Source organism: Numenius arquata, chromosome 6, assembly GCF_964106895.1.
Source record: "Numenius arquata chromosome 6, bNumArq3.hap1.1, whole genome shotgun sequence".
Lineage (NCBI taxonomy): Eukaryota > Metazoa > Chordata > Aves > Charadriiformes > Scolopacidae > Numenius > Numenius arquata.
The window spans coordinates 56,680,587-56,745,042 of NC_133581.1; the positions used below are offsets into that span (position 1 = coordinate 56,680,587).

General features: G+C 45.1%; 2 protein-coding genes across 2 annotated transcripts in view; one reads left to right on the top strand and one right to left on the bottom strand.

Annotated features, from left to right (window-relative positions):
- The window catches only part of MIPOL1 (mirror-image polydactyly 1), a 180,838-nt gene extending 162,591 nt beyond the window's left edge, over positions 1-18,247 (top strand). The window contains exon 12 of the mRNA XM_074149368.1: positions 18,181-18,247. Coding sequence (XP_074005469.1) covers positions 18,181-18,247 — 67 coding nt within the window. The remainder of the gene's footprint in view (positions 1-18,180) is intronic.
- Positions 18,248-47,557: 29,310 nt separating this feature from the next.
- Positions 47,558-51,394, bottom strand: FOXA1 (forkhead box A1). The gene is made up of 2 exons (XM_074149367.1): positions 51,323-51,394; positions 47,558-48,820 (listed from the first exon to the last, which is right to left on the bottom strand). The coding sequence occupies exons 1-2, from the start codon at positions 51,392-51,394 to the stop codon at positions 47,558-47,560; spliced, it is 1,335 nt and encodes a 444-aa protein (XP_074005468.1).
- Positions 51,395-64,456: the final 13,062 nt, after the last annotated feature.

Sequence of the window (64,456 nt, forward strand, 5' to 3'; positions counted from 1 at the left end):
AATTACATCGTGTTAAAGAGAATAGTGGCTAACCCTTTCTGTACATTGCTTAAAGTTGTTATATTGTTTCATTTTATTAATAAGCATTTACTAACCATAGATATTTAAGTGAAGATTGTTTTTTGGGGTTGTTTTTTTTTTTTTTTTAGCAAAACGGTCTTGTTTAATCCCATGTAACCAGGGTGGCAAGAGTAGAAGTGCAGCCACAACCTGAATTAAAGTGGTGGTGATGTACTGCTATAGTGAAAAGAATTTACGCAATTTAACATGCTCAGCTACTTGGGAAAATTTTGGTCAGGTTAGTTTTCATTATGGCTAAGATCAGACCACTGAGCCTATAGCAAAATTAAACAATTGGGTGAAGTCTTTTGATGACAATAGCATGCCCTTTTTACCAAGAAACTGTGGAAATGCTCTGTGCGTCTTCCCAGCACCCGGAGTCATCCACCCCCATCTTATAATTCAACCTGCAAACAGATTAAGCAGCTGAGTTTGTGGAAAGTGTGTTTACTTTGAGCTAAGAACCCTTGTGTGACACTATAGAGATTCCTCTGACACCTCTGGGAGAGCTACACAGACAGTTCGTACTCATCAGCAGGGAAACCGGGCTGAGAATTCCCAATTTCTTTGTAACCTCAACCGCTTCATACAAATCAGTGTTTGGCAATTAGGCAGGAACTCATTTGTTAGCTCAGCTTTTTATTTCAGAGATGTAGAATATTCTACATTTCAAAAAGGAACTGACAATTTATAAACCCGTCAACAGAAAGGCTTCTTGGTGTTAATTACAGTAGTATTAATTATTAGCACTGTCTTATGAGGATGCTTATTGTAATTTAAAATGTGACGCTACAATTCATAGCCTAAATAGGGTTCCAAAACATCTGTTTTCTTAACTGCTTTTAAATGCTCAAGTAAAATTGAATTCTGACATATGAGGTAAGTATTTTTAGCAGTTATATAAAGTAGTTTCTCAGTTTTATTCAGTAAAATATCTTAATGTAGCCACAGTTAAAAATCAGAAGAGGAAAATAATTATAAGCTTCACTAAGAAAGGATATAATTAAAATAATTAAAATAATTTTGAAAAAGAGTGTACTTTGTATCTTCGTGCGACGTGATTTACTGTTGTTCACTATGCCTTTGCTAATCTGTTCTCTGATAACACTAAAGAATTTTTTAACATTCTTAAAAACTTCAGTGTTTGCATCCAGCATCATATACAGAGCTTGAAATAGAGATGTAATTTCTCCACGGCATTGCCATCATGTCAGCCATTTGTGTACCCACCTGCAATTGTTGCTTTCTAAATGTGAGATCCAAGTCAGAATAGTGGTCCTGCGTTTTCTGTCAGGACACAAAGCATCTAAAAAAATTCTGGATCCTATCCCACATGAAACAGCAGCTGTGAACCAGAAGGGGGATATATTGGAATCTGCTTATAGAGAACTTGGATATAGTAAAATTCTGTTCATACTGAAGTAGGGTGAAATCTCCCATGGGCTCACTGCAGTGTGACATATAAATTGAGACTGTGTGCTTTTGCCTGTGAAAATGATTCGCCACCCTAGCAGGGGTGGTGGTGTGAAACAGAAAACGTTGATGCTCAGAGAGTGAACATACAGATTTAGCGGCATTTGTTTGAATCTGTTTTGATTTTTGAAACATTAACAACATACACATTAGACTTTTAAGAGAGCACTATTCTAGTTTATAAAGCAAATACACATTTTAACGGTGTGGTGTATGTAAAAAAACCACATGTATCTGCACACATAATACAGTGCATATTTATTCAATAGGAAAGTATGATGACCTGCATGATACTTAATATTTTTAACCTATACTCTGTAGAATGGCTATGACCATAATTTTCTATATTTAATTAATGTTTCTATTTCATGGTTACAAACAAAGAATTAGGACAGCGGTGCAGAATTCACCAGGAGCATTGGCTCAGCGCCACAGACCCCCTGTAAGTTTGTCCTGCCGGAGAAGCCAGGAGCCAGCTGGTGCAGCCCCAGCAGGGAAATGGGGCTGACCTGGAGAAGGTGGCTGGAAAAGCCTGTGAATTAATTAATGCCTCTGCCAGCAGAGGAAGCAAGACATTTTAAAATTGTCCTTCCTGCTGGAACCTCTGAGATTGAGGAGTGGCTACTGATGTCAGTGGGATCAGAGGAGGTTATAATGTAATACCAAATCAATATTAGCCAATTATCAGTAAAGGTTGAGCCCACTTTTGATGTGTTTTTTGCCAGAAAAAGTTCTATTTTTCTGCAAGAGCTTTGCAGCTGGAGTGAATTTTAATGCAATTTGTCTATTGAGGGCTTCTATTTCTTCTCACAATTTAATGATTCCAGCTCGGTGAAGTGTAGCTCTCTGCGTGTGGGCACAGTCGCACTTGCACACTCACATAGTTCTGTAAGGTGGCAGCGGAGGGTGCACACATAGAATTTCTATGTAATCCTCTAAAAGTAAACACACATCCACAAAGTAATGGTGCAGTGCTAAACTATACAGGTATGAAAATAAGCATAAATGGTGAAAAATATTTCAGTGGATTGAACACAAAAGAAAACTAAGCATTCTTCTTAATAAACAGATAGATTTATCAAAGAAAATTACTCTCTCTCATAAAATAAATACTATCCTTAGTAACATTTGCTTTACATCTTAAGGTGTGATTTTTTGGCCACCTAACTTTCATTGTTACTGGAACACACCCTTTTTTTGAGTAATCCTGGATTTCCCTCCAGCATTTCTGAACACACCTTCTCTGCTTTCATAGTTGCTCACTTAGTTTTGTTCCTTAAACGATGCTGAGAAATTAGTTGATCGATGGATGACACGACAAAACCAAACTGTTCTTACCAGCATTCGACACGGTTGAAAAGAATATAAAATTGGAAAGAAACAAGGAGCAAGCATTTATTAAGTGTTTAGAGTCCCCTTCTTCTGCAAGTAAAACTAATCTTCCTTCCAAGTACAGGAGCTGTGTGCGCTTCACATCAGTGTCCAAGACGTTCTCCAGTGCTGGCTGGAGGGTCTAATCTTTCCCAGAATGATCTGAGCAGTGCAGTTCAAGAACAAGAATGAATATTTGAATAATCACACCACAATGTGAGGTGACCCTCCGACAGGGGACTGACCAGATACACATATGGATTTTGGGAAGACGCTCTGATGCTCTTTTTTAACACAGCTGTGAGAAGAATGTGGCTAAGACCCAGTAGTCTTTCTGGAGTATAGCTGGCAAAGGAAACCATGAGGAGAAGAGAATTTAACACATGGGTGTAAGGGAGTCCGCTTCATTGATGCGATCTGAGGGGAATGTCTAATGACTGGAAGAATCAAACTTGGCAATGAAAACACAAAGCTCTTTTCATCAATTCAAACGCAGACTCTAAAGCTGCAGATGGTTACCTCCAGCCTTGCCTATTCAGTGCGGGGTTGTATAAAATGGCACTTTGGTGAATACTAATAGATCAAAACAAAGATTTAATAATATAAAGATGTGGTGTTCATTTTTAAATAAGGATACAGGTCAGTGTCTCAGAAAAGAGTGAAATAAGTATCTTTATGTATGGGTCTAAAGTCTCTGGAGATTTTTAGCTGCAAACATGATATCTTTAGTGTGCAGATTGTGTTCAGTACAGCACAGCTATGCAGGGAACAGGCTAAAAGCAAGATTTCTGAATTATTATACTAATTGAGCCTCTTTGCAGCACGTAAATGTTGTTAATTAGTTATCTCCCTTTTAAAATCACACCTACATATATTTTGTAGCTTGTATGCTTTCAGTCACTCCTTGTAGATAAGGATGGAGCTGGTTAATTAGAAATTGCAGGCAGAAGCACTGCACAAAAGAAACAAGTTTTACTTTCACTGGGACTTAAAGCTATTTGTTTTGGAAGAACCACCAAATGTCAGATAATTCGACTGGCTTTATTTAAAATTTTAGAGATACACTTCTTCAATTTTCATATTTCAAAACCATAAATAGGATTTAATGCCTTACTTTATTAAGATGTTACATTTAGATGTTCAGTCTTCTCTATTAAAACTAGACTGCCTTTTTTTTTTTACTAACAAAACTGTATTCTGCTGAACGTCAGATCAACATGCTAACTACTGCAGGCTAAGAGTACAGCTTCCTAGATATTAATAGTTTCACTGATTTGTGTCAGTAAATAATTTAGCAGATGTCAAAAGTCATTTTGCTTTTAATGAAAACCACTGTGCTGCCTGCTGCTGCGAAGTTCTGCTGGGACTGAATAGTTGGTAATCTTTTAATATCATATGGGAAATAATTTAATTGGTGCTGGCATTTTGAAATGTGAAGTAAGTTCTGGTGACTTGTTGAAGAATGTAGGTGTAGGGTTAGTTTCTTAGTTACAGCAAATTGGCTTAGCTCTGTCGCACTGAGTTGCATTCGTTTGTCCCAGTTAAGGATATGACCTGTAGTTTACTGAGAAACAGATGCTGATGGGTACATTCAAAAGGCGAGCAAGGGAGGGCAAAGTGCTGAGAATCTCTTACTTGCTATAGCAAGCCACAGAAGTCAATAGTTATGCTAGTTTGGATGGAAAGAAATGGAGAGCCGAGGAAGACGACTCTTGTAGCAGTCTAAGATACTATTAGCAGTGGTTCTGGACTTTCAGAACTGGATCAAAAGTTATTAAAGGAGATTCAACATGGAAAAAACTGCTTGATGAGGACTGATGTGTTGGCTGCCTCGTGCAATGATTAAAAGCAGATTATAAGCTCCATGGGGCCCATAAGAGATACACAATCTCCACAGGCGGGGTTTTATGGTGTTTAGGAAACCCATACTAGCCAGATGGAAGATTCCCAGACACGCAAAACCACCACATACCCTGAAGAATTCTGCAGAGTGCAGCAGAGCTGATGCAAAGTTTCTTTGGCATGCAAAACATGAATAGGAACATGAGAAAGTCTAAAACACAAAATCCAGTAACAATCATGTCATATCATATATTAAAATATTACTCTTAACTAGGGTAGCAATAACAGGCAGCATGAATTTACTGGATTTAGGGGCAATAGGCTTGGAAGTAGCCTGCTCTAGGAATTTAGTGAGGAATTAAGACTAATTGAAATGTGTGAAGAAAGTCATCTGTGATCTAACTGAAAGCAGTACATAGTAGGGTCAGAATTTATTTAAATACTTGGAATTCTGTGCTAACGCCAGTGACTTCTCTCAGAAAAATTCCCCGTAGACTGCAATAATATGCATGGTGAAATGATGAATTAAAAAGTCTTGTAGAAATACCTGTTTGTTGTAATAAAAGAATTGAGTAAGCCAGTGAGGTTATGTGCAGCCTCAGACAAATTCAACATATAGAGTGAAATCAGTTTTCTGGGACTAGAGGAAATGAAATATTGAACTAGTATTCAAATCTAAGATGAGCTGAACAAATTCAGTCACTGGTGGCATATTCTCTGGACTGTTGTAGGTGCACCGTGTTTGTGTATCACTGGGCAGATCTTGTTTCCCTTGGTAAGGGTACCTTATTATGCATGCAAAGATGTAATTAAATGTATTTTCTGCATTAGATTGTGTTATCTTTATTGGATGACACTTCACTTGCCAGTTTTTTAACTGCGTACTCCATGTTATAGTCCAGGTAAAATTTGCAGGCTGTTGACGGAGGGAGTGCCTGATAACTTAGTACCACTAATACTGATAACTTCCCAGCCCAAAGAAGCAAGGATTTGGGATAGCATAAGCAGAAAATTTCTGACTGAAAAAATACAAAACAATACAAAACAGAAAATAATGGGGGCTTCTCAGATCAGAGAACAGTGAGTAGGCTGCTCACCTCTGAGGAGCGAGACTTGGTTCTGACACTTTGCCTTAGGGATTTTTCTCATTTTTATCCAATGCCTGTTAAACGTAAATGCAGAGCCAGTAACAGATCCTCCATCTCCTATTTTCCAGGTGAGCGCCCTTGATCACCACCCACAGAATCACACCTTCAGGTCTAATAACATTTCAGTTGTTTCTTCTCTAGAAATTCGTAGCTTCAGAAAGAGAAATAGAGAAGACTCTTCAGCCCTGGAGTGTACAGCTCTCCTGAGAAGATGATATGGCAGATGTGAGTTAAAACCAAGTTTTCCTTAGAGCTGGATGCTGTAGCTAGTAGTCAATATAATCTTTTATACTTGTTTTAAAAACGAGGAGTGTCTTTGTCACCTTAAAAGAAACAAGTGGCCTCTGGTTAGTTTTAAAGAAGGGCAGCTTGAGGACCTCTGGCTATTTGGCTAGCTTAGGAACACCTTTCACTTTAAACTTGTTGTTGCAAATCCCATCCCAAGGTGCTGCCATGCTCTCTGTGCAGTCTGGAGAAGGAATGCACCAGTGCAGAGTGCACACGGAGCTGCAGATCCCATTCTCAATACACGAGTCCTGAAAGACAGATTTGTTGATGTTCACAATTACTGCAGCTGACACCCTTTGTAGTATTGATGATTCATAATGTCTTTTGACATCTTGTTTTCATTTGAAGATGGCCCTTAATACAGCAGTTTGTGGTATCAGTACCCAAAGTCTCATACAGTTACAATGTGTGATATTGCCAGAGCAGATTATGGGATATCATTCTCATGGATATTTTGGGTGTCATAAATTATAGTGAGGCCTTTAGCATCTGACAGTTTATGCGTGATGCCAGGATTATGTTCAGTGGTGTACTTAACAGAATGAAGACAAAAATCCCAACCAAAGGGAATGACAGATAAGCCTTTCCTGCATTCCTTGCACACTCGAGATATCCACTGGCTGCAGGGAGTTTCACATGGATGAAGAATGCAAAACTGAGCATACAGTATTTATTTTCTTTGGGTAGCTATGGTTTATATTTACTTAACCTCTGCAAATTGTGGATTGCAGTGCAGATATTGTTTTCTTAAAGTATGGGTAGTTACAATATAAACACAAATATTTATCATCATTTGAATATTTATCATCTCAGCCTTTCACAAAAATATAAGCAGTGCTGAAACTTCATTCTCTCAAACACTGAAATGTATTCTATGAGAGTCAAATGTTTTCAGAGTCAACATAATCACAGCATCCCAGTTTTTGACCTGTGTGTTCATTTACAGTTTGCTTATAGCTGCTTCAGAGAGATGGAAGTTTGTAGATTACAACATGGTTTTATTGATTTATCAGTAGCAAAATACACTAAGTATACTCAGTAAACTGGATCGGCTAGCTCTTGGGCTTGTATTGTATAATATCAGCTTGTTGTGGAATACTTCAGAACATAATCAGAATGTTGGCATAGTTAACATCAATGGTGTAAAGCAGACTTGCAAAGACTAATATTTAGTAAGACCAATAACACAAACAAATTAGATTTTGAAGTTGTTTGCCCAATAGGAAGAAGCATGCTGACACAGTATTTGTAAGTTTATAGTTAACCATTCTATGACAAATTATTAAATAACTTTGAAAAGCAGATGGAGTGTTCCTTGAATAACAGCGAGAAAACTTTTTCTCAGACTTGCTTTTTTTTCCAAGATGATAAAATGAGTGTCACAGCAAATAATCATTTACTTTAATATTTTATATCCAAATAAAATAAGTCCATGGCATTTACATTGCCGTTACTAAATAGTATTTGGTTTGTTTGCAAGAGTCATTTATTTGTGGCTTGGCTGAAGGAATAAAAATAAATTTGCGGTTCTTTCTGTTAATACTCATACTGTTTCTTAACATATGCAAAAGATTGAATACTGTAAATGTATGTGCAGAAGCTCAACAAAAAAACCCAGACTTTCTGAAGCTTCTGAATTGCGTATCTTTCAGAGAATTGCTGGAACAGTTCTTTACAGCAACAAATAGAAATAACTGACTAGGCCAACAAGGTATTTAATTTTAAGCAAACTTGAAATAATTTAAATTTTTCCATTAAAATTAAAATTAAGTGTACCTTTATAGAAGCAGGGGCTAGTTCTCCAAGGAAGAAATTACAGTTCCTGTTTCTAATATAATACTGAGTCATTAATTGATAGCCAGATTTTTCTGTAAGGCTTTTAATCTTTTTTTTACATTATTTTGTAGAAAGGCAACATCAATTGTGCTTATATGTATGAGAGCTAACAGCTTTAACTCCATCATTGCCACTATTTTATTGGCAAGATGCTCAACTTTCCCATTCTACATTTCTGCGCTATGTGATGTGAGTGTAAGGATATAGATCTAAACACTGAGTTGTTGGAAGGCATAAATCTTTAGGACCAAATTTTATCACTTCAGCTTCACTTTTTGGAATTTTTGCCCATACTAAGTGTCAGAATTCAGCTTTTGAGTGGAAGATATTGCAAGTATTGGAAAGGTGTATAATAAAATTACTGTATTTAGCACTTTATTCTGTGCCTCATATCCATCCCTATCACCTCAATTTTTATTTGATAAGATAATCATATAAATTATTTGGTAGATGTAACAGATGAAAATCTACATCTGATAAAAGAGATTATCTAAGTGGTGAACTCAGCACAAAAGACATTTCACAGATGTCTGATTTTAAACACTGAGAAAATATTTTACTCTATGCTTTTGAAGAATTTTGTGAATCTTGATGTAAAGCCAAATTTTTATGCTTTCATCAGCAGACATTAAGAGGTTTTCCTCCCACAATAAGTCCCATTCATGTCACCACCAGGCAGAATTGCCACCAAGGCCTTAGTGTGCAGGCTCACTAGTTCAGAAGAATTAAACCTGTCCTCAGAATGAGCTGAAGGTCCACTGCTTCTCTCCTGTGTCAGCCTTGCTCAGGAGTTCACTCACCTCCCAGGAGCAGGAGAAGAAGCTCATTCCCAGTTGCATGGCAAGAACATGGAGCAAAACAGTCCCAGAAGGCCAGTAAAAAAAAATCTCATGTGAATTGTCATGCTAGAATGGTGCAGAAAACAGTCGGAGACAGTCGGTCTGCTGGCTACTGGAGAAAAGTTACTGAAGCTTAGAAGTGGGAAGGCTTGTTTTTACCTTAATGGCCTTAAATGGCTGATAACTTAGTAAAAAGCCTATGAAGTATTTTAAGGAACACTACACGTGTAGAAGACACTTTGGTCTGTGATGCTAAGTTTCAAATGGTATTTTTAAAGCCCATTTTTTTGTGTGTAAATGAGCAGTTAGGCATCTTTTCTGATTTTAACACTGCATAGGAGACCCCATCAAAACATCACCATAATAGACAAGCTTCGTGTTGATAACATTTGTCTATAATAGATTGTGAACATCAAAAACATTAAGAGGAAGAGAAGGTGTTTCACCCGTGGATTTTTTTGTTACTCCACTACTGAGGGAAAACTGCTCTTCTTTTTTCTAGAAATACTTTTCAGAAGTATGACTAAGTGTGAGTTGCCCTGAAACCGGGGTGGGCACCACTGGATCACACTGGGAGGGTGAGGAATTCACCTACCAGTCTGAGCACGTTACGAAGGACTTACCACAAGTGGGAACTTAATTAAATGCTTTCCTCTTACATCCAAAACCTTTTCCATTGTTACTTGATCTCTCAGTGATATAGAAGACATTCCAGTTTAGGCAATATCCCATCAGTTATTCCAGGAAGGCAAATCTATTGAAATATATCAATCCTATGATTGCTTTTAATGTAAAGTGGAGGGATTTGATGATAGTTTATAGGAAGGAATTTCTCTCCACAAGCTTCAGATTATTCTTAGTCACAAGGGTGAGAGCTGTCTAGAGCCAGCAAGTCTGCATCGGGTTTTGTAAAATATTTGTGGAATCAAGAAAAAAGCTCATGTTGTCTTTATTGTTTACGATATCAAGACAAGTCTGCCAAAGTTGTGCTTTGATGGGATGTACTTGGGAAACAGCCATAGTAGTACCTCAGTATTTGCAATTTTACAAACTCATTGTAAACAAGACTTGACCAGAACATGCCCAAAAGGGGTGGAACTGGCTTGGAATAGGCATCTGAGAAGTTCAGACCTGGTCTTACAAGGAAGGCTTCTTTGAAACATGCAGAAAGGTGCAATGTGATGCTTTCAGACTGATATTTTTAAAGTTTAGAGTCTCTTAGTTATCCCATTCTTTACAGATCCTTAAATGTGTATCAATCTATTGGTCCTGCATTTCATGAGGAATCCTGCCTGTTTGTTTTGGGCAGGTTTGAAATAATATTTGTTTAGATAATCAATGTTTTACATTGCTTTTAAATATTCTGAAGAGGAATTTAGAACAAAACAAAATCCACTAATAAGTAGGTCCTTTTTCCATCTCCTGAAATACATCTCAGCTGGATACAGAATAAGAGAACTGGCTAATTGTTACCAGTTGACATGGTCCAGAGCACAGATTGAGAAGCTGAGGGAGATAGGCTCTATATCCAACAATTTTAGGCTCTAATTCTGCAGATATTTGTGCCTATACTTTTTTTTGTGCACAAGGAATCCAGTTCAGCTCAAGACTACCTATACACAAAATTGAACAGGAAAAACGTTTGTGGATCTTTTCGGTTTTCTTGATTGGTTGAGCTTCAGCAAGTCATTTCACTTCTCTGCATGCTGTTTTGCCACATGTAAAATACACATAATGCAAAATAGACCTGATGTCCACCTTTTGAACACTTTCTATAAAAGTTCTGGCCATCCCTTCATGTTGTGAGCATTCAAAGCAAAGAATAATTGCTTTTCTGAGGTAGGAAAAAAATTCCTCTGCTCTCAAGAGGAAGGTGGGAAACAGTTCAGAGACAAAGTCATGGCACTCTAATGATACCCAACACCATTACCAACTGGCAGGACTCGTGTTCATCTGGAGTTGATAGGAAGCAATGTTTTTCCCTCTTCAAATGAATAAATACTGTGATGGAATACTTCCTATAGGGAAGTTATATTAACATAAGGTAAAACTGCTAGCCTTTCCTAGGCAGATGACAGAGACTTCCAGGAAGTATTTGACAAGAAAATCCAGGAGACTCTTGCCTATTCATATCACCACAAAGTTTCTGAAAACGCTGTCACTGTGAGGAGTAGGCTTTGATGTCAAGATTTCTCAAATGTGTGGAAACAGTAACTGTCAGTGCTGAAAGTAATTCAAGCTTATGGAAGGAGTATATGAAAGGTTTTTCTGGCACAAATGGAAGTAGTAAACCACATAAAATTTGCATATAAACTGTTGGACTTAAGCTGGAGTAACAAGGTGAAATTCTGTAATCTGATTAAGTAAACTGATCGGTATCATTTGGCCATCATATGCCAATATATCCTCTATTTCAATTATTGTTAAATTTTTAACTTTTTAATATCAGTCACGTGCTCAGATACGAATGGTCCATCCAATAGTAAGAGTCCTGCCTGGTCTAATTGATAAGCATGTTGTAGATCTCAATTTACTGAAATACAGATGAGGTTATAACATAGTGGTTTCAGGGTTTATTTTCCTTTCTCATGAGCTCATTTATTTTAGGCAATCAGTATATGCTGTCCTGAGAAAGCATTTGAAAGCAAAGGGGCAACACCTTTCACAAGGTGGCATTAAATCCAGCATAGATGAAAAGTCCTGATCCTGTATTATCCTGTACTGTGTAGCAATCTACATCAATGTAAAGTAGGGTGAAATGCTGTCAAAATAGACCAACTGTGTTTACCACTCACTCTTCCTGCTGTTACTGATGGCACAAGGTGAATAGTAATGGTGAGCTAGCTCATAATCTTCCAAACAGAAGGTAGAGAGCAAACAATTTGACAAGATTAGTTATTGTGGACCACAGATAAAGGCTTAATATTTTAGCCAAGGCCTGTGTAAGCCAGGTTTATTTTGAAATATGTCTGCTGTCAGGAGCCCAACTGGCTGTATTTACTTCTAAGTTTAATCATATACAGAATTACTCTTTTGGGTTGAGAAGACGCTGAAAGGGATTTAATAGGAATGCTTGTTTTGTGACAGTGCTTTTCAGAGGCAGAATGGTTTGCCCTGCCAAATTTAAGGCCTGTAGGTTTAATGGAACATACTTTTTGGAGTGACATTACAAACAGTGTTGGGCAGGCAGGAATTGGCGGTGGTGCCTGGAGTGATTAGATTCAACACTGTGGTCTACCACAGTTTAGAGCTTGCTGATGCTGCTAAATCAGTCTCTAAGACTTGTGTTTTAAGACCAGAAAGGACCATTAATACCGATCAGTCCAGCCACCTGTCTAACACAGGGCACTGAATTTTACTCAGTAATTCCTGCATCAGGTTCAAAACCACTGCTGAACTCCAGCATGTCATTTCAAAAGACGCCTGGTCTCCGCACCAAAAGGTGCAGAAGGAACTTTGTTAAGTAGAGAGAAGCAGCCTGGTGCATCTGAACCACATGTAGTCTTTGCCACTATGATGATTTATGAAGGAATTGCTACAGACTGGTGTATTACAGTTAAGTGGAATCAGCAATGTTTTTAGTGAGTCAATCAAAAATTATTATTGTTCAAACGGCAGGCTTTTGAGGTGGAAAAAGTAATACCTGAATTGAAGAAGAATAATAATTAAAGATTCACTGAACCACCCAGAGGTAAGAGTGTGATGCCTCTGTAACATGGTAGATAGGCCACTCACTGCAAGGTCATACCCTTACATTCCAGGCTTTGATCCAGTGAATATTTAAGCGTTTTATTCAATTGGATCAGCCTCAACATTTGAAACTGAGAACAAGCCACCCAAGCACCTGGTGTTAGAGCAGTGCTGTTCCCTTGAGAGGGAAGCAGCTGGAGTCCAGCTCCCCCATACAGATAATAGAAGCAAACCAGTTTCCTCCAGACTCTTGAGGAAATGATCCTATCCATGCGACTGGTTTCTCAGTGAGACTGGTATCGCAGCAGCCTCTCTCCTCTGTGTCGTTTGTTTCCTTGACTTTTACAGAAAGCACCTAAAAACGAGTACTCCATTAAGGATTCAATGAAATATATCCAAGAGAAAGAGTGAAGAAAAGGAGAGGAAAAGGAAAGGAAAGGAATTTTTTTATTCTGAGGTGAAGTTAAATGAATTTGTTTGTATGACCACTCACCTAAGAGTCAGATATTCACTGAGCTCTACTGCTAAGCTGCTTGTAATGCTTTTGTCCAATGCATTTTATTTACCTAATATATTTTCAAATGCTTGCTTTCTGAAAGGAATTAGTGTTAGCAAAACACATTCCACAAGAAGCCAGAAATCATGCAAGTAAGGCCATCTTCATAGCCTGAACCTAATCTTATCTACTGGAAAGATAACCAAGGGTTATAGTTTAGGTTTATAAGCCTTTATATAGCATTTCAAAATCCAGCAGGGTTTTGTTTTTATCACTTAACTCCTCCATCTGCAGGTAGATGCTATTGTTTTTGGCTAGTCAATATATAGCTTTGCAGATTAGGACATAGGCTACTTGAAGGATGCCCTTTTCTTTTAGTTGGGTATCCATTTTGGCTATTTCTGGGGCATGATGCCCTGGAATATCACTCTGTGACTGTATAACTGTCATATTCAGAACTTGTAGATAAAGGCCACTGCTGTCCTTTGGGGTGAGTTTCTTTGGCCAGAGATGGAGCAGTGTGGGAGGATGTACTGATCTTTATGGAGTTGCAGATTTTACGATCCCAAGCTACAGTTTAGAGCTAGACTTCTTCAGCAGAATATGTGAGAGGAGAGCAAGCCAAAAATGTGCATAAGAGTCATCACTAGAGACCAGTACGTAACATTTTTGCAACTATATGTCCAGCTTCTGGGGTCCTGGAACAAACTTCTGTCAGTAAGGATTTTAAGTCTGCTTTATGGAGACTGATTCTAAAACCTGACTCTAAAATTTATACTCAAGGGAGTAAAGCTGTGTAAGCCTTTGCTAAAAATCAAAGCAGAATGTCAAGCAGTTCAGGAACTACATAGGAACACTCCATATAACAGCATACACTCCATACAAGCATTTTGTCAGATGTATGCATAGGTGATAAAAGAACACAATTTGAAATAACTGGAAGAAGAGTTGGGAATGGTTGAGAATTTGTCTTGGGGAAGACACACCTAGCAATGCTCTTGTTTAGGTAGCATTCCTCTGAAGGTGAGGACCTTGTTAAGCTTAGCAACACTTTTTAAAAGTACGTATTTGAACTGGTAATATCATAGCAGCAAGCCCTTCAAGGAATTTTTTTTATTTATGTATTAAAACACAGACTGACCTGATTAATTCCAAACTTGTATTGAAGAAGAATTAAGCCACTGCAATTCAAGACTCTTCACAACGGTGCATCTTTTGCTAGCTTAAAAATAATGACGGACCAGATATCCCTTTCCTAATTTGTGGAGATTTTTTATTTTTCCATTTCATGGAAGCACTGAGATGAGCATTAAAGAAGTAGGTAGTGTGGATAAAGAATATTTCTAGTTCTCATCTTTGTGCTTTTCATGGATGCAAATTATATCTATCCTGAAAAACACAGGACTGACTTTGAGTATGTGCAAGTCAGCATAAATAAAACCAAAGTTGCACCTATCCATCTGAATACATAGTTTATTTCTGTATTTTATATTCCATTTTGTAGTTATTTTGCATGTACACATACAGTAATTGTGTAGAGAATGCTGAAGTGGCATTTGCTAACAGAATTTATTTGTTAAGGGGCATATTTTCTGGAATTGTTTAAGTACCAGAAAATAACGAAGGTCACCTACTGGCATTTTCCAAAATCTCTAAGCAAGAAATTGGAATCTGTGAGAATGAGGACTGAGACCTTAAGAGGCTTTGTTGAACATTCCTAAACTTGTCTGTCTGTCCTTGCACATTTGAACCTTCAGCTCTGCAACTGAGTTGCCCACCATATCATTCTTCTGTCTGACTTAAAACACCAGCTGAAATACTTTCTTCTTGAATGACTTGTTTGGTTGCTTCATGAAATGCAAATTCAGTGGCTGTCTTGCATCTCAGGAGAAGATAGTGTCATATTGCACATTTAATTTGTACTATGAGGACTGCTTCCTTCACAAGCAAAAAGACAAATGTCATTTGTTAAATCTGTGTCTCAGTATACAGTCAAACATAATCAGTATTGCTTTCAATTAAGTAAAGTATGGTGAGATTATAGTGGCAGACATATCATGATTGCACAAAGTAATAAAAGTTGCTTTCTTCAGGTCAGTGTCTTCCATATTTTGAATAAAACTGCAAACACTGAGACTTTTAGGGTAGTTCCCAACACCTCCCATTTATCTGTTTAGATATTTAAATTAACTTTGGTCTTGAAGTAGAAGACTATTCCTTCAGTTTACCACAGATTAAAATGCTCAACCTCCAAAAGCAGCCGCCTGCAGCATCCCACCAGGCTGGGTACAGAGCCTTATTGACAAGGGGCGATTCTGCCACCCTCACCCCTTGCAGGTAGTACCTCACTGACACAACCAGCCTTGTTAGCTGCCTTTTATTACTCACAAAGAAAAATGTTGCTTAGTGTGAGTCGGGATGGCAGAGTTGGGCTCTTGGTGAACAAAGAGTCCAGGATTATCGTTCCGAAAAGCCCCCTGAGGCCTGTATCAAGAGTTATTAACCACTGATTCAGCCCATAGCTTTATTTTGTAGGCTTAAGTGGGATTTCAGTGGTATATTGGGTCTTGTGTCTGTGTAGGGGTGAATTTTGCCCTCTGTTATTTTATCTTATAAATAGCGGTTACAGTTTCTCTTTTACATTATTGTTTAAATCTCTTTCAAAGGTATGGTTTCTTAATCCCCTGCTGCTTTTTTTTTTCTTTCTTCTAATAAAGAGTAAATAAATTTGCAAATCCACACATGACTGAAACAAAAGGCAAATAAGCCCTGCACGGTTTGTGTTTGGTGCAGGATACCTCATTTTGATGATTTCAGTCATCATTCATTTGAAAAGCAGAAGCTATGATTGTTAAGCCTCATTATTTTCAATGAAGCCTGACAGTTTCAAGGTTAAACAGAAGACAGCTACTTTCATCCCAGTGGTATTTCTCTTCAAACATGGGCAGCTCTTCGCTAACTTGTCTGCTCTGGTGTGCAGTGTCATTGCTTGGTCACAGAGTGGTGCACATCTAAGCCCAGTTGCAGGACGGTGTGTAAGCAGTGACCTCCAACCAACGTCTCCCCAGATGAAACCTCAGTTGTTGAAGTCATTTTTCCCCCACTTGCATGAGCCACTCAGTGTTTCTTTTTATCTGAACAGTGATTTACATAAGCAGTGATCTCAGATTTTACTATTTTTCTGCTGTCTCACAGAAAACAATTTGCAGCCCAAACCTTCTGTTTGTCCTGACAATTTGAAATGTTTGTCCTGTGCTTTATGCCTCTGAAGCACACTAGAGATGGTGCTAGTGTGAGAGAGAGAGAGACCTCCAGTGATAGTTAAAGGGGCTGAGAAAGCTGCAATGCTTCTGAGCATACGTGCTGTTAAAAGTGGGGACTGATCTGCCATTGCTTTCTGAAATTGCACTTGGACTAACAACTGATTTAACAGGGAAACTTCTCAGTAAGCGAGGCTGGGGAAGCAATGACCTATCAGTAACTGAGTTAAAACCTTTAGAACGCAGAAAGCATTGATTTATTCACTGTGAGAAAACTTTCACAAGCAAATAACTTGTGAAAGCCCTGACTTCATACTTGCATGCACTGACTGCACTGAGTTATGACTGTCTGGGTACTGCCTCCATAACGATGAAGTACAGTAGACGTATGTTACAAAACCAAAAAAAAAATGCACTAGTTGGTTAAAAAGGAAAAATGATACATGAAAACCTGAAGGAGGGGGGAGTAGCAATGCAGTAGTTTTTCACCTGTGCTTTCACTCCTTTAGAGTCCCTGTGAAACATCTAGAACCAGCTAACTTTCCACATACATTTCCTGGTGTCTGATAATTACATTAGGGTGGTGAATTCTTAATCTCGTTTCAGGAATTAAGTCACCTGGTGAGTACAATGAAAGGTGTAGCTTCGTGGTGCTTGGTGGTTCCTGGAAAACAAGAGTGTTTCAATACGTACCGTGTGCATTAGTCATGACTTGTGGCAATAAATCCAAGACGTGTTAACTAGTTTTCCTGCACTGAAGTTACTAATGCATCCATGAGATAAAATGAATTTTGAGTTTTGATAAAGCTGTGTTATTTTTATTTCCTGTCTGCATTCCTCATGCTGTATAATATATTAAAAAAAACCAACCCTTTTCAGATAAGAAAAAATGGTCAACTTTGCAACAGTGAATACAGCTATTTGAACCTGCAACTCTTTTTATCCATTATAGAAGCTGTGTGTATAATATGCTGAACATGGTTCTAAAAGTGTTCTACTAAGCACAGTGTCTGCTTTTATATAGTTAGCTTATTTGTGGGAGAGCTTTCATTGAAGGATTGCGTAAAATATAGATAAATTGAAGAAATAGCTTCAATTCATGATTACTGGAGTGCTGAAGATAAATCTGTGCAAATGGAAAACCCTGAACAAATTTAGCCCTTTGCATTTGTCTACTTTAACAGAAGGAAAGAACAAATTTAGCCAGTGAGATTCTGGGCATGCTTATAGCCTGTGCCATAAAACTAAGAGAGGATTAGGCAGCTCTCTGTCCTACTTGTTTAGACTGTTAATTTTTCTGTAGTTGTGTCGACACAATAATCATATGGGCCACCTTCAAGATATCATCGTCCACATCCTCAGAAACTTGTTTTGTTGAGTATTTTGAAAAAGTTTTTGACATAAAATACATGGTGATTTAGGCATAAATTTATAAACTGGTCAATAAAAGGGTGTTTTTAAGGGGAAACAACAGCTAAGTGTTACATTTAACAAGAGCCGTGGACCACTCATATTTTTAAAAGTACAAGGATTGAATGTGCTACTTACACTGAAGTGTGTATGTGCCACAGAATTGCTGCACAGGGTTTTGTGTTAATGCCTTATGGGGACCTCAGATACTACATATACTACAAAAGAAAAGTGCGTTGATATGTATCACTGGCTGCAAATGGATTCTGTTGTAGGTTAAAAAGTTTTCCGTAAGTTGTCTGCATTTTCCCTTAATGTCTGTCTTTTACAGTAGTGCTTTGTTTCTGAGCGTGACCACCACCAGGACAGCTTGGTTCAGTGCAAACACTGTCTCTTTCAGCCAGAACATTCCTAACGTTAGCTTCCTTTTTTTTTCTCTCCTCTCCCTCTTCCCTGCCCCCTCTCAGGTTGGAAAGGCTGGTGGACGTCCTGAGGAAGAAGGTTGGAGCAGGGACCATTAGGACCGTGATCTGATTGAAAGCTCTAGTCTAAGGAAGCATTCACATCTGGTGACCAGGCTGCTTCATTCAGCACTGTGTAAACACTAAAGCCTTAACTTAGCAAACAGTTGTTAGAAGTGGGACACTCCAGCGACATTCCAAGCTGAGATAAAATCAAATCATAAATGTTTAACTACTTTGCTGCTGAGTTCTGTGATTTGTTGAAATGTTTCACTGCAAACATATATTTGTTTTTAAGCAGATGCATTGTGGCACTGTGTACTGTGAAAAATGATGTAAATGCTTATTTTAACAGTCTGTCCTCTCCATGTTACTAGACTATAGTCTGCTGCAAGGCACAGCTTGATCATGTTTTCAAATACCGCAGGCTTCAGGTGCAAAATCCTGCAAAGCAGTTTCAAAATTTAAACCCCTTATGTTATTTGTGAGACTGCAAACAGTCCAGTATTTGTATGTTAAATATATTAATTGATAAAGTAGGTTCACAGTCAAGAAATATCTCTGGCTAGTATATTGAAGATTTTTTCCTCATTACTCATAGCCCATTGAATTGCAACTAGTGACTGTGGCTACATCTAAGGGAAGGGTATATGTATAGCTTTATACAATGGTTGAATAGCTACTGCTGGTACATGACATTTTCAGCTTAGCTTAAAAAGGAATGTACAGTTAGGTTTCACTGGAGGTACAGCTTCATAATTTGCAACATGAAAGCCTTGTGACATTGTACAGTATCTCAGACAGTGGGGAAGGTTTCCTGTATTGTTTATAGTCACTCCTCTCCCATTTCCAATGAGGAAAAATCACTCAAATATTCAGAAACCACCTTATAGATTCACCTTTTCAGTGTGGGTCCGCCAACCCTTTCTTACAAGACTTTTTGCCTGCTCCTTCTAGACCTCTGATTGCTCTGCAGTGCAGGAATACCATCCAGGTTGGGTTTGAGGCCAGACTGCCAACTCTCTGCTTTGTGTACTCCTGAAGTGCCCTGGGATTGAACTCAACGGCTGAAGGATAGACTCCTACAGGGAGGGGAGAAACTGAGTGCTGAGGAGGAAAATTTTGGGTACACAGATGTTATAGACCTTACAGACACAGGACAATCACACCTAGAGTTACATTTGTGACCCAAACATCTCCCTGTATTCTGTATGTCTTTGTCACATGACCAAAGGTGAGCAGAAAGGTCAGGTCTGTGTTCATATAAACCTGCTCAAAAAGGCAGCTGTAATCTCTAAGCAGCTCAAATTTGGTAACGAATCTCAGGAGCATGGTGGGCTTTAAGCTACTCCCAGGACCAGCTCAGACAGGGTGGATGTAGCTCCTAAGGTTTCCACTTAACCTGCTCTGCTCTGCATTTGATGTTGTTATGCTGTCTTCCCTCTTAATGTTTGCTTGTACAGATGTCATGATAGGGCAGTCTAGCTGAAGAAAATGAAATTTTAATTTTGGATAGGGGGAGACATTTCAATGCCATTTCAATCGTCATCATCTGCAGACCTAAGCTCCTCCTGATTTCAGTTGACCAAGCCTAACCCCTTGCAAGGAGGTGACTAGCATTCTTCCATGCCAAATTTACCTAAGTTACTTCTAGAAAATTCTGAAGTGCTCCTTTTTGACCTTTGGTCAATTCTGAGGTAGCCAGTGAGCCTGGAGTCTCTCCCCCACGCTTATTCAGTGGGAAGGAAGTTTAATTCTTCCAGAACAGAGGACTACCACCCCCCAGCTCCCAGCCCCTCCACCATCTCCCCCGTACTGATGTCCAGTGCTTGGGTGACTCATGGTTTAACCCCAGCCAGCAACTGAGCAGCACGCAGCCGCTCACCCACACCCCCTCAGTGGAATGGGGGAAAGAATTGGAAGAATAAAAGTGAGAAAACTCATGGGTTGAGATAAAGACAGTTTAATAGGTAGAGCAAAAGCTGCGTATACAAGCAGACAAAACCAAGAAGTTCATTCACTACTTCCCATCGGCCGGCAGGTGTTTGAAAGCAGGACTCCATCATGGGTTAAAAGTTACTAGGGAAGACAAATGCAATCACTCCCAACGTTCCCCCCCTCCTTTTTCTTCCCTAGCTTCATATGCTGAGCATGATGTCATATGGTATGGAATATCCCTTTGGTCAGTTGAGATCAGCTGTCCCAGCTATGTCCCCTCCCAGCTTCTTGTGCACCCCCAGCCTACTCACTGGTGGGGTGGTGTGAGGAGCAGAAAAGGCCTTGATGTTGCATAAGCACTGCTCAGCAATAACAAAAACATCCCTGTATTATCAACACTGTTTCCAGCACAAATCAAAAACATAGCCCCATACTAGCTACTATGAAGAAAATTAACTCTATCCCAGCCAAAACCAGCACAGCGACTCAACTGCTTTTTCCTACTGCCCTCATTGAGCTTTAGTGCACTAAGTGAAAGACAAGATCTCCTGAGCTGTCAGTGCTGTTGAACCATTTCTGCTCTAAGTAAGGTGTGAGGAAGGAATAAAGATAAGAAAGTAAGGACTACTGTATTGTGCCAGACCAGAGGTCCAACTAGCCCAAAGACTGCCTTTGGCAATAACAGGCAGAAGATGCCTAGGAAAGGGTATAAAGTCAGGCCAGCACTGGTGACCTTACTCCTGAATTGTCTCCCAGTAATTTGTTATTTAGGGGCTTTTTGAGCCAGAGGTGGTGTCTTTGCGTTTAGCAGCATTTTTTCATTACCTGTTTTTTAATCCATTTAAACTTTTAGTATCTACTTGTTCCTGTTATGAGGACTTATGCAGTTAATGATGCATTGAGTGAAGAAACATTTCCATCTCTTTGTTATGAACCAGATCTATTCAATTACTATCACCTATTTTTTGTATTGGAGAAACGGTGAACAGTTATTCCCTCTCTGTATTGTTTCCATGTCCCTTGTGATTTTACGTATTTGGCACCCTTCCCCCACCATCTCTTTTCCAGAGAGAACCCCTAGTCTCTTGTAAAGAAGCTGTCTTGTGTTTTTAATTGACCTTGTCATGCTAATCTATTTCTTTGCCAGCTCTGCAGTGTTTTTACTGAGATACAACCAGATTTGTGCCTTGTATTCAAGGTACAGACAAATTGTGACTTTAACAGTTGTCATAATGATGTTGTCTCTTATATTCTCGATGCTATTTGTAATCATGTTTAGCATTGGATTTGCTTTATGGCAGATGATTTCTTGGAATTAATATTTCTATAATAATACTAACAACTCTAGATCTCATTCCTCAGTTATAATATTCAGCTCAAAGGTCATTGTACAGTGTATGGAGACAGAACTCTTTTCTGAATGCGTAACTTTGCATTTATGGGTCATCTGCTGGTTTTGCATGCATTCCCTGGTGACCATGAGCTCCTATTCCATCTCTTCTCACAGCTCATCTTTACTACTCAGGGTAGCATAGTATCATTGGTATCTCCATGCTGAATGTGGTGATATGAAATAGCGTTATCTCCAAATTAACCCCCTTTTCAAGGTGATTTCTTAGTTAAATTGAACAACATGGGCTCTGGGGTAAAGACGCCTGCAGGACAATAAGGTAAATTTCCTTCACTGTGACAATGATACATTTATTCTTACCCATTATTTTAATCTAACTTTTAACTACTTATTTTTCCATGTAGAGATCTTCCCTCTTACTCCTTGGCAGCTTTGATGAGGAAGCTTCTTTGCTACTTTGAAAATGCAAGTTTACTAAATCAGGGCTTGTTTTCCATGCGTGAATGTGCTAAGTTCCTCTTTCCCCTAGGAGTATCAAAAAGTCCTCACCTTGCCCCAAATCTTTCTGCCTCTGAGCAAATAATCTTGTGAGTGCAGGTTTCATACAGCAAGACTGTTTGACCTCCCATCTTCTCGTGTCAGCTGGCTTTTTTTAGGAAAGTAGGATTGCTCAGGCAAAAGCAGTCTAGCAGGCTTAATGTCAGATACATCTGGTTGTGGGTAATACTCGATTCAGTAAAATTAGGTGATAATTTTGCTTCATAATTTTCCTTTTGACACATTGTACCTAAGTGAAAAAATATCTCCTGACTCTGTCTTATGTCTTGTACCAAACAGCCTGAAATTCAGCGAGCTTTTTAGTTAGGGACTTTTATCATCTTGTAGACAAAATGCTTTCAATCATAATTAAATTAGGTGTTGATTTTTAAAATTCAGCTAGAAATGTTTGTCTTCTTTGAGAAGTACCTTGGGAAATTTACTGTGCTGAGAGGTGAGGATTTGGAAACGGTTGGGTTCTCGCTCTTCCTTGCTAACAACCTGGTGTGTGGTCTTTGGCAAATCCCTTAGTGACAGTCATAAAAGGTATGCAGCCCCTGAAGAGGTGCCTAGGCTCCTCGGGGGAGTTTGCAAAAGCATCTGTGTGGCTAACGTCAAAACGCTGTCGCTTCTTCACCAGCTGAAGTCAACAGCAAAAGCCACATAGGTCCAGTAACGCGGGGCCAGCCTTTAGTGGCCCGTGGGTGAATTTCTAGCCCCATTGAACCCAGTCTGAGTTTTGCCTTTCAGTGTAACGAGGGCAGGAATTCTGGTCTGGCGTGTAGAAATGAGTGATAATGATAACAAGGGTTAAACGGCTTTTATCATGTAGTTTATTCATTGAGAACTGATTGATGTCCATGCAGAGCTCTGAAGGTGAAAAGAAGCCTGCCTCTATATAGCAGACAAATGCAATTGTCACTTCTGTCCTAATTTATGAGAGAAGGATGAGATTGCATCAGGTTATGTACAGAAGTAGCAATTCATTTGCCTCCCGATGGAACAGCAGTTCATGATGAAAGGTGGTTCACCACAGGCAACACTTCTGGTGACGGTTGTAATTACTGGTCAAATTAGTGTCCCTGCTGTCTTGAAGAGCACTGAGATACTCAGAAACGTCCTTCCCCTGTGAGATTCCGGGCTTTTCTCTTGATGATCCTGCAGCATGTTATGCGCTGGGAGCCATTTCTGGTGTATGCCAGGGTAAAATATGTAAATAGCATCATGTTGGCTCGGGATAAGAGCGTTATTAATGCTTTTCAGCACTGTAATTATATTCATAGTAAGCCTTCCCTAAGCCCTCACTAATTAACAATATTGTGACAAATCAACTTTAACAGAAAAGAACTGTGGACCTTTAGTCATTTAGTACTGTTTTTCATTCAGCCCACAGCCCAAAATTGGTAGCACAGTTTTCTGTACTAGTGCTGGAAAAACTGCTGATATTTGAAAAGTTCAGAGCCAGCTCAGTCTTGTTAGTGGAATCCTGTAGATGAAGTCAGTTTGATTCCTCTTTAAATATATACACAGAAAGTAAGATTCATTAGTTAATCATTATTGTAGGGGAATATTAAAACTGCTTTTATAAATAAGCCATCATATTGAAATAGTTTAGTAATGTCAATATGTTGTCACAGGCACATTTCTTTCTTTATTTATTCCAAATCACAGGACATTTTACAAGATAGATACCTTAATTTTCAAATTAAATGGCTTTATAAATATTCTTGTCAGGTGATCAAGATTTGTAACATCTTTAATCCACATACACAAATGAACTTGCTATCTAAATGTCGGGAATTCTCTGTGCCTTTATTTTCTTCATTTAGAATAATTCCAGATGAAGGCTGTTAGGTTTGTTGGGTTTTTTTCTTTTTAATTGGTACCCCAGAAGATTTTCCTCCTGTGCAAGAATAAGCTGTGAGGCAAATGAAATCACTGACCAGCAGTTTCTCTGCTACTGCGCTTGCTATGATCGCAGCATTACACATACTGACTCTTATCGTTGTACCGTTTCACATCAGCTCTGCAGAACTGGACTTTCTCTGTTTGTTCTTCTCATGCATTGGTAAATAAAATCTATTCACAAGTCCAAAAAACCAAAGTGGTGTTCTCATATTAGGTTGATTATAAGTCAGCTGTTGAGCTTCAGTGGTCTAAACATTTCATTCTTCAGTTTTGTTGGGAGCACACGTGTTCTAGGAGGCTTTTAAACAAATACTTGAAATGGTTGAAAGATTTACATTGCCAGTGCCTGGCTAAATATGTAGTCTTTAGAAAAGACATGGTTTATTTTGGCACCATTTGAAAAACTCAAATATTTTAAACATTTGTTAAGTTCGAGCTTGCACATTTGAACTAAAAGTTTGCATTCCAAAATTGCATCTCCGGTTACCTGTCTCTCTCTCTTTTGTATTTTATAATCCCTTTATTAAAATAGCCTTTGCAAAAGGAGTTGGGTTTGGGGGTTGTGTGGTTTGGGGTTTTGTTGGTTGTTTTTTTTAATTGTAAAATATTGTCATTAACTTAATCAATTTTAAGGTAACATTTACCTGGTAGGTCTCTTCAGCTAAACAACAGAAATGCATCTCCAGAAGTTTTTTCAGAATTCAGGGCTTCATGTTGGTAGCCAAGACTTGGTTGTAAAATTAATCAAATACAGGAATAGAGGCCAGATCCTGCAGTGCTTTATTCTTAGTCATACTATGTACTGTGATGAGTAAGTACTAACCCCGATGGTGAGTGCAGGGCCAGGCAATAAAGAAAACAGGTTGAAAAGGTGTACTGAGCTGATAAACTAGAATAGCCCAAGGAAAAGGAAAAGCTATCTTTCACCTGTGAAAGGAGTTGGTCTTCTTTTCCCTCCCGTGGCAGAATGGGGGGATGCAGGGGCAATGTTTCATCTAATTTTTTACTAAAAAAAAAAAAAATAAAATCACCTTTTATTTTCTCATAAGTTTTCACCTGAAACTTGTAGTGAAACTTAAAAAATTGAGAATGTATAAATTGAAACCACCATATTTTTTTTAAAGCCTACAAGAACACCCGTTCAACAAGTCCTGGAGCACACCGTTACAACCGTGCACGTGCTTTGGTGTGTTGCCCAGCCAGCCACCAGCTGCAAAGGGTCACACTCCTTTCTGAGAAACCGTCATCAGGAGGAGTTTGGCATGTTTCCTCCATGGTTACCTTGGGCCAAAGGTCCAAACAGTGTCACATTCACAGAAGTTCATCATTATTTGAATGGCTTCTGAACACGACAGAAAAAGATCCATTGTCATATGATAAAACAGTGATTCACAACGGCTTCCCAGTGGTCGTGCTAAAGCAAGATTATGACAAAACTTGTAGAATAGAACCATTACGTGAATTTACGATGACTAATACTCACACATTAATGTGCACACTGTATTTCATATAAAATTGAAACATGTAATGGTTTCCCAAAGAATTCAAAGGATGGAAATGATAGTATATTTATTCATGAGCCAAACTTATAAAAGCAAAAAAAGAAAATGAAAATATTAAGATGCAAAAATTACTCTAATTCATTGTCTGAAGCCTCAGGACTTTGTTCATTAGTACTTGACTTCCACTGATGTTTTGCCACTATTTCACAAGTTTTGTGATCAAAGAGGTAAACTGTTTTCAAAAATCCATCTATGAGAAATAAGGTTACTGATGTTTAAGTTGATATACATACCAACTTGTAGATATCAGCTTAGAAGTTGAAATTTTGCTTGGAAGCAAGATTTCAAATATCTGTAAGTAAGAATCAGCTTTTCAAAAAATTAATTGTTTTCTTCACTTGGATATTTAGCTTATTCAGAGAACATACTCAACTCAGATGCAGCCTCTGTGAAAGCATACTAAACTAGAAATAGAATAACAAACAGTAGGAAGTCTCCATCAACACATGCTCATAGCGCTAATATAATCCCATTTGGTGTTTTAACATGCTATATAAAATTATCATCTTTGTTTCTTCCACTTTATATAGGGAAAATTTTCTCTCTCATCCCTAACATTCTACCAATGCATGGAGAACATCAATATTACAGATGATGGTTACTAAACATTACCAATAAAGTTAAGCAAGAGAGGGAGACGCACAAATAAATAGAGATTAGGTATGTGATCAGCTATGGCATTTGTTGTATCAGTTGTTTTAAAATGGCAGTGGCAGAAAATTAAATGCTTCAAGCTATGGCTGCAGTATGGCAAACCCGTTCTGCTGCTCAACAATATTTTCACTGGTGGCGATGCTACCCTCATCCACAGTCCATTTCTAATTAACATTTACCTATTTTGGTCACTGTATAATCAATATGAAAATCAGCAGTGTCCCCTCTACTTTTCATAGGTTGAGCAATAGAAATGGCAGTTGTCCTATCACTAAGACTTTTTCGGTATAAATATGACACAAAAAGTTGTGATATCAAAATAGTAAATACTGAATTATATTTTATAGGATCTGATGCCTTTTACAATTTTCATCAATAAATTTCAGCACACATTTAAAAGGAAAATCAATAACAATAGTACTTTATCCCCAAACTGGTAAAAGAGTTGCCTAATGGAGCATCTGACTCTATGTTGTCTCTGGAGCTGGTTACATCTTCCCAGGAGAATCAACAAAACTGAAGTTTACTGTTCTAACATATTTTATTTTTACATCTTGCCAATAGCAGCAATGTTCAGCTTTGCAGAAGGGAGAGGGTATCCCTCTGAGACAAAGGAGAACCTGTGGAGTTTCAGGGCATCCAAGGATATAGGGGTGATACTGTGAAAGTGAGTTGATTTCTAGGGGATCTGTCATAGGGAATGGGGCTCAGAAAGGTTTAGTGTGGTCTTGGAGACCGACTGTTCCCCCAGGGGATATTATCCTGGGGGGCAGCTGCATTATGTGCAGTAACTGAGGTTCAGCAGCAGCACGATGTAGGCAGTCATGCCTTCTGCTGATTCGATGACCCATGTTCCCCTTTCTTCTCCCTCCCTCCCTAGGGGTACAGGATTCCTCACCTGGTGTACACAGGTGCACTGCCAAGGTAGAGGTACTCGCTTGGACCTTCAGACCATATAATCACTTAGGCACAGACATCTGCTGTGCTGAGATAAGTTCTTCCTTAATTCAACAGGTTCCCATAAAAGCCTGTCCAATAAATATTGATCAAGCCAGCTGTGGCCAAGATGGGTGGTACTGCATTTGCTGGTGAGCCAAGTAGGGAAGGAGAGACCAAGACAGAAAGGGAGAAAGGAACAGTAGAGGGTGACCATGCTTTGCAGATCCTTGTAGGTTCTTGATATATCATCTGTCTATGGGGTCCCAGCAGACAGGGAACCACTGGCCTCTGTGTCCACGGAGGATTGCAAGCAAGTTTTTAGTACCATTCCCACCCTGGAAAACAACTAACACCTATCCATGCCTAAAGTCACCTCTGCTTTATTTGGGCAATCAAATCTAAGCCTAAGCCATTTACAAAATCCGGTTGTTCGAGTACATTCAGTGTTTCTGCCCATCCTTGCTAGAGTAACACGTCACAGGGACATGAACCAGAGCTGTGCCCAAATGATGGCTGCACCTCTGCACATCTAGATTACCAGGTCAGGCAGTGTCAGGAGAAGCAGATCCCTGGAGCAAAAAGATGGCGTGAAGCACCCCACGGCCAAATTCTGTGCATTTGGGGCTAGCTCCATGCTGGCCCTTGGGTTGCGCTACCTGGTAGCGGGCAATGGAAGCACATCTCAGTATCATTTCTGTGGTATCCTGAGTGCACTGGGACTGCTTGGGGATGAGAACCAAACCACAGAAAGTGGAGCCAGCAGAGAGAGTGGTTTTTAAAGTGCACCCTCAGCACAAACCAAAACACAACTGTAGATGCATCCTGGGTGAAATCTGCCTCAGGAATTTGCTCTTTGGAGACGACTGTTTTGCACAGGGCAGGGCTCACTCTGCTGGACTGTGATTCCCCGCTCTGACCCAAAGGCGTTGAACATGGGACTAACTGCAGCCATTTACAGTACTCTTGCACTAGAGTTTGCTCTCCTCCTGAGACCCTGAAGTGAAGAAACAAGGACAAAGATGTGCAAACTCACCCTGTGCTCTGTGTTAAGCAAAGGTTTGACTAAGGGTTTTGCTGCCAGTGTGCAGGGATATCTGTGGAGAGTGAGAAGGATTGCTCTTAACTGCACAACTACAGCATCAAACATCTGAATACAGCAACAACTGCCAAGGCATGTGCTGGAGTGAAGGCCAGAAGGCTTCACAGTTTTGCTCTTCTTTGATCGCATAATGGAGAAACTCAGCTCAATTGCTTTTCAAGCAGTTAAATGCCCTGCTTCCTCCACATTTTGCTTGTCTGCTCATGATAACTTTATTTCCCCAGAGCTCTAACAGTCACTAGAGAGAGACTCTTATAAATCTGAACTGCCTGTGCCTAAAGAAAATACACTTTCATCGGTGTGTGTTTTTGTGAAATCCCACAGGACTGTTCTCAACAGTCCTATATAACAAATCCACAACTGCCCCTTGCTGCTATCCATCCTGAATTTCAGTAATGGTGTTATCCTTGTAATTTTCCAGTCACTGAAATCTGGTCTGCAAATGACTAATGTTACACGTTTTGAGGTGTTTCATCCAGAACTTCACCCTCGCACAGCTTCATTTCCGGTAGAGCCGACCCTTTGTTATCGGGTGACCTGCTACCTACTATCTCATTAAAAGTCATATTATTTTTTTTTTCAGTGCTATTGACATTTTATCTTCTTCGGGCTCTTCTAAAACCACCTGCTGCAGGTGTCTAACTATGTGCTGTGACTACAACTTTCTACTAGTAGTAAAGCTAACCGAGGTCTGGCAGGCTGAACCACATATTACCCTCTTGACCCAGGATGTGTAGGAGATATACCACCACCTGCCATAGGCATGTCCTGTTCCCTCCTTCCACCCCACCCCCCTCTTGCAAAACCTGTAAATTATGTCTTTAGTTCCTATTCAGTTACTCTTTTACTTAAGCGATTCATATACAATACATGTATCTAGCTAGATACCACATCGATTTATGGCGATTAGAATATGTGCATATAATATAGTTCAACCCAAAGCAAAATATTTCCTTGACTTGAAAAGCTATTGTGCTTTATAAAGGTGAGAAACCCTATAGAACGGTTCAATATATAAAACCAACATGGCAGGCTCCTCCTTCTTGATTTATTGTTGCTTTTCTGGTACACTCACCCTACGAAAGCTGGATGCCAACCAGAACTGCATTAATTCCAGCACCCCTTGGTCTGTTGGCCTCCCCTAAAGCAGGTCCCAGGCCTTCAGGTGGAACTACAGATGTGTGGGGAATTACAGATCCCTGACTAAGGGCTCCACAGAGAAGTTACTACTGTTATTGAACTTGTTTTCTAGTCCTTGTATTCTTTGTATTCTTTCAACTTCAAACCAGGAGGTCTTATTAAACTGCTTTTTCCTGAGAACTTAAAGAGCAATTTACTATCCCAATTCTTCCCTATTTTGATAATCGGGGACGGTGAATAGATTACCATTACAATCTTCTCTTGGATAAAGTGAACAGGGTGAGTTTCTGATATCACTTATCAGGTATTGCTCAGAGAGTAAGGCATTTCTAATTCTTGGGCATGCAGATGCTTGAATTGGCCACAACACTCCTTTCCTGCTCTAAGATATGGTCTATATGGAGCTGATCTCTCCCTGTCCTTGCTGTGTACTTTCCTGATTCCAAGGACTGTGCTCATTCTCTAAGGCACAGCATCACCCCCAAACCTCATGCTTAGTGTCAGTCCTAGAGTCAGAGTAGGTGTATTTGTGATCCATTCCTCCCTAAAATTTTCTGGATGTGGAAGAGACCAGACAGAATCTAACTTGAGGCAGAAAACAATGATGAAAGAGTAAGCTGAAAGAAAGATGGTAAAATAGAGTTAGGAAGCTCATTTCAGTGAACCCTGCTTCATTAATACTGATGCCTGTGTCCTGTATTTTTCTTGCTGGACCATGAATCTTCACCAGTATGGAAAGATATAGATCCCTGACATAACCATCTGAAAGTCAAAAGAGCTGAAGCCAGGTAAATGTCTAGTAAGACTGCTACAGGAAAAAAAAAAAAAAAAAAAAAAAAACAGGCAAAGTGATTGTGTAGTTAATCTTGTTGGCTTTGTTGTGTTCCATGGTGATTTTAATTACACTGTAATTTGAGCTAAGTTAAAGGATGGTAAGAATAGTGGCTGGGTAGAGGTTAGTGGAATGTGAATGGAAAGAAGTGATTTTGGGGGCAGATCTGATGGGCAGGAATATTGCTCCATTCCCGGGGAGGGGGTGAGGCTGTTCTTGGCATGAGCATGACAGGGAGCAGTGCCAAGAGGCGGGCAGGGCCGGCGGCGAGGGATGACAGCCACTGAGTAGGAAGAGTGATACTGCACTGACCATGAAAAGGGGGTGAGAAACACTGCACTGATGTTGGTTAAGAGGGAGGAGTTCAAAAGCAGGACTCAAAGATGCAAGGAAGGTTATCACAAGAACAGAACTGCAGAGCTGAATGCCAGCACTGAGCATCTGGCCTCCTGGGAGGACACTTCACAAAATCTCTGAGGCTGTACTTTGAATTCACTTGAGTTTTGCCCCACCTGACACCAGTGTCTGCCTCTCACAGCTAGAGGTAACCAGCTGGTAGCAGCTTTCAGGCCCATCAGTAATGGCTACATTCAATTATCAGCTATGGCAGTGATGGACCCTAATTTACTACTCTTTGATTAAGCAATGATGTCAAAGCTGTGTGCTCTGCAGCACTTGAAAGAAATGTTATTTAGGTGGACTGATGCAGAGTGTCAGTAGTTTCTGAGCAAAGTATTTCCAGGAATGTTAACACTTACATCAAAATACACTTATCACGGCTACCTTGGACTGTAAAGCCATGTAAGATGCATGAAGCGATCACTTCTCGAGTCCATGCTGCAGCCTTCTTATGGTAATGAGGAGCTACTGAGAGTCAATATTAAGAACATTCATTTTACTAATTGGGCAAAATATTTTGTTTTGGTGGGGAAAAAGAGGCACAGCTCAGAAAAGATAGGCTGGTTTTTGTGTTTCTGTAGTATGTACCATGTATATGACATATAAGTCTTATTAACGAGGGGAGAAATGGTAGTTTGTGCTGGTGTGTAACATATTTCGATGTCTCATTTCTTAAAAGACAAAAACAGTCACAGGGATGACAACTGGCCCTGAGTATGGAGAAGCTGGCTGCACCCCTCTCGTTAGACAGCAGTATGTGAGCAGAGGTCCTATAGACTCCTTTGAAAGCCAAAAACTCCCCTATAGCACACTCGTACTATCTCATGGGATCAAGACCACAGATTTCCCCTTTGATTTTCAAGAGCTCTTGTCATACCAAAGAAAAGCCAGCATTAAATGTGTGCCACCTTTGCCCTGCACTTCGAGGAGCTCTTATCACAGGAGAGACCGCATTTCTGCTTTCAGATTTTGGAAGGACACCGAACCCGTTGCACTTTTTTACAGTGCCCTGGAACATTGGCTCTAAAGCAGAACACTAATGATGGACAGGTTGCAAAACAAATTCTATGAAGTTTGCTTTGTGAAGAAGTTGATCCAACTTTTTTTTTCTTTTTTTTTTCCCCAGCAAAAACAGGTCTCAGTGTAGCTAGCTGGAAGTCTTGTTGCTTTTTTCAGATACGGCACCTAATTTTGTAGCTTTAGTAGCAAAATTCATATTCTATTTCTTTCTGTTCTACACTTGCACAGATGAGATTTTAATTTACTTTTTTTCCGAGGGTAAAGGTATGGGTTTCCAAGTCATACAAAGTAAGAACTGTGCCATTTTAGTAAAAATTACTTGAACTCTATGTATTATTTTCATAATCCCATCTTCCACTCCTGTATATCAGCATTTTTTCTGCATAGATTCTGTGGCTTGAATGCGGTCTTACTCTTGCTGTAGCCTTTTCTTGACAGCAGGATCAATCCTGCTCCTGCCAGGTGCTGAAACTGCTCGACTTGCTTTGGCTGAATAGAAGCTGTGGGTGCGACACCAGCAGCTCTTAGCTCCCCTCTGTGGAATGCTACATTTGTATTAACATGTATCTCTCTTTGTGATTTTTTTTTTTTTTTTTTTTTTTTGAAACTGAAAATGATGCCCTTTAAAATCTCTTCCTGGAGAGAGAGAGAAAAAGGTTGAGAGAGAGAGAAGAAAAAAAAAAAATGCACTCCCCTTGGAATTTAACCTTAATTTGAACCAAGATCAGTGAAAGAAAAGCACTTTCGTGCATTGTTCGCCAGCTCCACCCAGCCAGCCCCTTATCTAACCTGAGTCTCTATTGCCTATAGCTTTGTAACTTTTGCAGTAGTACACTCCACATGCTCTTACATGCTTTAAAACCAACCTGTGTCAGAGACACTGTGACATTATAATACCAAGAAACACCTAATGATCCTATCTTGCAAGTCCTTAGCCTGCGCAGTGCAGCAGCAGGGACTGTCCTTCCGTGAGTTTATAAAGGGCCTGGAGCGTACTGCAAATAAACAGCCGTGGTTATTCCTGACCACTGGCAAAGGTGACAGCAGCTTCTGAAACCCTGAGTCAGCCTCTCCCAACACCCCAAACCAGGAGATATTTAAACATTAGTAACTCTTTGTTTTAACCTGGTTTCTTGGATTTCTTTCGCCTTTAGAGGGAAGCAGCCAACCCTTGATTTGCATGACGTCAGCTCGGGGTCAAAATTCAACCTTAAACACACACATAAAAAAGCAAGCTTCCTTGTTTGCTGTTCAGAGGCGGACTTCCACTGTATGTCTCCTATCATCTGCATGAGGGGGAACAGCCAGTAGATTGCTTTCCTATTACTTTTCACTTCCTAGAAAAGGCAGACAGCTGCTCCAGGTGTGGTCCACCTTCATGCTGTCCCCTATCCCCTATCAGCCAGCTGCTCCCTGCAGTCATCTGCCTTTCCCAGCAGCCCTCAGTTTCTCCTGACTTGTGAGTGCTTGGTCCGCCTTCCCTCGCTTACTGTCTGCTTTATATCCCTTCCTTCCACGTCCTCAATCTTTCCTCCAAGCCCTCATTGCTCATTATTCCCATCCCTGCTTCCCTCATGTTCCACAGTCACAGGCCCTCTCCCTGGTTCTCTGGGGTCTTGTGTGAGCCTGGCTTTCCCAAGTTCATGGTGGCGTCACCCCTGCCAGCGAAAAGTTGTCCATCATCTGGGGAGCAAATTTCTTAAAACTGAGGGTAGGAATCAGGCATTCACGATGACTGCTCAAAATAAAGACCAAATATCGTGCAGCTCAGAAGGAAAAAGAGGATACTATTAAATGCACCAGTGACTTGCCATGTATCCTCCCCTTTTTTAACAACCGCCGGCTGCTTTTCTTTTAAAGAGGTGTTTTGCGAAATGCCGTTTGTTTTCATTCTAGATAGCCTAGTAATAAAACCCGTCAAGGAAATACTGCATATAGCATTGTTCTTACACTCCTCAAGTGTTTGAAGGACCCCTTGGAATGAGTGTGCACCAGGAGACGAGAGGGAGGAAGCAGGAAAAATCAAAATAAGAAATATCAAGGAGACACAGTCAAGCATGAATCATTTCAGTCTTTCAGTTGAACCCAAAGCAAGATCAGATTTCACATTCACCCTCGATGAGGCTGGCACTTTCACACACACACTGCAAATTCGTTGGCATGGAGGTGGCTTGATTTCATGGTCATACCAGGGACCATTGGCATATATTTAAGCCCAATTTAGATGAGGGGGTTTGAGGATTTTTTCCTATTTTTTTTTTTTTTTAAGAAAACCGCTGATCAGAAGAACAGTTAGTCGTGCTTAAAAAAAAAGTAAATAACCTTACAGGCAGGTAGGCAGATTTTAGGAGGTGCCCACCCGCTGGGGAGCTGCAGCCCAGGCGCCTGAGCCGTGGCTCGAAGCGCAAGTGACCCCGCGGGGGGAGCGAAGGCGGCTGCAGCCCCGCGGAGACAGCGCGGGCGCGGAACTCCGCGCCCGAAGAGCCGCCGCCGGCTGCCTCTGCCCCAGGTCGCTCCGGGGCGAAGAAGGAAGAGGAGGAGGATGGAGGAGGAAATTCCCCCGGCGCGCGGGATTCCTGCGGCCGCTGGAGCCCATGCCCGCAGCGATGGGCCGGGGCCGGCCGAGCAGCCGGGGCTGGCGGGGCGGGGGGCACTAAACCCTTGCCTTAAGGACCGGGGCGGGGGGGGGGGTGTGGGGGTGGGTTTCAACACAGTCACAGGCTGACAACGGTGCCAGCTCCTCCGCTCGCTCCCCAGTGCGTTGCAGCGGGCGGGTGGAAGCGGGGAGGCACCACCGGCCCCCCTCTTCCTCTGCTCGATCGCCCACCCCCCCCCAGCAGCAGCCTCCCCGCCCCCAGCGCTCCGGGACCGATAATCCCTCTGCCGCCGGTGGCAGCCCACACACCCGGGGCTGGTGCGTGCCTGAGGGACGGGGGAAGGATGGGGAACTGGGGAAATCCCCGCTCCTCGCTGAGGGCGTGGGCTGCCTTTCAGGTTCCCCCCCCACCCCCCCGGGGCGTCCCAGTCCCCCCCCCGGCGCTCCGCAGCCGCCTTAGTGACCGCCCGGGGCGCCGGAGCCGGCGATAACGTCGACAGCAGCCGGACGGGGAGCCCCCTCCCCGCCCCCGCCAAAAGGAGGCGAAGCCCCAGTAACGGCTCTGAAACCGGCGAGAGGAGGAGGACGCCGGGCAAACCGGCCGGTCACCCGCCGTCAGGGCAATCGCCTTTAGGCGGCCCGAGCTCTAATTCCTCCTGTGATCGTTTTGAGAAGCCCTCGTGTTTAGTAAGCCGAGCAATATTTTTGTAATGAAACCGGTGTTATTTTGGAAAAACTCTATTTTTTTTTCTTTATTTTTTTTCTTTTTTCACGTAGATCTTTAATTTTCGGAGTACCCTGCTCCGCTCCTGCTGGCTCAGGCGTGTTGCCCGTGCCAAACCGCAAAGCCTATAGAGCACAGGTCCTTGCAGATGAGGAGAGCTCCAGCATGGGCCTTCGGTAGATTAAAGAGCTCTGTGTCTTCGTGTGTCTGTATATTGACTATTTTCATAGGGGTTTAGCTGTGGTTTGCAGCTCAATATTGAAAGGTGTTATTGATACTTCCATGGAAAAATTGAGAAAAAGATTTTTTAAATTTTTTTTTTTAGTATAATGACAGATGTTTTCTCTGTGGTTTTCCCTCTTCTATTTTTTTCCTTAGTAAGGTTACTGGCATGGGAACAGGACTGTCGTATTTCACGACCTCATTGACACATGCTGCGTATTTGCTGCAGTCCGGAGGATCTGACTGTTAAGAAGTTCCTGTTTGTTCAATCCAAAAATATATATATTGATTGTTCGTTCTTAGATTGCCCTGTCACAAACAATCCACCTGGTTAAGTACAGTGACCTTCCTTCTTCTGAAATTACAAATCTGAAAAGGAATGACCCTTTTCCATGAATGTATTTTCTGATTAATATATACAGTAACTTTTATTCTATTCCAGCATTTCTAGAATGGAGACAATATGTATATAAATATACAAAAATACAAATATGTGGGAACACATTTATGCCCTAGAAAACATACTAATTCATATCAAAGTCTTGCACATTACCCAAGATTTAAACGTACTGTCAAATCTGCTGGAACAGTAGACCAAAATGTTCTGGTTTCTCACATGAATATATATTTGCCAAAAAGTTCAGAACTACTGTGTGAAGAATCCCTGTTATGAGACAATATGTGAAAAATGCTGTATCCCTTCTTTATTTATAGTGAAAGAAACATATTTTCATAGTATCAAGATGGAAACGCATACATTTTTTCCAAGCTTTAAAAATCCAAACTACTGTTAAAAAATATTGAGTGGCTTTTGCAGTTCCACCCTGCAAAGTGCTATGCATCTTTTAGAGACACTTAGAATTGCTATTATTTAATTAGGTCTTATTTACTTATTACATTCCAGAAACACATGGATTGTGACATACTCTGTAACAGAGTGAAGCAATGGTCCCTGTTTTAAAGACCTGATAACCAACAGTTGGAAGTACCTCCAAAGGTCCCCTGCTTCTGCCACTATGGTATTTCCAGCCTTCCAGTTCGACTCGAGTGCGGCAGAGGCCCATGCGGTTGTCTCCCAGTGGACCTGTATTCAGCAGCTGACCTCTCAGTGCAGCTCTCACTCTGCGTTGCTTTGAGTCCAGTTGTGTGTGTGTTTGTTTGCGAGTGCAAGAGTGAGTCTCAATGAGGAAGAAACTCACCAGTAGATCAGTCTCCAGGTTCCTAGAAGCGGCAGAAGGAAACCTGCCAGCTAACCTACACCACTGGTAATGGAAGGCGGCCCAGAGCCCTCCCAGACATCTTTCAGCATCCTTAAGCACCTCTCTGCCTTGCTTAGTGGTGTTAGGAGGGTGATCTCAGCTGGCTTCATTCTTAAAGTAGGACTCAAGAAAAGATGGTGTTGAGAAAAGAGAAAGCATTCAGATACCTTTCATTCAGCAGGGCATTGCTGTGTGTCTCTTGGCTGTCTCTCCTGTCCACCTCAGTTCTGGTGGCTTGCACTCATACAGGCATGCAAAAGTTTTTCACTGCATCAACTTGTACGTCCCTCATTTGTATTTCATTTTTTAGGAGATCGTGGTCTGGGCAAGCCATTCCCACCTTCACTAATGTCAAAAAGCATCAATAGCCAAGAAAGGTGAGGGGGAAAGCCAGGGCATGTGAGGGTGAAGGAGCTGGGCTGAAGCTGCCCACAACTCCACCCATGGCACGACACCCCAGCTGAGGGTGGCAGTGGAAGCCCATGGGTCCCCTGCCTTAAACCCCCCAGCTTGTGACTGCCTGTCACAGACGATGACGAGGCTGGTTTTGGGATAGGCTGAAGCCAGTGGGTCGGAGCTCAGGTCCAGTTATCGCTGGGTTTGTTTCCAAAGGTGGGAATGTTCCAAGTGGCTTCAGCCACCATGTGTACCCAGGTTGTCCCCTCCACTGAAACACCCACAGAAATTCAGAAACAAGGGGTGCCCCTCCCCTCCTCACGGAGGTGGCAGGCAAGAGTCAGGCCACCGGGATGCTCTGCCAGCGCCCAGCCGCTGGCAGGGAAAGGGGATTTCCATCCTCAGCCTGGTTGGTTTTTACAGTTTCTATCTGAATTTGGAATATGCCAGTGATTACAGAAAAAAAAAAAAAATAGCCATCAGTCCAAGTGAAAGTGATACTTTTAAATCCAATCGCCTTTGTAGTGGTTTCACTGGAAATATGGAACGCTAAAAATTAAATCTACAGAGCTGCTTTCGATGACTGCCTGTTAAATCGTGATTTTCTTTTTTTAAAGGAATTCTGTTTAATTTAGCAAATCTCTGTTTATCTTTACTTAGCACTGCATAACATTACATGCAACTTTTGGCCCTGGAAGGGATGAAGGGTAGGAAACCCTGGACAGATTTAAATCAGAAGGAAATGCAGGCTAACTAATGTCTGACTGGTCCAGCAAGCTGGAGATGGTGCCATGTCCTGCTTTTTACTAGAAAGAAATCTGGCATGAAAGCATGATCTTTGTTGCCTAGGAATTAAGTTGTTGCTGCTGCTTATTCCTTACCTGAACTCCTAATCCTCTGTTTGTACCATGGCACAAAACAAATTATTTCTCATAGACTAAAGGGCTCCCTTGTAACAATTATAGTCTATTGTGTAAAAGTATAAATGACACATTGCTCGCTAAAGTAAGCTGACCAGTAAAAAGTAATTCTTGGACATGAAGTATGTGGTCGTTTAATGTATACTTTGGAGAAGTCATTATGCACGGGGAGGTAAACTGAAAAGAGTGAAATGCTTAGTTAGCCAGTTAACATGTATGCTTGGTCTAAACAGATCTCAGCAGAAACAGCGTGAGGTTTGCTCCTACTTCTGCAGAAGACACGAGTATTTAGCTACTGCTTTCCCTGGGAACAACCACTTTATTCTAGTTCTTTTAAATTTCTTAAACAAATAAGCAGCCCCCTCCCCTCAAATAAAAATAAACCCCTAAGGCACTTTACAAAGTGGGAAATATCCTGAAATCCTTGAACCTCGGACTCTGCTGAGGTCAGTGCAATCTCGGTCCACTCATTTGGCATAGAAAAAAAGAAAAAAGAAAAAAAAAAACTACCCCCTGCCCAGGGAGTGTTTAAAAGGAGGAGTGTGGTTCCACAGAAACCAGTCCTGTCAAGGTCAGCTTTGTCTTGTGAGAGGAAAGGCGACAGGGTCAGCATTATTGCACATGAGGAGAAACCCCCACGGGGGCTGGAAGAGGTCGCCTCTTTCTCCTCCTGTCTGCCCCTTTGGCCAGTGGGTCCCTTGTTGGGGCAAATCTGCCACCGAAGGCGATGGGATTTCTTATTCCCAAAGTGAATTCCTCAACTGGTCAGTTTAGGGTTCCCGGCTCCCAGTTTAGGGTGAGGTGGGAGAACTCTGGCTCCCGGGAGCGCAGTTTGACTCTTAGGAAGCAAGGTGTCCCCTTACCCCCCCTCCTCCCGGAGCAGCCGGGAGGTCCCTGGGTGACCAATACGCTTTGCTGGGCCCCTTCCCTGTAACTGCCACCGCCTACAGGGCATTACCTCGGAAAAGCAGTTTTGAAGACATCGTTTGAAAGGTGTGGCAAACACTCAGGGTGTGAGACTGGGGCTCCGCGCCTTTTCTTGCCGCTCTGGCCAGGACCTGGCGACTCCCCCTTGGTCTTCCGCGCCGGCGTAAACTCCTTCGGGCCCCTGCAGTGGGCGCTGAGAAGTTTGGAAAGGCAAGCGGGCTCTGCGGTGGGATGGATGCGTGTGCACCGGTGTGCAGAGACACGGCGGTTTGCATCTTTAGCCCATCTCCCGCCGCTCCGTGTGCCTGCGGACACGCGTGTAACACGCACCCGCACACCACCCGCACAGGGCCCGTAACCGCCCGTCATACGTGCAATGCCTTTAACCGCTCGTCGCTGTATTTTGCTTGGCTTTGAAAATTAGCCTGTTTGGATAACACCCGATAGAAAACATTTACGCTGGAAGCCAAACAGGCAAATATTTTAATCTCTCATATTAACACAGCGGTTTTCCAATCGGTTGATTTTTGTGCTCGATTATTTATTTATTTATGTGTGTGTTATTCATTCATTCGCCCCGTTCATTCATTCATTCATTCGCTCCGTCCTTCATTCATTCCTCCACCCCTTGCCCTCCACCCAGGAGACCGAAGGAGCGGTACCGCGGGCTGTGCCTGCTGCCACTGCTAACCCTTGGTGGGGCTTTACTGCACGCCCCTTGCCCTGGACGGGGGTCGGGGTGTGATACTGCTGAGAGACCCCATCCCGATGCCTGCTCGGACAGGCTTCTGGGTGTCCCTGCGGTCCCTGGAGGTGACGGAGAGGGGGAAGAAGAGGGAAGGGGCTGTTTGGCTGCTCTCTGCTTGCGGCCGTTCCCCACCGCTGCTAAGTCTCCGCGAAGTCAGAGTGAGCAGGCGGGGACATCAGGTGTCGCGGTTGCACCCGAATAAGGGCCGGTGTCCCAAGGCAGGGAAGTCCCCCCCCAGCTTGCAGCCCGGTTGGCACGGGGACGGGAGCCGGGGTGCGCCGGGGCAGGTAGCGGAGCGGCGGGGCCCGCCGGCCCCGGGGCCATCCCGGAGAGGGAAACGTCAAGAGCCCCCAACCCAGGCGGTGCCGGCTCGGCCGGCGGAGGAAGGAATGCGCAGTCAGACCACCAACGCGCCTTGAGCCCTACAATGCGCCACTTAATACACTTCTGTAATTTAAACTGCTGGGGACCCCCTCCTTCCAAGCCGATTTTCGATATAGGTGTTTTCTCATTCCTCCCCCCCACACATACTTTTCCTTTGAAATGCCCCCACCCCCCTCACCCTCCCGCTCCCTTTCTTCTGAGCCCCGCTCTCTAATTCTAGATGAGTATTACTTTGCTCTTTTCGTTGGCCAAGCACAATTGTGTTATTGGAGATAATGAATTCAATCCCCATCAAAGAGTATTAGGAGCGCCTTGGCCCTGTAGTGCCTTTTTTCAAACCGGGAATGAAAGGCAGAGAGAAAATTCTCTGGGTAGCCTCCGCGATGGCAGCTTTTGAAGTGAAGGGAGGCGGGCATTGTTGTTCACATTTTTGTCCATACGGCTGAAGAAAGACCGGCGGCTTTTGATGAGAAGATGAGAACCGCCTCGTAAGTTGAGCAACAAGTTAGATGGCGAAGTCTTACCGCTGCCTACTGCCTGTGGATAACATATGTCCCGCATTAATAGGGGCTCAAGGGAACAATTGCTCGGGGAGGGGGGTGGGGGAGAGCTCTGCTCCGGACCGGCCAGCGGCTCTTTTTTCCCCTTCCTCTGGACACCGATGCCCCGATGGGGGTGTTTTTAAGGGAGACCCGAGGAGATGCGCCGTGGCTCTTGGGTCGCTTGGGTGTCGGAGGGGCCCAAGGGGCGGGAAGACACCGGCCCCGGGCACCCGGGAGGGGGAACAGGGGGACCCCGGTGGGGATGTGTGGGCTCCCCTCAGCTCACAATTTCTGATGGTTCTGCCAGGGCTCCTGGTGGGCAGGGCATGTTAGGTCTGCTGGCGTATATTTGGAGGCGAGGGCATCCCCCCTTCTAAGAGGAGGGTTTTTCTATTATTGGGGCTTTTTCCCACTAGATGTAGGGTCGGGGCTTGGTTTTGTTGCCTTTCTCCCTCCCCGCCTTTCCTTTTCTTATAATGTACTGACATACCTGAAGTTTGTAAAGTACTTCCTTAGATAAAGCAACCAGGCAAGGGAAAAGGGAAGAGGGAAAACGTCTTTTGGTCACATCAGATAACCTTAGAACTAGAAAACTTGTTGCATACATTTGAATAAGTTCAGACATGCTCTTATTCCAATCTCCTGCTCCGCAGTTCAAAGATTCCCCGCCCCCGGGGCTTTATTATGTTAAAGAGGTCATTACTGAGAGTCACTATGGAGAGATCCCGGTTTGCAGAATGAGGCCCACCTCCTAGTTACCAACATGTTTACATTTGCCGCCGGTCATAACCGGAGGAAATGTGTGTTAGCAACCCGCCGGGCAGGCTCGGAGAAAAGAAGGAATAAAGGGGAAAATATATTTCAGCTGCTGCGCAGTAGGTTGCAGATGTAGATGATTCATTAGGGAGCACTTAGAGGTATCGGGCACAAAGGCGGTGTTTGCCGTAGAAGTGGTTGCTGCGAGAGGGTCGGATCCTGCTCCCGGGGCCGGCGGCTCTGCGCCCTGGTGCCCGGGATGGCTGGGAGCGAGGGGGGGCGCCGGGAGCGCGGCTGCACCCCCGAGACCCGCTGGCGCGGCGCGGGGTGGAATCACGCGCCTCCCACTCTCAGCGGCGTGGGGCGGCTCCTGGAGCCCTCCCGAAGCGAGTGCCAGCCCTGGGGGGCACAGGGTACCTCCGTCTGACCGCTCATGGCCAAGGGGCGCCCCGTCGGTGAAGGGGATGTCCCAGCTGATGGGGGTGGTTTTTCCCCCGGACGGCGGCAGACAGAGCCCTTTCACTGCCAAGAGGTGCGTGAACGGGCCCGGTTTCTGAAGCAGAAATGTGGTCACCCGAAACATGTCCACACGGGGACCCCCGCCCCCCCGCTGTTCGCCCCGGGGGGCGGTGAAGGAGAAGAACGGGGGTCGCAAACCCAAAGCTGGGCTGGACCACAGGTGGGCAACGCCGCCCGCTGGGGTCGGCTCGGGCCACCGGGGCCAGGCAGGAGACCGGGGCGGGCGGGGGCCCCCCGGGATGCGGTCTCGCCCGCTCTCGTGTCGCCTCTGCGCCGCTTCAGAGCTTCCCCCGCCGCGGGGGGACCCCCGAGGCGCGGCCGGGGCAGCGGGGGCGCGGCAATGCTCAGGTTGAAGCGCCTGTTCTGCCTGCTGGCTGGAATAATTAATAATAATAATAATAATTCCCATTCTGCCGATGGCTCCCCCTTGGAAAAACGAGCAGGTGTATGAACACTTCCTGAGGAAAATTAGATCGCCAAGAGTAAAACAGTAGTTGCAAAATAACGACAAGCTTCCCCCAAAATAACCCTCCTGGGCAAAACCCATTCGGGCAATGCTCCCGCAGCAGAGGCGCCATTCCGGGAAATGACCATTTCAATGAATTCAACTAAATGTGGGAGTTTTGGGGTGGGGGGAAGAGAGGATATTGCAATTTTTTCCCCTCGTAGAGACAAATGGATTCTGCCATGAGGCTGCGTATGTTTTCAGTCCTAACGACTGGAGACAGAGGTGAGCGCTGGCAGTTTGATCTGTCCAAAGTTCAAAGATCTGAAATCTCAACGAGTTTCTGTTTGAGGTGAAGGGGAGAAACACAAACACCATGGCACGGCTTGGGCCAGAAAGTTGCACGGTTTGGGAGTGAAATGAGGGGTTATTTACACTAATCTATCCTTAACTGCTACTTTGTCACAATGGGCAGAATAATTAGTAGAAAATAACCAGAGAGAACAAAGGCAGGTTTTCTTCTTATCGCCTCCCGTTTTCCACTCTTCTCTTCCCTCAATTATTTTCTCCCGCTGAAAAAGACCTTTCGACACTGCAAATCGCATAAAATGTACAATCTGTTTTTTCAGTTATTACTCTGCCTTTGCTAGTAGCTGAGAAGCCTGGGTTTGCATTAAGAGGAAAAAATGACCCGTTTTGCAGCACCGCCCGTGACATTTAAATAATCAAACTAATTGCATTTTTATTTTAGCTATTAACCATTCTCCTATATTTCCTAACACAGTATTGCAGCGTGGGAGTTTCGCGAGGACTTACGTGTACATTCCATACCCCGGTCACTCTCTGTGCACTATTGTGGTGTGATTTTCGCCTGGTCATTGTGTGTTGTGTATATTTCCACTTGTCTCCCCTGGAAACAAATACTTATTAATTATGTATATGTTAATATATACAATATACGCATCTATATGCCTCCCAAGAGAACTTTCTATCCCATGTTTATATGAGGATAATTTGTTTCTTCACGAATTAAAATTGTCCAGAAAATGCGCACGAAAAGTATATATATATTGAGTCTCTTTTTTAAAAATATTTTTTCAGAGAGATTAATCGCATATATTCACACTTATATGCCTAGATCCCGTTTTATCATAACAGAAAAGAAATAATACAAGGTGCATTGTTATCGCATCAAGCGTTTTATCTACAATATCGCTGTAAAATTAAAACCAAGTCAATTGCTCTTTTAAAGGCTAGTTGGCGTTACAGCAGGGGAATTCATTTATTTCGGGTTTATGTTGACGGATAAGTAACCATTCAAGTATTCAATATCTACTCAAGATTTCAATACAATTTTTGAAGCTATGCCAGCGGCTGAAGTGTTTTCTCGCGCCGTTGTTTTACGATTTACTTATATTTTATTGACATGACTAAGTTTCAGAGGGAAAAACTGACCGGGAAATATTTTTTCTCATCTTTCAGTCCCGAACATTTCAAATTAATTCCTTCCAATAAATATACACCCTCCGATTGTTTGCCGATGTAGATGTCCGTGTTGCCCATTCGTACTCAGAAAACAACCCAGGAGGTACTTGTGATTTTATTTCTCCCCCCTGATTTTGGCGGCTGAAGTTGTTTTTATTCCATCGACTCTTCCCTTCTCCGGAGGGAAAGTGCTGTTCGCAGGTGCTCCCAGGAGGTGCCACGGACGAGGGCCCCATCCTGCCCCCCTTGCCGAGGGACACAGAGCCGCCGGACCCCGCGGCAGAGGAGGGGCCCGGCCGTGCCAGGGCAAGATCCGCGGCGGCTCCTCGCCCCCGGCTGCGGGGTCTGCCCCTGCCCATCCCCGCGGGGTCGCGGCCGGCCCCGCCGCGCCGCCTCGACGGCCCCTGCCCCGCCGACGCGCCCCGCAAACGCGTCCGACACCCCCCCCCCGCATACCCCCGCCCCAGGCGGGGGGCCTCCTCACCGCCCAAACTCCGCGTAAATCTTTACAGAGATCCCCCGCCGCCCTGAATTACTCCCCGCTTGTATTTAATGACGTTAAATGAGCCGTTTTCGCTCTCTCGCACGTGGCCGGTCGGAGATAATTGCAGTGTAGGAAAAGGCGATGTTCCCCTATAAATTGCGGTGGCGGCCGGAGCCCGCAGGCTGGCGGGGTCCCCGCTTTGCCTGTGTCCCGTACGCGGGGCTGAGACACCACCTCCGACAGGGGCAAAACCCCCGCACCCTCCAGCTCCTTCCCTCCTGGCACCGAGCGAGCTGTCCGGCTGGAAGGAGATGCTCGTAAGCTCCCCTCTGCATATTGGGGGGCGGGGGGTGGTGGGGGTGGGGGTGCACCCTCTTTCCTATGGAGCCTACTTTTAGTTTATTTTTGCACTGTGGCCGTGGGCTTCTTGAGCAGAGGATTAAAGCAGCAGCAGGGCAGCTAGGAGCTGGACGGAAAACGGGGGACTCTTCTCCCCTCTGTTGAATTCCAAGTCCTAAACCGAGCACAGAAAGCTGCTCTCGCCGCGGCAGGGACCCGCATTTTTGACATGAGCCGCATCCCTGTTATGTCAGTGGATCATTGCCCACCGCAGCCACCATTTGCCTACGGGAAGAAAGGGAAGGAATATAATCTTGATGACGAGTGGCGAAGGGGCACACGCTGTATCCGTGACAGGCTCCGCTCCTTATCTATGAGAGGTTTGGAGCCGCGTCGGTCCGCTTAAACCCTTTTATTACCCACGCCTCGAATATTTCCATTACACACGGTCTGTGCTCCTCAGCTGATATGTGAAACCTGCTGCCTTATCGCTGCCGGTCGATTGATATTTTCTGTGTACAAGCCCAAGGCATTAAATCAATGTCTCCACTCTGCAGTGGCATATTCTCTGTAGACTAGTCTGCGGGAGACAAGTGAAGTCCTGCTGAAAACGGGCTTCATCCTGTCTCGATTCGCACGAAGCTCCTTTTGGCAGATGAAGAGGGACTTTAAATAGGATCCACCTGCCCAGACTTGGTGCCGAGCAACCCCGAGGTGCCCCTGGCCGCAGGGCATCTGTCGGTCTTTGCCAGTTAAGAAAATACAGAGGGCGAAGGGACCGCACAGCCAGGTCATGGAGTACCCGGCCAAATCCGGCGTCCCGAGCACAACCCCCCGCTCCCTCCCGCTGCAGCACCTGCAGCCCGGCTGGGACCCACGGGAAATCTCCGCCCGACCGAGCGCACCGAGCAGCCCAGCGCCGGCACCGGCTCCGTCTCGCCGGGAGCGCCGTGCTCTCACCTCGGCCCCCCGCCGCCGGGCTGCCAGCGGCCGGTGCGGCCGCACCTGCAAAGCCCACGGCAGAAGGGCTCTCCAGTATGCTTTTTCTCCCGTTTTTCGCTGGGTAGTAGTGCTGGAGGAATTTGGTGAGATTTCTGGGACGCTGGCTTGTCTTGTCTTTTCTAAATCGACCCTTAAATTTAGTTTGTCGCCGCTGTCCCTAGCCCGTCAGGGGGGCAATTATGCGGTAATTATGAGAATTACACAGTTCTTTTATCTGGCGGTCGTACACGGAGGGGTCTGAGCGCAGCGAAATCTGTTCACGTTTAAACCTCCCCCTCCCCCCCCGCGCCCCGACGATGCCGCTTGCTGGCGACCAGGGCGGCTGCTGTTATCGCCGGGATCGATCCGAGCCAGAGCTCCACAGAGGTAGCTGGGCTGGGAGCTCGGCCCGGCCTTTCCAGCGACTCGGGGTGAAGCGGAGCAGCGACAGAGATGCTCCCTTCGGGCCTCGCCCCTCCGGCGGGGAAACGCCGGGTCGGGCTGCAAAACACGCAGGAGGTTACACGGCTTTTTTCCCTCCCTCTCTCAACCTGCCCCGGTACCGCGGGGTAATTAAAAAAAAAAAAAAAAAAAAAAGGACACCGCCACATACAGACCCGCACACGCCGGTGGCACCGCGGCGCCCCGCAAACGCAGCCTGCGGGCGCGTTTCCTTCCTTCCTTCCTTCCTTCCTTCCTTCCTTCCTTCCTTCCTTCCTTCCTTCCTTCCTTCCTTCCTTCCTTCCTTCCTTCCTTCCTTCCTTCCTTCCCTCCGCACAAGCCTGGCCGTACAAATCGTTCCTTTTCACATCCACGCTTTAGCGCTACGTTTGTTTTTCTGGCACATGGCTCCGTCCTCCGTAACCCGTCCCAGAAATTTTGAAAGAAAATAGCAGAAGTCTTTCATTGTTAACATTTGATTTATTTAAAGTCCTTAACTGCAAATGATCAAAAACATACTTCACGCATTAAATTCTCAGTTATCGTTTTAAATCAAAATATTTTTTCAATTACAATCACACTTATAAAATTAACAAAATTTCTTAAATTCACGTGTAATTCTTTTTTTTTTAACTGTCATTTAAAGCAATTTCCGGCTGTAAAGAAAGAAAAAAATATAAACCATGCAATAAATTAAGAACATTGAGACAGCGAACAGGAATAATAATAAAACCCGTCTGGCTATGCTAACACCGTGTAAAACTGTGGAAAGTGCATTAACACTGGATGAAACAAGCTAACGATGGCGATAATTAAACGGCCACAAAAAAAAAAAAAAATGGATGAGGAATTTATTAAACAAGTTGAAAAAGGGGAGAGTGACAGAGCTCTCCTCTTTTCCTTGCGTCGTTACACCGACTATTACACTAGTCAACGTTTCCTGGGGGGAGGGGGAAAATAACCTTGTTATAGATACACAGTTCTAGCTGGTACACAATGAAGACACTTAAATTAAATAAGCATGTCATCCACATGTTGATGAGAGTTCCTGATGAACGAGAATCTTCAGTAACAGATGGGAAGGAAAAAAAATTATCCAACTGGCTGTGACCTCTTGTAACTTTATATTACATCCCAAGACAGGTAACACTTGGAAAAAAATAAGGGTCGCATCCTGCACTCCAAAGCTCCAGTTGGTCCCCTCGGGAGTGCAGGATCCGGCCCGCAGCATCTGGGTGTATGCGGGTTGTACTAGCCGAAGGTTTATTTTGCAAGTATCAAAAGGATGATCCGAGAAAGTAAATAGTCCTCTTGTTGCTTAGAGATTCTCTTAGTGTTTTGCTACTTCACAGCAGTATTGTCCTTCAAAGCCTTTTTAATTAAAAAAAAAAAGTCTTAAATGTCTACTCGCTTCTTCATCTCCGTATTGTTAAAGTATTGCCACATACCTGTAAACTTACATGAGATTATAGAGCACAGAAGGAGGGGAGACGAGGGGGCGGAAAGCACAAACAAGTAGTTTACAAGCTCAACATTTTTTTTTCTTCTTTTTTAATAACACCCTGCAAAGGCTAGGGGGGATCTCCGGGGAGCGCGGCGGGGGCGGGAGGGGTATGTACAAGCGGGACGCGGCCGGCTTTGCAGGAGGTCGTGGTGGAATCATAACAAGACACAACGCGTTGCGAGACAATTAAAAAGTAACAGTCCTTTGCACGCAGCGTGCGGAGACACCTCGGTTTGTCACAGGGAGGGGGGAAGGGGGGAGAGAAGCCAGGAAAGGGGAGCGGGCGGCGGTGGGGGGAGAGGGGCTCGCCCCCGGCGGCGGGGGGTGTAGAGCTAGGAGGTGTTTAGCACGGGTCTGGAATACACACCTTGGTAGTAGGAGGGCTCTAGGGCCGAGGGCTCGATGCTGCTCCGGCCCGCCATGGAGGCGCTGCCCAGGGGCAGCCCGCCGGGGATGCTGGCACCGTAGGAGGAATATTGCAGCGCCTGCTCGTAGGCTTTGAAGTCCAGCTTGTGCTGCTGCTCCGAGGAGGACATGAGGTTGTTGATGGAAAAGGGGTGGTTGAAGGAGTAGTGGGGATCGCCCTTGAGGTGGAGCTGGGGTTCGTGGGCTAAGGAGTGAGGGGGGTGCGGGACGGAGGCCAAGGTGGGGACGGAGCTGATGGTGGAGGAGGCGGCCGAGGCCGAGGTCTTTAGCTCCGCGCTCGATCCGCTGTGGTCCATAGACTGGGGGCTGGTGGACGGGTTGGAGCTGGAGAGGGAGTTGGCGGTGTCCAGCTGCGTGGGTTTATTGTGGCCTCTGTGCAGGGGGGAGTTGGAGCTGGAACTGGAGGCCCCGGCCTGATCTTTCCTGCCCTCCTGAGGGGCTTTGCTGTTCGCCGGCTTCTCGCACTTGAAGCGCTTTTGCCGGCGGAGGTAGCAGCCGTTTTCAAACATGTTGCCGGAGTCGGGGTGCAGGGTCCAGTAGGAGCCCTTGCCGGGCTTGTCGGGGGAGCGGGCCACCTTGACGAAGCAGTCGTTGAAGGAGAGCGAGTGGCGGATGCTGTTCTGCCAGCGCTGCTGGTTCTGCCGGTAGTAGGGGAAAAGGTCCATGATCCACTGGTAGATCTCGCTCAGCGTCAGCATCTTGCTGGGCGCCTGCTGGATGGCCATGGTGATGAGGGAGATGTAGGAGTAGGGCGGCTTGGCGTGGGGGTAACTCCGCTTGAAAGTCTTGGCGTCCCGCGTCCTGCCGAGGTTGGACTGGGTGTAGGCCATGGGGCTCATGCAGGGGTTCATGCCGCCGTAGGGGCTCAGCCCGTTCATGGGGGCCGGCTGGGCAGACATGGCGTTGATGCCGCCGGGGCTCAGCGCCGTGCCCATGGCGGCCACGCCGGCCGGCATGCCGTTCACCGGCCCCGCCGAGCCCGCCGGCATGCCGGCCACGGCACCGGGACTCAGCCCGGCCCCCAGCCCCGTGTTGGCGTAGGACATGTTGAAGGAGCCGGAGGTCATATTGCCGCTCGTCGTCATGGTGTTCATGGTCATGTAGGTGTTCATGGTGTTCATGGAGCCCAGCCCCGAGTTCATGTTGCTCACGGGCACCGAGGAATAGGCCTAGGGCAGCGAGAGGGAGAGAGGAGGTTAGGGGGGAGAGAGAGGCGGGCGGGACCCCGGCGGGGCCGGATCCGCCCGTCCAGCCCAGCGAGCCGCGCAAACCTCCCGCCGCGGGACGCCGTCCGCTTCCCCGACACCCGGGAAAGCTCTTCCCAAAAGCCGCGCGGAAAGGCCGCTGGCGCGATGAAAAGGTCTAATTCATATTTATACGTGCTTATAAATAGACACGGAGGGGGGGAGGTTCGCAGTCCCGACGAGCTCCGGTTTTACCGGCGTGCCGAGGCTTGCGCCGGGATCGCTGGGGCGCACGGACCGACGGCCTTCCCGCAGCAGCTCCGCACCCCCGCAGAGCCGGGCTGCGGGCTTTATCTGCCCCGGGAGGAGGTTTCCTCCTGGAATATTCCCGCGGGTTTGCTGATCTCGTGTCCCGTCTCGCTAGCTAAATGTTTAAACTCATCAGAGTATTGAAATTTCCGGGCGTACACTGCTTGCGCCAAGGAGAAATTCAACTACCTGCGCTTAAGAGAGATTATTCTAAGAAGAATAATCTCACTCATCTCTCCCACCCTGCACTGATTTAAATTTCTGTTCCTACAAAAAAATGCGATAATGTCTTGGTCTAAAAAAACCAAAGAATTAAAAAAAAAATCAAAGCAAACATCACACTCCGCGCATTTTATCTGTGAAAAGCTTCCCCCTTGTCTTCATTCTCTATCAAGTCAGTGTTTAAATTAAAGTTAAAAAACAAAACAAAACAAACAACCCAAACCAAAAACAAAACCCAACTTTCCCGAAGTACGAAAAGCCTGAACTTTCCCTGACTGAGATTTTCTACAATTGCCCAACGTGCAAAAATTGTAGCACCCTACCACATAACACAACTCTTAAAAAAGGCAGAATCGGAGAGTCTGAAAATTGTGCCTTCCAGTACGGCATCTGATTTCACAGGAGGGAGAATGATGTTCCCAGTTTACCTCGAACAAAGGCAATACGGCTAAGGAAAGGAGTTTTAGGCGATGGTTAAATATATAAAATTCATTACTGTTCACTACAAATTCCACGAGCTTATAAACAAGCGTTTAATTTAGAGGATCACATTAATTACTTGATATGGTAGAACGCAGATGGGTTTCCCACCTTGCATCCATGCAGGGATTCAAATTAAATAGCAGGGGAGGAGGAAAGATTGAGGCTAAAAAAATAGGAAAAGCGAAGGTCGCTTAACTTTATGTTTGTGGATAATGAGCACGGCCAGGATAAACGAGTCTGGAAACGGCACATAATTAGGATGACCCTTATTTGCCCTTAGCCGACTTTCCTTTATTAAAAAAGATGCCAGTAGGGTGACACGTATCTGCCTGTGCCCGCGTGGCCCTATGGGGGCTGTGTGCCAGCTCCGGGGTGCAGGGACGAGGCGTGGGGACTCGCGGAGCCGTGTGTCCGGGTGTGCTGATGCAACGCCCGGGTGCGCACACCTAGGTGCCTGCTTCGCCACCACACTTCCTTAAAACGGCTTCTTCCCGGGCGGCAACCCGAGGGGCTGCTGGCGGTGCCGCTAGGCGCTGCCTTCCCCCGGGGACCCCCACCGGAGAGCCGCAAGCGGCACAGTGCGAGCCCCGGGCCCCCCGCAGGGCCGAGGCGCGCCGCGGGGAAGACTCCGGGCGCTTCCGTGGCCCTCTCCTCTGCCGGAGTTGTTGGCGTTCGGGCCGGTTGTTCCCCTTCTTTGGCACCGTGTTGCCAAACAGGCGCGGGGAGGGCGGAATCGCCTCCCGGAGTGTCGCGGGCCGGGCCGGGCCGAGCCGGGTCCCGGGCGGCGGGTCCTGGCGTGTGGGCCCCCTTCCCGCTCCGGCTCCCGGGGCCGGTCCCGGCAGCGCCGCCAGCCGGCCCGCGGCAGCAGCGCACGCCGCAGCCAGCCCGTCTCGCAAAATAGGAACAAACGGCTATTTTATCCAATCCCCCCTCCTTTCTTTTCGCCCGGCTTTAACAGGTAAGGCCCCCGGCGACGGCTAGCAGAGAGGCCGGCGGCCCCGCCGAGCAGCCCGGGGAAGGCGCTGCCCGCGCCCCGGGACGCGCTGGCCACCGGCTCCCTCGCCCCCTGCCATCTGCCGGGAAGGAGCCGGGGGCCGGCAGCGCGGCGAGTCCTTTGCCCCGAGCCAAGAGTTTACGGGGCGCTTTTGTGCGCGCCGCAAGCGAAGATTAAGCCTTTTAGATGAGATCAAGGGCTGCCCCGGCCCCCCGGCCCTCCCGGCGGGCCCGGAGCCGCCCCGGGTCTCCCTTAAACGCCACCCGGGGCTCTCGGGAAGCCGTGTTTTCCTCGGGGAAGCCTGGCCAGCTTCAGCGCCGGAGGGAGGGGGGAGGCACGTTAGCGTGCCTCTGGCAAGATCTGGAGTGGAAACCGATTCCTCCGATTACTGCCCCTCTTCAGACCTCCAGCCCTCCCCCTGCCCCCCCCTCCCCCTTGCAGAGGGGCAGCAGCGGAGCCAGACCCTGGGATTTACTCACCTCCTGAGTGTCGGCGTAGTAGCTGTTCCAGTCGCTGGTTTCATGCCCTTCCATTTTCACAGTCCCTAACATTATGGAGCCAACCTGCCCGGTGTAACCATCCAGCCCTCTTGCAAGCGAGCGACGGGCAGCAGGAAAAGAGCCCGAAAGCCTGACCTAGCAGGAAGCCAGCTCTCAGGAGGGGCGGGGGGTGCTGAATTCTCCTCTATAACCAGCCAAAAAGGAGGCAGGGAGCGGTGTGGGGCGAGACAGTTGAGAAAGTGAGGAAGTGCCGGCTGGGATGTGAGTGGAGTTGAGCTGATGTGGATCTTACGTCGCAGAAGTACCCACCTCCTCCTCCTCCTCTCCCCATTTGTCCGCCGCACAAAGGCGTTCGCACCTACAAAGCCGGAGATGCACCTGCAAACAAGGCAGTTCCCCTCGCCTGCAACTCCCCCCGGGGCGGCACTTTATTTGCAAAGCGGCGTAATTGGTTTAAGCTTGTGGGGAAAGAAGGAGAGACAGAGGTGGGCAAAGGGGGGAGAGTAGAAAAAGAGAGGGGGGGGGACGGAGGGGACGGACCCCCCCCTTACAGATGGACAGGACAAATGCTAGGAGGGATCGGTGGAAATTAAATGAGGTAGACAAGGGAAGGGCAGCCCCCTCTGTTTGAAGAGAATGCAAAAGGCCATCCAACCTTAAACCGTTGAGATTAGGGGTAATATTTACTGAAGTCCAGTAGATGCTCCTTTAACTTGATGGCCGGGACGTGCTCTAAAGTCCCGAGTCCTGCAGTCCACAGGCTCTCCCCCACTCCCGCCCCTCACTTCAAAGCCGGTTACCGCGCAGGTACCTCGGCGGCGCCCCCCGCCCCTGCCCGGCGCCCCCAGCTCCCAGCGCCCTCGGGGCGGGGGACTGCGCTCGGCGCTCCCGACTGCGAGCAGGAGGGCTCGGCTCCGCACTCCCCATAGCCCTCCGACCCCCTTCCTCTCCCTCCTCCATGGGCCCTTCAAACGGGGCTGCCGTCCTATGTAGATGGTGATGGTGATATTTCTTCTCCGGTGCCTTACGTTTAGAAACCATGTGAGTCACCGCGCTGAGACATAACACTACGGGCACCCAATAAATGCGGACAGAGGCTTGAATGCGGATCCACCGATATTAACCTCCACTTGGCAAACATCAGGTGAGTCACTGAAACCATTTTATATCTTTACTGTGGAAAGCCTCCAGCCCAGAAGGCTCCTTTGGAAGCCTTCTCTGGTGCCAAGGCACCCAGGAGCAGCAATAACTAGCGGGTATCTCATTACCAACTTCTTGCTTATTAACCTGATTTCTCGCAAATAACAGGAGAAGAAGAATCTACACAGGCTGGTAAAAGGTGAAAAGAGGCAACACCGATAAAACAAATTGATATTGGACAACATTAATTATTATTATGGAGAGAATATCTCAGGCTTTGCGGACGGATCGAAAATTTTCTGTTTCTGCTCCTGCCCTGTCTGGCTTTTGGAGCTTAGGTCAAGACCACAGACTTTTCTTGGGTTTCTCTGCTATGTCCTTTATGAATTTGTTTCTACCCAGCTACTAGAACTTTTATCACCAGATAGTAAAAAAAAAAAGACAAAAGCAAAAAACCACCACCCACCAACCAACCAACCAAAAACCCCGAAACCCAAATAACTTTCTGGGCAATGGGAACTTGAAGGGGAAATAAAGTTTCTTGGGATTTTGAAAAAGGCTTGCGTATCATGCCACACAAACTACAGTACACATCTGGGTCTGAATCTTTGTTTGGCACGTTTAACATTCAGCAGGATAACAGTTGCTTCCACAGTGATTTGTCCTCGAGTGAGCTGTGAAAACGTCACCCTCACCAACACGATTTTAAAGTTTCTTATACGGAGACTCAGCATTGAAATGATGAGGTATAGCATATCTCTACCTCGACAAATATGTTTTAACTTGTCCTCTAAATGCATTTTTTGTTATCCCTTTCTTTGTTCTTTCCCTCCTCGTCCTTCTTTCTTTAAATCTGGCAACAGAATTAAGTCAAATCCTCGAAACAAACAAAACTCTGGAATCAGCAGACGAGAACAAGGGATGAAAATGTGTCTTGAAGGAAATAAAATAGATAAAAGCACTGGATTTAAACCTGCTTTCTCAAATGGTCCAACTACACCCATGGAAATTGGAACAAAACCCAGTGGAAATTCTCGGAGATATTAAAATTGCGGTCTTCATGTATGCGCCCTCCCTCTTTTACTAATGGAAGCGGTCTATACGTCTGAAAATAGAGACCTTTCTGTGGTGGCTTGTTCCTTTTCGGACACGAGAGTCGTTGGGACCGCTGCACCCCTCGCAGCCTCGCCTGTGAGGGGTTGCAGCGGTCCCAGCGACCCGGCTGGTGGCACCCCCCGCCGAGTGACCTCGGGGCAGTTGCTGCCCCGCTTCCCAAAGCCCAACCCCGCGGGAGCAACACCCGCCGGGACGCCGAGCAGCCCACGCAGGGCTCACTCCGTACCCTGGGGGAAGGAAAAAAAAAAAAAAAAAAAGAGCAAAGCACGAAGCCGGCCACGCTCCTCGGATGCTACTGCGAAACCGCGGGAGGCGTTTCGCCGGGCGGAGCAGAGGTGGCGGCCGGTAAAAGCCGCTCTCCCCGCCGGCCGGCCCCTCGGGACGCCCCCACCGGGATGCTCGCCGGCCGTGCCGGGCCAGGAAGGGAGCGCAGGCCCGGGGGTTGTGCAAAGTCGCAGCGCCTCCTGTTGTCCGGCTGCGGCTCGGGCTCGGTTCCCTCGTCTTGAGGCTGCTCCCAGGGGTGAGAGCACAGACGGGCTCCTGTCTGTAATCTTAGATTTGCTGTACTAATCAGCAAGCCCGAGGCAGTCAGCCGCTGCTGAGACTTCCCTTCAGCCGTGGTTGCTGTGTTGCAGCCCTGGTGGAGAAAAGCCTTCCTTGTGTGAAGAAGAGGGTCCTGATGGCTCTGCCCACAGCCACAGGAAAAAGGTGTTTCTGTAGTTGCCCTTGCCCCGCACTCGAGCCTCTCTGCGAGACCCTGTGTGGGATGCTCCGAGAGTCCAGCGCGATTTGTCCGTACCCTTGGCAGCTGGAAGTGAAGGACTGTTTTAGGATGGAGGACGCATGATAGCAGCCAGGAGCTCTCCAGGCACGCTTAGCTGCTTTTGCGTTTTCTTGACTTCAGGGCGGTAGCCCTGGCCCGATTTAGACTGAGTTTTTCCCCAGCTCTCGTTAGAGTAGCGCCAGTTTCTGATAAAACTGTACACACTGGCCTTTTTTTTTTTTTTTTTTTTGTGGAGAAAAGCGCAGGCTGAGGTGAGCTGTATTTTCCCCATCTAAACGGCAACAAGGTCCCAGCTCCTGGCTCCACCGATGCGTGCTGACAAGGAGGGAAACATAATAAGTGACCTAAAGGAGGAAAGTATGTGTGTGTGGTTTGAGAGAGTGTGGCGCGGGGGGACGACGTCCACGGGAGCCCGTGTCACCAGCGATGGCAGTTGAGAGCTGAGCCCCGCAAAGACCACTCGGCAAGCGGTCGCTTTTTGGGAAGCGCATCGCTGCGGGGGCCTGGCTGTCAGGCCGAGACGAGGGGCCTCGCCCGTGGGAAGGGGCCCCCGGACTCGCCGCGGGGAACGAAGCGGGCACCGTCGCGGCGCTGCCCACGCGGGGAGCCGCCACGGCCCGGGAGCCGGTCGGCGCCGCTTGCCCAGCGCTGGTCGGTGGCGCCGCCCGCAGGTGCTGTCCCACGCGTGGGGCGCGAGGCCATAGGAATCGGCGGAGGATTTAATTTTAAGTTTGGAGCGCTCCAGCGTGAGAGGTGCTTTTCCCCTGGCAGGGGCAGCGCCTGCCGGCCACCCCTTCGGTTTAACTTCCAGGGTCTTATTTGATTTTACCCAAACGCCGTCGTCTCCTGGCCGGGAATCTCTCGGCAATGCTTGTGCGGGGCAAATCGGGAAGGAGCTGCGAGGCTGTGTCCGCATCAGGATGCCTTCCCTGCTCCTCATTGTATAGCCGCCTTTTTTTTCCCCGCATCTCTCTCCTGCGGAGGGTGGCTGGTACCCGGCTTTCCAGGCGGGCCCAACACGAAGAGGGGAGCTGCGCAGCGTGTCGCCTCATACGGTGTGGGACCCTTCAGCCTCTCTCACCCTCTCTCTGTCCTTACTCATCCACCCCTCCCGAAGGTGGGAAATCCCTCTTCCCATCTGTTTCCTACCCGGAATCCTTCGCAACCCAAGCGGGCAAACAGTAATCGGGCGGGAACGCGCCGCTGCCCAGAGCCGGATCCTTTGGACGGGGTGGGAGACCGGGCGGTCCCGGGCTGCAGGGGTCGGTGAATGCCGGGGCGCTCCTCGCTCCGGAGGGAGTCCATCGAGACGGCGGCGGAGTCGGGGGGCTTGTTTCTCAGCCCCCAGCCTGCCCGGCCAGAGCCGCCCTGGCTCTGTGCTCCCGCCGCTGAGCCCCCAATGAGAAGAGCTGGCGCTGGTGCCCCCCTGCTGTCGGGAGTACCCCCCGGCGGGGCGGTGGCTCCCGCGCCCCCGGATTTCACCAGCCGATGCCATGCAGTAAGGTGGGGTTTAACTTCTTCTGCCTCAGGAGCGGCGCCTGGGCAGGTGAGGGCACTGCACGGGGTCAACACTTGCTTTGGAGTCTTTTCTGCGTGAGCTTTCCTTACCTACGGCCATCACAGCCTTTCCCCGACTAACCCGAGGTAGGAGGGGGGCACCCCATTTTCTTTCTGCACCTCCTCCTCCCCGGCACCCATGGTCTGGATCCTCCTGGTCGGACTAGACGCGCTCTCCCGCTGCTCCGTTCCCGACAGTGGGGGGCAGAGGGACGCACCCCTCACCCGCCGGGCCCTGCCTCCCCGCTCTCTGCTTCTCGGCCGCGGGTTTTCCGCCCTTTCAGTCGCCCCCGCCGGGCGCAGGGGGCTCCGGAGAAGCCGGAACCCCGGCGGGAGCGCAGCGACGGGTCGCCCCCTCCGGAGGCCCAGACCTGCCGGGGCCGCGCCTTCGGGGCACCGGGAGCGCTCCCGAGGGGTGCCGGGCCCGCGGGGGTCTCACGGGTCACACTCAGGGTGCGCCTTTCATGGACCCTGTACGAGGCCCCGGAGGCATTGTGTAGCTGGTTGCAGTAGGGACTTTCCGGTGCCGGATGTATTGTATTGTATTGTATTGTATTGTATTGTATTGTATTTTATTTTATTTTATTTTATTTTATTTTATTTTATTTTATTTTGTTTTTCTTGGCATCATTTAAACATGTAGTGACTTGGGCGACATTCCTGACAAAAAAAAATGCCTCTGCCCTGAAAATACTCAAGTATCAGAGAAGTTAAAGGACAAAGAAGCACAAATAACGACATGAAAAATTACAAATAAATTAATATCCGTTGGTTGAAGAGGTGAGAGTAAAGAAGCCTCTGTTTTCTTGTTTACTTTTTCTTTACTGTAACAAAATAGTTCCTAACTAGGTAAATCACAACCCATTGCATACAATCACTTTATTTTTGCTAGTAGATGTGTGTATGCTGTTTGCACAACTCCAGCTGGCAGGATGCCCACACTGCAGTGCATTATTAGTCAAGTGTGTTTTACTTATTTTATGTAAAAATAAATGCACTCGACATTTCTCATTTGGCTCAAGAGCAACCATGTAGGTATTTATTTCAATTATTGGGTGTATTATTTATGTTATGATATATTGAAACGTAAATGGAAATGCTTCTGTTGTTTATTTCAATCAGTGTGCCAATTCTTATGCAATTATGCAATATCTTTTTGAAAGTTTTTTGTGGTTTGTTTTGAAGTAACTGCAGTAATACTGCTTGGAAGAAACACGTTCAGAGGAGCTGGGGATTCGATTATGGACAGAGAAACACATAAACACCAATGGCACCCACTTTGTAGAATCTCACCCTAATTGCAAAAATGGTATTTCAAGACATATACAGATTTGTTGCAATACACGTATAAGGAAGCAAGAAAGCAAACTGAGACATCGAGTGCAGATAATCCATATAAACCAGTATAAGAAACAAAGCTTGGTAGAGAGATACTTGTGCATGAATCCTAGAATTATTTCTTTGTTAAAGTTGCCCAAGTGACTTCATATACTAAAGTCTCACCTTTGTTTTTTCCCAACAATATCTGCTGGTTGAGCTAAAGCTATTTCCACTCTCCATGAGGCTTTCCTCTCCAAAACCTGCAGTAAGTTCTCTATGAGAACATCTGTTTTACTAATGTAAACCAAATATCACTGTATTGGACAAGAGATGCAAAGCTGACCAACTGCTTGTAATATTCATGCCAACACAATACTGCAATTCTTCTGCAAACTGACCATCCTATGTGGGAAGTGGACTTGGTTTGGTAACTTGGATTTTGAGTGATGGAGAGTTGAGGAATGCTACCCTTCTTTCACTGCATAGCATCATATTTTCAAATTGTTTGCTCCTTTCTCCTTCACCCACAAAGAATTATTCATTTCCCTGCCTCTGTCTCTACAGCAGTTTTACGTAAAAGCATTGGGAGAGACCAGTATCCGTCATAAATGGCTTTCTTGGCTGGCTTCAGCTCTGAAGAATCAAATGTACAAAATCAAGGCTGGCTTATTTAAACTCCTCCCCAGGGAGCAGTTCCACAGCTTTACCCAGCTTGCAGTTCCTAGAGCATAAATTAATTCAGGCTGAATTAACTGCACATTTTCTTGAGCTGTATTAACATGGACACCCAGCAATTGTGGGATGCATGGTAGCATGATCACACATATAAAGAAACACTTTGGCCATTTGCTCCATCAGGGGACATACGCTAACCTGTGTATATCAAACATGATGTTTGCACAAGAAAAGGATGCCTGGAGGCCCTATGTAACATGTCCCATACACGGGACATTTTTTTTTTCAGTTTTACATTGAGATGTGAGAATGTGAATATCAACCGGTTAACACCCTAAAATCATAAGCAAGACCCATAAAATAGAATAGTCAACTAGTGTCTATGGGAAAGCAGAGGAAGGTCTGGATTCAGTAACATTTTAGGACTCCTCAGGGGCAGCAGCTGTTCAGTATTTTGGATAGTGGTTGGTCGTCCCAGCAGTCAGCCTAAGCTTCTGCTGCTGCTTCAAGCGTTTCAAGGGTGAATTTCCCTGCTGAGCAGATTTAAGGGAATGACATCAGGAAGGTCACTTAGCTCACCATGTGCCTTCCCTTCTGTTGCCACGTTTGCTCAGCTCTCTGTGTAACTACTGGTGAGACAAGGAAGAATCAGATTTAATTCATTCCTCCTCCACCCCTCCCCAGCCAACAAGGCAGCTGCCAAAATATTTCTGCAGTGCATGTGGTTTCAGGTTTACTCCTTTTTAGGTAGTGACTTAAGGTGGGATAACTGGGAGGGAATCCAACACCTGACCTTTCCTTCAGTTCCTCCGAAAGAGAGAGATCCTCTCCTCCATACCAACAATTTCATAGCTGGATCAGGTGGCTTTCCTATTACTGACTGAAGAAACAATCCTTGTCCCCTTTTCAGGATCAATATCAAGGATCACTGTCCACGCTGTGCCAGAAATCCTTTAAATCTTTTTTAGCATTACCCTTAGAGGTAGCTGGAACTTCAGCCTCTGGAGACACCCCTCCTCACCCTTTCAGGGCATCTCCTTTTGCGGAAGAAACTGATCAGATGTGAAGATTTTTCTTGTGATTAAACGGGATTTCTGTGTCCCCCAACACTGAGTCTTCAGCTGTGAAACCTATGAGACCTACAAACACACACATATATATCTACATCTATATATCCACAGTCAAGCTGTTGTCCTAAGAGAACAGAAGAGTTGGACCGGAATAGCTGACTGGAAAATCTGCTGTATTAACTGAAAGACAACGGAGAACAGAGATAACATGATCAAATTTTAAAACTAAAGCAAGTAAAGGGCTGAGCCCAGTAAAGACTTTGGCAGGTGTTTAGCTGTAATTTCTCCGTTTATTGCTTACAGCCTTCTTCAAAGCCAGGAGTGTCTCTGACCTTGTGCCTATAATAAAGGCTATGTGTGATGGGCTTCTAGAAATAACTCATGTAATTTCTCTTGGACTATATAATAAAATGGCACATATCTGGAAACATTACAGTCATGTCATACTAAAAAATAAATCTGGGATTCATGATCACTCAAAATGACCAAATTATTTTCTCATTGTAATGATTTTCTTGTTATAAATATAGTTTCAAGTGAAAGGGCTTCATCTTGTTTCCAACTTTTAATTCATTTTTTGTTTTGAATTATAAAGGAAATAACCACTTAAATAATGTGTTTCAATCAGGAAAGAAAAAAAAAAAGACAACAAAGTCCAGAATCATAGGAGGAAGAAAAATTTTAACTATTTCTGCTGGCATAGTACTGTCAAACACGGATATCTCACAATCATAATGGAGATTAGCAGAGCTGGATGTGCATATTTGTTATGGATCAAAGATAGGATATAGTGATTAGAAGAATGACAATGCTTTCAACACTCACAAAGGGATTGAATGTGTGATTTATAATACTAATTCCACAAAACCTTTCTATGGCTGCTTACTGCACAAGGGATTCGATATAGATTGATCACAAAAAAAAAAAAAAAAGTTTTTCCTTCAGCTCAGCTGGATCAAACCCTTGCAACTAACCAAAAAGCTTTTCAGTATTGACAGTCTCTGATTTAAGAGATTATTTCCTTCCCACCTGTTTACTCCACTCTTCTGCTACAGATTACTGTCCCCACAGTGTGATTGTCAGAGAAGTTTGTGTGCTGCGTTCCCAGTGGCCATACTTCACAGTTCAGTATATTAGCTTATAATTAATTGATTTGCTCCGAGTATTTATCACCATTTTATAAATATATGTGGCGGAAATATTAAAACAAAGATGTTGATGCAAAGAGCACACAGTAGCCTTGTAGTGTGAGAATACATACCTCATTTTCTGTTTACTAGCAGTCAGAAGCACAGACTCGGTTATGAATCTGCCACTGGTTTTACCAGGAGACTTTGGAAAGTCATTCAAACTCTCTTTGTTCTAGCTCCTGGTCTCTAAAACGGGATAATGCCACTCAGGCATCACAGTGAAACTGTATTTGTAAATATGCTTAACCTTGCTGGAACTATGGCATTGGTGAATAGTTTTGAGCAAGCATACTGCCATTTTGAGGTAGACTAGATGGGTGCTTTGGCTGCAGCACACCGAAAGGGAGAGAGCAGCATCCTCCAGCAGGACTCGAGGGTGCTTTGGACCATTTCATGTGAAAAGAATTTCACAGCCAGCTGGAAATGGATACCAAAGTGAGGCTTAGCATCTAGTGACAAACTTGACGTAAGCCAGAAGAACTAGCAAAGTAGTTATGCTTACTTTCCTTTTCCTTTAAGTATCTGCTATTCAGCTTTCCAAGGACTCTTTCTGGCATTTGCTGGAGAGCCCGTACCAGGCTGTACATATTTCATATGCACCATGCTGTCCTGGTTCCTGATTGCTTAGATGAAGGTGAGAACCATTAACAACTTCTGACTGTGCTTTGGTTTCCTCCCACAGCCTGTGGGGCACTATGTGCATCTCAGTCTCATTCCAGCATGAGCTTGGATTGTGGCAATGATGTCCACTGCGGGTGGGACTTCCTACATGGTGTGGACTCAGCCAGTTTAGGAGAAAAGAAACTCCATTTTTTACTTTCTCCAACCAACTGAACAATTTTTTAATGATTGCTTTTCTTTCTAAAAAGAAAAAAAAACCCTTCCTTGTAGCATTAATAGACTAATAACTTAGATGATACAATTTATGCAATATTAGAAAGCTTAGTGATCTGGTGAGGCCTAATTAAGAAAAATAATAATGTGTATCCAGTCACTGAACTTGCACGAGGTTTTCTAAATCTAGATCCATTTGCTAAGTATAAGGATTCATCTACTGATTAAATTTCGGAGTTTGTAAGCTACAGAGATAGGGCTTAACCTCTTTAACTAAATACTTAATAAAAAAAAACATCTTCAGGCTTCAAGCATCACTGTGATCATAAAGAGAGGGGCACATGCTAATAATACCTGGGGAAAGAGGGAAAAGCTTCCTCTGTTTCCCTGTGTATCAGAGACAAGAATCTCGGCAGCTGTCATCTCTGGAGCTCAAGCTGAGGATGTAGAGGATGTATTGGCAACACTTGTTCCTGGAACGACTGCTAAGCAGTGTGTGGGGCTTAGTAGTGGAAAAATATAGCATTTGGGATTTAACTTGACATCAGCTCCCTTTGGATGCTTACTCCCTTTGGTTACAAGACCTAGAATCTAAATGCTGTAAAACAGGAAACATTTATGAACCTTTCTTGCAACCTAACTACGTTCCCCAGGAGCCAGCCCCTGGTTTGCTGCAAGCAGACCTGGCAGACAACAGATACTGTAAGGTAACACAGAACACCCATTTCCCATTTTACCACAACGATTAACCTAAAGAGGAAACCCATGTCTAAGGATTTTTTCTTCTTCCTAAGATTTTTTTGATGCAAATACTTCTTGCCATTCAGCGGCTTCTTATTGGAACTTCCTGATGCAAATACCTCTTCACATGCAGGGTCTTTTCTTCCACATCCCACTGTGACTCCTGCAGAGAGGAACTGTTCTGGGTAAATGAAATTGTTGAGGCTTTACTTACTGTTTAACTAGTTTGAAATGTATCTGTTCTCTAGGCTTACAACTGCATTAAACTGCTAATAGGATTCATCTTCAATGAGGCAATCAAAAAACTTCATTCCTGTTCTGAACTGCTCTAATGGCCTGGACAGCTAACAGGAATCCTTCAACACAGATCAACCACGTCATATTCCACCTTCTGCTCCTCCAGCTACTGTGGAATTCCTGCTAGAGAGACGGAGAGGCAAATTAGGCACCAAATAGATAGGCTTCCCAGGGTGTATTACAGAGCTTTAATCAGTTATCTTGCTATCAGAAGAAAACCTGCTACTAATTGGGGTGTAATGTGATCGGCAAATGAGTTTTTAATCTTCAACAAGTTTTTAGTGGCATTAGCAAGCTAAAAGTGGGCCATCTATCCCAGTGTAAGAAGCATTGTTTTCAAGAAGTACACTGGCTACCCCCTTGAACTCCAGGAACAAATACAATTAAGTAGGGAAAAAAAAAACCAAAATCAACCTACAAAGCTGTAGCTGAAAGCTACAAAGAAAGGAGAGGATAATAGAAGACACTTGCCTATTAAATCAGTGGAGTCTTTCAATCAGTTGTGTAACATATTTGAATCCAATATATGCAGTTAGTCCCCACAGTTCCTTGTTATTACACGGGTGTTTGGGGACACAAACTGAAGAAAGAAAAAAAAAAAAAAGACAGACTTTATTTTTACCCACCGTAAGAGACATAACTGGATTACAAACATAATTTTGAGAACTGTTGCAGCCCAGAGATTCATGGAAAATCCAGTGCTTTGAGTACAGATTATATGTGAGAAACTTTTTTTTTCTTTTTCTTTCCCTTACTGCTATAAGCTGCTTTGCTTTGCCTGTGTTCTCCACAGCCAGCTTTCTTGGGAACCTGGTCAATGTGACCTTGTAGGTTTGTGCCATAGTTATAACCATCTTGATAGATTCATTTTAACTTTACACATTTTCTTTTTATTTATATGTTCATTTTTAAAAATTTCTTTCCTACAGTTTGATGATTTTTGGCACACGTTATCATCCCTACGTTTGTTGGACACTGAAACTGTCATGAATTTTCTTGGTCCACTTTTACTTCATACTTCATGTGTGAAAAGAACTGCTGTTAAAATTTAACTGTCACCAGACGGCTGTCAAATATATTTGATACCTCTGTTCTTTGACGGGCAGGCTAGTAAAACTGTAAGACACGGAGTCAGGATTCCTCCCAGAGAACTGTTTTCAGACTTTTTGCACGTGTTAATACTGTGAAAGCATGTTGGTTTATGGTGTCTGAGATGGAGTCTATCCTGTTGCAGGCAATCCCTAGTATTATAAATTAAATCCCGATGACAGAAACTTTATCGACGATGATAAATGAGTCAAACACAGCTGAGTTGGGCTTTCATCTCCAAGCTGACTCTTTGACGATCAGGAAAATTAATTTGACAGGAAAAATGTGTCTGTTGTTGCATTTGGGAAGCGGCTGCACTGCATGGCACACCAATCGCCAGCAACGCCATTTGTACGTTTGGTTTGCAGGGCAGAACTTTAAGGCGCCCCTGCCTGAGAGTGGACCAAGGTTTGCCCTACACAGAAGAGAAACGAGGATGCAACGGTACAAAGGACCCCAGCTGCACCACGGCCTGCAGAAACCTGGTTGAACCTTTCCAACGACGCCTCCGGATGACGCTGACACTTGCAGACCTTCCCATATAGGCTCACTCAAGGGAGCAATTCCCACCAAAGCCCCACACGGCAAAGCCTCCACGTCCCCGCCTCCCACGGGGAGTGGGGAGATCGCGGGCGCTGCCGGGCCCAGCCCTCCCCTCCGGCAGGGGGCGCTCGCGAGGGGTGGCAGCCGCTCTCTCCCCCCGGCGGGGGCGTCGTTGCTTGGTTACGGCGCGCGTCCTTCCCTGCTCGCCGGCTACCGACGGAGCGGCGGCGGCGGCGGCTCCTCCTCCTGGGGCTGCGGGCCCGGCTCGTTGTCGTCCCCGGGGCCGCCAGCGCTGTGCTGGGGGAGACTAGAACCCGTCCTTTTCGGGGCCTGTGTCGGTGCGCGGTGGGGACGCCGCCCCGCGGCGTGCCTCTCCGGCTGTGGGTTGTCAGGCTGTGAGGTACTCGACTGAGGGGAGGCGGGCCCTTTGCCTGCTGGAGAGGGAGAAGCGAGGCGTGGATGGGTCACTGGTTTTTGTAGGTGGAGAGCTTTTTGTGATTATTTTGAGGAGGCGTTGAGCTTTATCCTTTCTCTTTTCTTTTTTTTTTTTTTTTCTTTCTTGGGAGTTTCTCTCCAACTCCCAATTTATGCTCCTAAAGGTAGAAATGGTTCGGTTGTTTTCTCGGGTAAAATGCTAATAGCCATTGCTGGTGCTTAATTGTATATGTTTGGAAAAATCTTGTTAAAATCAATGGGGCCCTTAGCAAAATGAAGGAGTCTATGCAAGGGTGGGTTTTGTGTTGGTATATAAGATACC

What these genes read in the sequence shown, in the direction of transcription:
- FOXA1 (XM_074149367.1), bottom strand. Translation starts at nt 51,394, where the DNA reads ATGTTAGGGACTGTGAAAATGGAAGGGCATGAAACCAGCGACTGGAAC. An exon ending in ACTACGCCGACACTCAGGAG is followed by an intron (nt 48,821 to 51,322) that starts GTGAGTAAATCC and finishes TCGCTGCCCTAG; the next exon opens with GCCTATTCCTCGGTGCCCGT.